Source organism: Phragmites australis, chromosome 21 (assembly GCF_958298935.1).
Source record: "Phragmites australis chromosome 21, lpPhrAust1.1, whole genome shotgun sequence".
NCBI classification, from domain to species: Eukaryota; Viridiplantae; Streptophyta; class Magnoliopsida; order Poales; family Poaceae; genus Phragmites; species Phragmites australis.
In genome coordinates, this window is record NC_084941.1 from 14291368 (window position 1) to 14363456 (window position 72089).

The window sequence follows — 72089 nt, forward strand, 5'->3', positions numbered from 1 at the left end:
ACTAGTGAGTTTAAAGATTTTGCTATTATTTGGTGGACTGGTTTAGCTGCAGATGGTGCCACACCTCGTACATGGGAAGAGCTTAAGGTTGCTATGCGTGATAGATTTGTTCCCCCATCTTATCATAGAGACTTGCGTAAGAAATTGATGCGCTTAGAACAGGGAGATAAATTTGTGCAGGATTATTATGGTGAGCTTCAAAAGGGCTTGATGCGTTGTGGCATAGTAGAGGGAAACGAAGATTCTATTTGTCGATTTTATTCGGGTTTGAGGCGTGAAATCCAGGATATTATTGATTATAAAGAATTTAACAATATCAACCAGTTGTTTCAGTTTGCTATGCTTGCAGAGAAGGAGTTGCAGGGGCGTGAGCAGCAGGGCAAGTACAAGGCCAGCACCACATACACGCCGCGCACAGGACCATCCTTTGGGCTGTCCAAACCATCCACTTACAGGGCTCCCTCACCAGCGAGCAAGCAACAAGCAGCTACGACACCAAATCCGGTCACTACACGACCTTCAGGCTCAGGTAAAAATTCTGTTTTGCAGGGACCTTCCAAGAGTGCTTCCTCTGTTGCATCAACGGGACGCACCTCTGGCATTCAATGCCGTCGCTGCCATGGATTCGGTAATGTGCAGAAGGATTGCCCAAGTCAGCGGGCATACATTGCAACGGAAGATGGGTACATCAGCGCCTCTGACATTGAAGAAGAAGAAGAACCAGTTGTTGAGGAGAGCAACGAAATCTTGGGCAGTGATGACACAGCGACCTATAGGAGCATCATTGTGCAGCGGGCGCTCAGCACAAAGGTACAACAACCAGAGAAGCTGCAACGCCATAACTTGTTCCAGATTTTCTTCGTCATTCAAAATCGGCGAGCACGTGTCATCATCGATGGAGGTAGTTGTAATAATTTGGTGAGTTCAGATTTGGTCAAGAAGCTTGGCTTGACCACACGCCAACACCCCCATCCATATAATCTTCAGTGGTTTAATGATGCTGGAAAAGCTAAGGTAACACAAACTTGCAGAGTTTCTTTTTCCATTGGTTCCTATGCTGATTATGTTGACTGTGATGTGGTACCTATGGAAGCTTGCTCACTTTTATTAGGTCGACCTTGGGAATTTGATAATGATGCTATACACCATGGTAGAAGTAATACATATACTTTTATGCATAAAGGAAAGAAAATTACTTTGGTTCCTATGACCCCTACTGAAATTGTACAAGCTGATAAAGAACGAGCTGCTAATTTGCGTGATACTAAATCTGAAAATCAGCAAGTTGCTAATTCTCTTTACCACCTAAAAAGGATAAGTCTACACCTAGTTCTAAGGTAGAGGGCATAAAATTGAAGGGTGGTGTTATGCTTGCACTAAAAAGTGACCTTGCTGAAATTTCTAATAATGATATTTGCTACACCTTGGTTTGCAAACGAGTTTTGTATTCGCTTGATGATGTTATTAGTTCGATACCTCCTACTGCCACTAACCTTTTGCAGGAGTATGAGGATGTTTTTCCAGCTGAGATACCCCCGGGACTGCCACCTATGAGAGGGATAGAGCATCAAATCGATTTGATCCCGGGAGCAACATTGCCAAATCGTGCTGCGTATCGAACCAATCCCGAGGAGACTAAGGAAATTCAGCAGCAAGTCCAAGAGCTTTTGGACCGCGGGTATGTACGTGAGAGCCTTAGTCCTTGTGCTGTTCCTGTGATTTTGGTTCCTAAGAAAGATGGTACTTGGCGTATGTGTGTTGATTGTAGAGCCATTAATAACATTACTATTCGATATCGCCATCCTATTCCTAGACTTGATGATATGCTTGATGAGTTGTGTGGCTCTGTAATTTTTACAAAGATCGACTTGCGTAGTGGTTACCACCAAATTAGAATGAAACTTGGAGATGAATGGAAAACAGCTTTCAAAACTAAATTCGGATTATATGAGTGGTTAGTAATGCCTTTTGGTTTAACTAATGCACCTAGCACTTTCATGCGTTTGATGAATGAGGTTTTAAGAGCTTTTATTGGACGATTTGTGGTGGTTTACTTTGATGACATATTGATTTATAGCAAGTCTTTGGATGAACATATGGATCACTTACGTGCTGTTTTTAATGCTTTACGTGATGCACGTTTATTTGGTAACCTTGAGAAGTGCATCTTTTGCACGGATCGAGTCTCTTTTCTTGGCTATGTTATTACTCCACAGGGAATTGAGGTGGATGAGATGAAAATTGAAGCCATAAAGAGTTGGCCGGTGCCCCAAAACATCAAACAGGTGTGAAGTTTTCTTGGACTTGCAGGTTTTTATCGTCGTTTCGTGAAGGATTTCAGCGCCATTGCTGCCCCCTTACACGAGTTGACAAAGAAAGGTGTGGTGTTCCATTGGGGTAAGGCACAAGAGGAGTCCTTTGACACTTTGAAGGACAAGCTTACGCACGCGCCATTGCTGCAACTTCCAAATTTTGGTAAGACCTTTGAGTTAGAATGTGATGCTAGTGGAGTTGGCATTGGAGGTGTTTTGATGCAAGAAGGTAAGCCCGTTGCATACTTTAGCGAAAAATTGCATGGCCCTGTTCTTAATTACTCTACGTATGATAAGGAATTGTATGCACTTGTACATTCTTTAGAGACGTGGCGTCATTATTTGTGGCCTAAAGAATTTTTTATACATTCAGATCATGAATCGCTTAAGTATCTTCGTTCTCAAAATAATCTGAATCGTAGACATGCTAAGTGGGTTGAATTTATTGAATCTTTTCCTTATGTTATCAAACACAAGAAAGGGAAGGATAATATAATTGCTGATGCCTTGTCTAGACGATATGCTTTGTTGTCCCAACTTGATTATAGAATTTTTGGACTTGACTCAATAAAAGAACAATATGTGTTTGATCCTGATTTTAAAGATGTATTGCTGAACTGTAAAGAGGGACGTACATGGAACAAGTTTGTGATCAATGATGGATTTGTGTTTAGAGCTAACCGTCTATGCATTCCAGTTGGTTCCGTTCGTCTTTTGTTGTTGCAGGAAGCACATGGAGGAGGATTGATGGGACATTTTGGTGCTAAGAAGACGGAGGATATGTTGGCCACACATTTCTTTTGGCCAAAGATGAGGAGAGATATTGAGCGGTTCGTGGCACGCTGTACCACATGTCAAAAGGCTAAGTCTCGCTTAAATCCACATGGTTTGTATATGCCTCTTCCTGTTCCTTCTATTCCTTGGGCAGATATTTCGATGGACTTTGTTTTGGGATTGCCTAGGACTAAGAGGAGGAGGGATAGCATTTTTGTTGTTGTGGATCGTTTTTCTAAGATGGCACATTTTATACCTTGTCATAAAAGTGATGATGCCGTTTATATTGCTGACCTCTTTTTCAAAGAGATTGTTCGCTTGCATGGTATGCCTTCTACTATTGTTTCAGATCGCGACGCTAAATTTTTGAGTCACTTTTGGCGCACTCTATGGAATAAGTTGGGTACAAAACTATTGTTTTCTACTACTTGCCACCCACAAACTGATGGCCAAACGGAGGTAGTGAACCGCACTTTGGGTACCATGTTGAGAGCTATTTTGAAGAAAAATTTGAAGATATGGGAAGAATGTTTGCCCCACGTGGAGTTTGCTTATAATCGGGCAACACATTCTACCACCAAGGTAAGTCCTTTTCAGGTAGTGTATGGTTTTACCCCTCGCGCTCCTATTGATCTTTTGCCTTTACCTACCATTGAAAGAACACATAGTGATGCTAGTGCACGTGCTGATTTTATTCGTAAGTTGCATGAAACAACTAAAATAAATATCGAAAAGATGAATGAAAAGTATAGAATTGCTGGTAGTGAAGGTAGGAAAGAAATCAAACTTGAACCGGGTGATTTAGTGTGGTTACATTTAAGAAAAGATAGGTTTCCAGAGCTGCGTAAGTCTAAATTAATGCCAAGAGCTGCTGGTCCTTATAAGATAATTGAGAAAATAAATGATAATGCATATAAACTTGAGTTGCCACCCGAGTTCGGGGTTAGTCCTTCTTTTAACATTGCAGATTTGAAACCTTACTTGGGAGCCGATGATGAGCTTGAGTCGAGGACGACTCCAATTCAAGAGGGGGAGGATGATGAGGACATCACTCCCTCGGATACATACAATGATCCTCCATTGAACTTTCAAGGTCCAATCACAAGAGCTCGCGCATGACAATTAAATTTAGAGGTGAGCTCGTTCCTAAGCAACTCTTTATATAATTTTGAGAATAGATTACTACCTAATGATTATGTGTTGTTTAGGAATCATGGAGAGGACAAGAAAACACATAGAGGAAGGCTTGGAGGCGTGGAGGAGCAGCTAGGACGTCCAACAACAGCAGGAGGTCCAGTCCAACTCGAGTCCGAATCAGCCTCGGCCTCCAGGACCAGCGAGCAATAATACGGACGCCCAGGACGCATCCGGACTCCGTTTTCGACGATTCACATATGGTTGGAAAGATAATTTCATAAGGAAACCAATGGCGTTGGTTTGAGGTCCAAATTCCTTCTGAGTAAACGGGAAACGTCGAAACAATCAGCGTCCAGAATCTGTCCCGGTGCTGCGTCACCGTTTTTGGTCCGTTGGGCCATGTATCGTGTTGGAGTCCATTAGGGACGCGTCTAGGGGTCCTTGGCCGACCCTAATCCTTTATATACAGTAGCCGCCGCCCTAATTAGGGTTAGGTTTTGCTTAGATTATTCTGTCAAGAACAGTTTCGCCGTTTCGTCGGTTTGTGAGACCCCAACTCGTGAGATTAATCATTCATCTGCAATTTGGTTGCATTCTTCCTTGTTCTTGCTTGTGTTCTTCAATTTGCAGGCAAGGATTTTAGCCTTCTTGGTGAGGTCAACCGTGCAACGCCGGTTGATAACCAGAGGAGACGTGGTGCTGCGATTGCGGGGTTTCGGATCGTGTTGTTCGGAAGCCGGATCGACTTGTGCCTCGTTTCCACCAAATCGAGAGTTACCAGAACCTTTCGGAAGATCGGGAACCCTTGTTCATATTACTAGCAGCTTGGCCTCAAAATGCAGAACAACCGGATTGCTGGATATATATATGGGGCACAACAGTTTTTTCTTCACAAAGGTTGTATAACTTAATCATTGGGGTGATGAGTGTTCCACCCCCTTTACATTGGATTTGGAAAAGCTGCTGCCAAAGTAAACATAAGGTATTCTTTTGGTTGCTACTAAATGATCGCTTAAATACTAGAAATCTTCTTCGGAGGAAAAAATTTCAGCTCCCTTTTGTGCACTGTGTGTTATGTCATGGAGGTGGTTAGGAGACGATGAAGCATCTTTTCTTTAGTTGTCCCTTCTTGCAAATGTGTTGGGTATCTATACAAATCTCTTGGGACCTCTCCTTGCCTGTGATTGAGATGTTGGAAGAACAAAGACAAACTCATTCAAATCAGTTTTTTATGGAGGTGATAATTATTGCCACATGGTCTTTGTGGACACATAGGAACAATATCATCTTCAGTGGAGGCTCTCTCTCTCTTTCCCTCGTTGGAAATAGGAGTTCAGGACAATATTTCCTTTGGTTATCCATAGAGCTAAATCGTCCTTGAAGATAGCTCTTCAAAATTGGTTGAGCAGTTTGTAATTAGTTTCTCATTTGTTTTTTTTTTGTTCTTTCTTTTTTTTTCCTTTTTCTCTTCTCTTGTACATAAACCCATTCTTTAATATATTTTTACAGTAGGGGCCTCCTCTCCTGTTTCGGTTAAAAAAAAGGAGCCTGAGCATCATAGACCGCTTTGCATTAGTTAAGCATCATCCATCGGTGCAGTTGACTTTAGTACTTTTTATGCTTACTACATATCGCATATGGGAATGATAAGCTGAATACCTTTATATATATGGTCTTTTGGCGTACAAGTCGATGGTGTGAGCGGACGGGCTTGTAAAGGTATCCAGTTTACTCTGGGAGTAGTTCTGGATGACTCCCGCACCTATCGGTGCATGATCAAATAGTTGGAGTTCATTGGGAAAGGTTGACACGAGTACCCCCTCATATAGGCCTATGTGGACACGTGAACCGTATGGTCCTCGAGTCGTGTAGGTAAAGGACCCTTACGGGTTGTAAAAATAATTCGAATTACCACGCTCTCGGTCATGAGCATGCTTCTATCTATTTGCATCGATCGTAGAGTTATGAATGTGGGATGGTGGCATTCATGGTATGTTGGGTAATGTTGATGGCTTACTATTGATATATTACTATGGTTCTATTTATATTTATGTGCAGATGGTAGTTACCGTTTTGGAAGGGTATGTTGGTTATGATTAGATGCTCACACATATGTGTTAGGTTGCGGGTGCATATATTTTAATCAACCTTGTGATCTTTTTTATTGCTAATGGCCCAATACATAATCCTTAGAGTCAAGTTATTTATATGTATCTTATATGGATTAAGTCTTGCGAGTACCTTCGTACTCAGCTGCTCTACAAGTGTTATAGGTGAGGAAGAGATGATGTTTGGCTATTTCACGCCTGCAGCTGCTAGTGGTGGGAATAAGTAAACTACTCGGAGGTCGCGCTTTTGGGGTGAAGTCTAAGTGCATATGATTTCACCCATTTTTTGTTGTCTTTAGCTTTTTTTCGCTACGCAGTTTTCTCTGTTGGCTAGAAGTTAATCAATTTTAGTATCCTCCTAGATCTCTTTTGCTATAAATTGTTAAACTTATAAATGTTTAAGAACTTATAATATAATTTAATTATTCGCTCTTTATTAAGCTTGGTTGTAATTGCTTATGTTGGAAAGGCATGTGTCGCGGTTTTAGACATGAAACACGTGCAATGACTACCGAAATAATATTCTGCTTAATCGTTGAAGTCGTGATTATATAGATGATCGACTTATTAATTAACTAGAATATTATTTGGACGATTTCGCACACTGGCTCTGTTCACCTCTTGTTCTATCGGTTCTAAATAAACCTCTTTTGTAAAAGTTGCAACTTGCAACCGTGTGAAATCATCTTGTAGAGGAGATGATGAATGGGGTGAACTAGGATGTCCTCGTCAGCTTCCCTCGGAGACCAGCGCCCAGCCGTGGCCGTGGAGGAGCCTTCACGCAGCTCCCAGGCTGCTGTTGTGCACGGCCCAACCGGGCCGCTGCGTGCACACAAGCCACTGCCAACACACGCGCACATGTGCCTGCGCCGTCGCCGCCCTCCGTGCGCTCACCCGCCGCAGCCGGGATTAGTTTTTCTTACACTAGGTAGGTGTGGTTGAAGGGCTAGTGCTAACCGCACCTTAAAAGAAATCGAAACAAAGACAATCAGAAGGCAACAAGAAGATAGTCCGCAAAGCTTAGAGGCAACCCATCTTTATTGGTGCAGTAGCATACCCATCATGACCAAAAGCAACCAAGGCGGTAGCTTTTCTCTTGGTGCACTGCAGCAATGACATTAGCACGTGATTAGAGACGAATTACCTGGTCGTCGCAGCGTTCCGGAGCCAGGCGACTGATTTCGGACGCCTGGGTCTGGAGTTGCTGCCTACAGCTGGCAGGTGGCCAGGATCGAAACCAACCAGCCTCCCGGTAGGTTCTAGGCAGCTCCTCAGCTTGGAACTTCCATTCTAAGACATCCTCCAACCATATTCTCTTCATTTCGTTTTTTCCGATTCCCTTCTTCGTTTCCATTCCCTTTATTTCCTTTTATCTCTAATAGCTTCCCTTCAAAGGAAATTACGAAAGGAAAGGAGAGAGAATCCCGTTCTGAAGGGAATGATCATAAGAATCTTTTCGTGGCGAAAACTGTGAAGGGAAACCGTTGGAGTGCTGAAGAGAACGAAAATCTCGTCATGAAGGGAATCTGGACAAAAAAAAAACCTTAGAGATAGTCTAAGGATGTAACCAAACGTCCTTTTTTTTTTTGCTATGTTTGGTTTGAGAAGTCAACTGGTCCTAAATGAAGTGATCCATCGTTTCATAAATTTTAGTAAAATTACTTTGTTTCTCATATTTACATTAGACATATATTTATGATAAATAAAGTGATAATAGATCAACACATCCCATTCCTGGTACCAAATAAGAAAATTAGAAGTGAGATAATCCATCACCACCCTACTGCTCAAACCGAACACACCATTAGTTTGTTGAGCAACACCATGCCGGCCACCAATTGTCATAAGATGACAAGAAAATGAAGCTAATATTCTATTCTGGATGAAAGGAACACAAAAACCAGAGCTGGTTTCTGTGCTACTATAGACAGCCTGTTTCTCTTCCTCTTCCCCTTGGGGGAGCTTGCACCACACCAAACCACACCATCAAACCACGTAGATAACTTTTCGCTCTGGGAAACTCTGGGAAAAGCAAAGCGCTGGGCCTGGTTGGAAACATCGAAACCAGGACCATTCTTTAACCATTTTCTCTTTATTTCGTTATCTTTCTTATTTCCCTTTTCATTCTTATTCTCTTTATTTTTTTTATCTGCAATAGTTTTTTAATAGATTTATAAAGGAAAGGAAAGAGAACTCCAAGGTGAAAGGAATGACCTTGAGAAGCTCTTCGTGAAGAGAACCGTCAAAACAAATCGTTAGAGCGCTTAAGAAAACAAAAGTTCCTTCAGGAAAGAAATATGACTCGCAGAGGAAATCCGTTGAAAATGGACTAACCATTGAAATCCCGGGCATTTAAAAAAATGTCAAGTAGTTTTTACTAGAGGGAGTATATAATTATCCATGATGATTTTTATCTGATATGACTAACCAACGGATATATTACTGTTGAGCGTAAAAAATAACGCGGTCATAATCATGGTAAGTAATTGGAAATACTTAGAGATAGATGAGACGAAACATCATGCTTCATTTTTTACAAGACATAGTCTATGTGTTCAATTATCACTATAGGGTTTAGGGACAAAATAAATTGATCAAAGTAGCAAGAGACAACTTTAATAGGAGAGTAGAGGCATAGGCCATGTTGTGCTTTCTTTTAATTCATGTCTATAAATCTAAAACATGAAAGAATAATAAAAGAGAATAGAGTATTGAACTGCTACGGAAACGTCGTTTGAAATTGCTATGGAAACAGCGCTCGGAAGGCTTTGCCCGTCACATAATAACACTACAAGAGCTTCATGAAATTGCCATTGCAGCAGAGCTACAAATACTTGCCATGAGAGCATGTGGCGCTAGCTAAACACACTCCAAATACATATTCATCTAGTGTTCCAAGATTTTCTGCAGGCGTTCATCGCTCGCATGGTCATCTACATGGCTGCATCAGCAGAATACAAACATGCTCTTGTCCGAAGAATACCTTCGTGCAGAAGATGTTTCAACAATCCGCTCTAACTGAAATTATCAAGAACTCAGTTTAGTCAATGACTAACATGCTGGTGGAGATTAACTCATTGGATCGACGGAATGCATATGAATTAAAAAAACATATATAGAAGAGCTAGCTATCAATGATGAGAGAACATCATGCAGAACACATAGGCCACTATTGCCAGTTATCATTAATTTAAGACAGGTGAGACCAATTTTTAAATAGACGCTCAAACTCGAGAAATTGTTATTTTCCTCTGGAATCCAAACAATATGAAATTGCAACTAGAGCATAAGATAAATTTGTTCATAGTACTAAATGAATAGCTGAACTACACAACATGATGGAACACAAACTATATACAAGATCATACCTTACAAAGGTCCCAATGAATGTTGCTGCAGTATGAACTTAACAGCACAACAAGATTACAGTTTTGATGCTGGAAACGAACTAAGTGAAATAGTTACCTCACCTTAAGAAGGTCCAGACGAGAAAAGAGGACATTGCACTTTGGATTCTTTGATTCACCTAGCATGTTTACAAGCTGAAAGGAAGATACAAACCCCAGGGACATATAATTTTTCAATTAAAACTCGTCACCCATAAAGCTTCAGACAAAGCACATACAGTGGCAATTTAGTCAATACCTCTGGATAATATTCTTTTCTCCCTGGCAATGAATAAATTAACAAATGGTGAGTTCCCCTGATCTGCATGTTAAGAAGTATGATAAGCACTCTAGACAACTACACTATACAGAAACAACAGGAATAGCTATAATGAGTTATTAGATGTTATGACTTATGACCTTGTATCAGTGGTAGAAGTGAGATCTTTCACTATAAAGCAAGATCATTGCTTTAAAAAAAACCAGAGTCTTGAACGAGATATATCATGTTGTGATGCAGCCCTGATTTAGGAGAAAATTGAGACAGTTACCACTTGCTCAAGACTAAGAGCAGATAATTTTTAATTGAACTAATTAAATAAGCTATCATGAGAAGGAAGGTCTACGCAATCCCCGATTCGACAGAAGACGCTTCCTTAGATTATAAGAAATTACTTTCCAAATATATTCAAAGTATGAACTGACGAATAACAACAATCCACCCTGCATCGGACTAGACAATTAGAGAATCTTACAAGAGCTAATATACAGTTCCAGATGTTTCAAATTTCAGATAACATACATTTTTGAATAAATTTCGTAAAACTACACTACGATCGTCAAAACTATCGTAAATATATATTTTTCTTCTTCTATTTTACAAATCACGCTTACTTTATATCACTTATATTTACAATCAGAGAGAGTACATACCATTGACCCTATTTAGCCGTCTCTGCGTAGGTCCTAGGACCTGATCTGTCACATGCAATCAATAGTTTTTATGGACAAGATCCAACTCCTTATTTTGAATTAAGAACGGTGTACTGCCGAGCATGTAAAAATTAATCCTCCTACCAAATTTCAAAAGGCGCAACTGAACCTGACAGCATTGCAGATACAGAAGTGACAACAGATTAGCATACCTCATCTAAGTCCTGAATCTTTGGATATACCTGTAACACATTGTAAAATGTAAAAAGTCCATATATTCAATAATAGAACAGAACACATTTTTATATTGCATAGACCTCAAAAAGTGGAAAAATAAAAACTGTGTAAAGACTCCATAAGTGGAGTGTGGAGTGTTTCAAATATCAAAAATTTGTGGCTCCTAGTTACAAATGTACCGCTTCCCAAAAGAGCAAAAAAAAAAAAAAAAAAAAAAAAACTGTGTGCATCCTGGAAGTTAAAATGGCTGCAAAACGAACACTCCTTAATACGCCACTACTGTTGAAAAACCATACCGATTTTTGTCATCACCATGGCATAAAGAATTCCGTTATTTATTTGAAATAAAAAATCCATAATATTGCCCTGGATTACTTTCCGGATGTAGGGATATAAAAACTGGCGGTACCTTGGCATGTTGAAGGGAACTGGGATAAAAAGGGGAATCGGCTGCTAAGCTGCCAAATCTAGGAATTATGTAGTTCGGAACTGGTTTTTAATGCAAAATTGCATAGAGTTCTTTAGGCCAGGGAAAAAAGAGGAAATACTAGTATAGGCTAATGCCTCAAATTATTTCTGTAACTGGTAAATCCCATTATTAGAAAGGTAAAAAAAAAATACTATGTCCAGTAGACAGGCAGATATCCTATACAAGCACAAAAGAACTGACCTTGTTGCAGAAATAATCGAAGCGGGCATAGTCAGCTTCGGCAATAGAAGATGCATCGAACCGTTCATACACCTGTTCAGTGATTGCACATTGAAAAACATCTGTTTAGTAAAGCAGAACTATTTTAGCAAATAAGATCTGGAATCATGCGTGCACTTTAAGCCTACTCCAACTCAGGAGTATTCTGAATCCATGGCATGAAAATTTGTTTACATAAATATATCTATAAGTAACATTTATGTTGTATTAATGACCCATGTAACATGGTGGAATCAAGATAGGAGGAATCAGCTGACCTGCCGTACTTCAAGCTGTATTTTGGGAAGAACACCGGCATATTCGGTCACCATTATAACCTGGGAAAAATTATAAAACTATGAGTTCAACAATACAAATCAGTGTTGTGGAAAACGGTATGCGGTCATCGAAAGGAGAGGATACCGCCTAGCGATTAATTAGAATACGGACAATTAATCAGAATTATGCGGAAATTTGACGTCCGTGCTAATATATGTACATATTTGATAACATTCCTTGTCTCACAGATATTTCAGTGCATAGCACTACAGTAAATCGAATATATTTGCTTAAATCTTAGAGTAGACAATGATGCCATCACTATTAACTCGAAAGCAAAGATAGATTGTCGAAGTAGCGCTGGCATCACTCTGGCATTAACCCAAGAGAAAATCTGAAAATGGCACTCGATTTGCATCTTCAGTTTGCTTGAAAGTTCAGAGTTCAGATGGAAGCAGACACGAAACAAGAGAAGCCAAACAGGTCCGCGATTCCGTCGTCCTCTTTGGAGAAATCCTTCATGCATTCACATCTAATTGAGATTTAATCAAAGAAGAAACATGAGATCAGAAAGAAATAAGAGAGATCGACGATTAGACTTGCAGCGGCGGGAAGGCAAGGCGTCTCTGATATGATCGTTCATGACGGCAGGGCAACCGTTTAGTTATATGCTAGGGCTTGATGTGCTGTTTGTAAAGAGCTAATGGGCTGCTTGTTGTGGGCTGAACGTGGATGATTATGCAGAATTATACGGCCGATTAAACGGAAACGGATAAGTACGGCGATGTAGCGTTCACGAACAACAACTGCAGTTCAATTCAAATATGCGTAGCGGTTTCCTGCGTCCTGCCGCTGTAAAAGGAGAAGTCTACATAGCATCATTAAATGTGAATTTATTAACATATAAATGTATCATGGTCCCCGTTGCATATACTATAACAACTAAAATAAAAGGCAAAAATCGTATGCATCGGTGATGCAAACCGGGGCGCGTGCAGCACGGATTCGATCGACGCCACCTGTCCCCTCCATCGAATCTCAACGACACGAGCTGACTGGACTCAGTCGAAGCCAACGGACGCACACCCGAGCCGGCTGGGTCTCGATCGCCCCGGCTCCATGCGGAACTGACGCGGCTGGTGAACCAAATCAGATCCTCCTCCTCCGCAGCCACGGCGGCGTCCCAGTCTTCTCCAGATCCTTCTGCTGCCGCCTCCGCCTCCGCCTTTGCTTCCCCGCTCAGCGCTGCCGCCTCTCTTCTCCCCAAGCCGCCGCCAAGGTCGATGTTGCATCGAGGTGGCTTTCTATGGCGCCCGCCGCCGGTGAGTATGGCAGCCTGCGACCTCCTCCTCCACACCCACGGCGTCATCCGAGTTCGAGAAGGTTTGGTTCGAGGTGGTGGTGTCGGAGGGCGAGCACGAGGTGGCGCCGTTCGCGGAGCTGCCCAACAGCTGCGACAGCATTGTGGGCGTGCACGGCGTCGAGCTGACGAACATGGTGTTCCTGCCGACGGGCGGGGTGGTGATGCAGGTGGTGCCCCTGGGCGGGCTGTAGTTCGTGGCGGGGTACTTCCGCGGCCCGTCCAGAGACATGGTGCTGCGCTACCTGGAGTATCGCATCACGCCGGAGGAGAGCACGCTGATCTTGGAGATGGCAGAGGAAGATCGATCATCTCGTAATTGCTTATATTTTGCAAACGTACATATAATGTACTGCTACTAAGATATTGTATTAACATGTCTGTATAGGAAGATCGATCAAATTTTCTGGATGCCTATACGGGAAGTCTGCAACAGAATTATGTGGATGGCTATCAGGATGTTACAAATTGCCTGATATCCCCCCCCCCCCTCCTGCTATCCAATTCAGGAATATGAGTTCATGTGAAAAGATGATATCATGAAGGTGCTAAGCAACATTGACAATCTATCGGAGCAGAAGCTCAAGGACATCAAGACAAACCGGATTGTGGCGTAGAATTTCTGTTTGATGTGTAATGGGGTGGGCTACCAATTCCTGATGATAGCTGGTGGCCGCATTGCTGCTAGAAATGTCAGGTTGCCTCATTGTTGAATCGGTCCAGTCGAATGGTAGTATTTTTTGTAGTAGATGCAATTATTTTGGTTGTAAGCTGAGGGCTTTCACCTGCTCGGCAACACAACAATGTAATCTGCCAATGAATGGAAGATTTTGCCTCTCAATGTGCCAAGTTATGCATTGCAAACTGGAGTGTTGTATGTTTGTTTTTTAACCATATACTTGCACATATATGATGTTTTTTTATCAAGGAACAAGACAATAATTCTGATACTCAAATTTGCATTGCATAATGTGCAAGCATTACGTAAACAAAAAAATATCATGATAGCAGCTGTCCAGAAAAGAATACTAATTGTATGGATCAAACGTATGATTTTAAATCACCAAAACAGTGCCAATGGAAAATTACATTTTCATGGTTACATCAAAACTTATCAAAGCATGCCTACTCAATAAATGTTGCATGATTCGATACTTCATCAAAATGCAATTTTCGTGCAGCCGAGGCATCTTGATCGAGTCCAACTAAAAGACTTGTATATCCTCCTTGGATGAAAGAGTGAGCCATGGTCGGAAAATCCCCATTCAAAGCACCAATGCTTGCATCAATAGATCCCTGTGAAAAATATGAATTTGTTCAGAACATATGCAAGTAAATGAATTATTGAAAGGGAATAACGAGCCCAGCTAGTCATCTGTCTTACAGTCAATTGCTTTGGATGTTGTCCAACTTCTGTACTGACTCCTGCATTCTTTGGATCTTCTCCTACTGATTACACATATAAAAGAGGAGGAAAATTATTACTAGCGTTACAAAATTGAGATGGGAAAATGTCATGTTTTAATGAGAACCACTACCTTTCTTCTTAGCAGTCTTTGTATTTCTCACTTTCTTCTTTTCAAGTACATTTCTTGATCTTTTAGTCTTCGAAACTGAGCACTTCAATGCAACAGATGTTGCCTTTCGAGAGATACGCGCAGCATATGTTTTCAAAGTGTCTTTGTCACTTCTTTGTTTCTCATAATAAAACCCTCTTTTTGCATATTTTGTCCACCTATTTAGTATATACTGAGTTGGCAAGATTCGGCGTCACCTGCATCCTGTTGTGCGACGGCCGAGTTATCCATCTTAGACGGCCGACGTAGACACACGCGTGATCGCGCCACCACGAACACCGAGTTCCCGAAGGGCGTGTTTGCGCCGCCGTAGTTCTGGTTCACGATCGGCGCCGCCATCGCGGAGAAGATGAAGATGAACGTGCTCACGAACTCCGCAGCACCCGTCGCCGACTGATTCGGCTGGGGAGAAGAGAGGCGGCGGCGCTCAGTGGAAGGACCTGGACGCTGCGGAGGAGGATCAGTTCCGCACGGAGCCGGGGCGATCGAGACCCAGCCGGCTCGGGTGTGCGTCCGTTGGCTTCGACTGAGTCCAGTCAACTCGTGTCGTTGAGATTCGATGGAGGGGACAGGTGGCGTCGATCGAATCCGTGCTGCACGCGCCGCGGTTTGCATCACCGATGCATACGATTTTTTTCCACATTGCATAACTCCTTGGCCATCTACAATCTACACGCTAGTGAAAATAATAATAAAAAGGGGGAAATAAATGCTCGTCAGGATTACATGCATGACTAGTTTGATGTGTAACTGATATAAAAAAATCAGTTGAATGATATAAGCTATAGACCAAGAAGGTTACAACCTAGTATTGCATATGGATCAGAGTCGTACTGTTGATCACATTCCAAGTGAAGTTCTATACCTGGAGTAAGATATGAGCTTAAGAGTATTGTTTGCCGATAGTACCGTGCATGCTGATCCGAGTACCTTAAGCATCAAAATAAAAGAGATTTTACGGTGCTTGAAAGTTACGATGGTTAAGAACGGAGAAGTACCTGTTGAAAGATACTTTAATTTGTGGATCGGTACCAAAAAAAATATAGATCAAGTACAAAATTAACAAATAAGTCATAGAGTAGATTAGCAATTTTGTTATCAAGATCTAATTAAGCAGAGGGGCAGTTTAGTAAAAGCTCATCTATGGCATCAACGAGGTGTGCCATCCTCGACGACACCCTCCGCAGCACCCTGTTGTCCCCTCGTCGGCGGCAACAGCGTAAATCTGCAAGAACTCGACCAGGAACACGACGTCGACGAGCATCATCCACGCCAGCGTCTCGCCACTGAAGTCGAGGTACCGGTGGTAGTATGCGTGGACCTTGCGCGAACTGCTCGACAAGGGCGTTGAGCTTAAGGCTGGCGCGGAGCCGCTTCTGCTCGCGCCGTGCCGCGGCGAGCTTGTAGCGCTCCATCTCGTACAGCTCGGGCCACCAGTGGTGGCACGACTCGAGCACGATGAGCTAAGGCGTGTAGGCTTCCGGCTTGTGCACCTGCAGCTGCTAGGGCACGTTGAACACGAACAACGGGATGCTGTTGTCGTCGTCGTCGCCGGCGCCGTCCTCCTGGAGGGATTGCCGGATCCAGACCACCCACCTGACCTCGTCGAACACCAGCGGCATCGCATGTAGGCTCGCGGCCTAGTGATCGGAGGCGGCCATTGCTACCACTAGTGCCTAGCTAGCTCCTACGTGCTGCCTCTCACCGCCACTCACTAAGTCACTATAATTTATACAAGAGATGCTGGTTGTTGCGGTGCCTACTTGCCTGTTAACCGGATCAATGGCGGTAATATAATCAAATTCTAGAATACTATATCATACGATTAGTCAATTCAATTTTTCAAAATAGAATGGACAAAGTAAAGTTGGTGGCATTGGCCCTTTCGGTAGGAAATGTTGAGACTACATGTCGATCATATCTCGCGTTCATTTTTCACTCAGAGCTACAGATGCGGATCAAATTACGGGAGTACAATTAGATCGAAGATCAATTACTAAACGACCCCTATTTACATTTATTCAAGTTCCTTACGTGTCCTCGTAGAAATCAGCGGTGATCACATTTCAGAGGGGAGGAACCAGAGGTTCCGAGCACCGTAACAAACCTCTCAAATTAAAAGCTTAATTAATATGGAAATTAATTGCAAACATAGGTAGATATTAAGAATAAAATTGGCATAATAGTTGGCTGTTCATAATACAGGGAGTTGATGTCATTTGAGCATGAACATAGATTAGTAATCCAGAAAAAAGAACTACCATGGCCTAATTCGCATCACATTGGTTCCATGTTCTTTTGACGGTAAATGATTTAGTTGTTCAAACAGAGCCTCTAGATGCAACCGATTCTACATTCATGCATAAACAGTAATTTGTACCAGAAGGCATCCCCAAATAAGAAGAAAAATACATAAGACTCAAAATTTAAACTGCATAGATACCACATCTGCGTGACCAACAACCACTATCTGCAAATAGATCAATAATGTAAACCTTTTTAGAAAAAAAACAAGAAGAAAATAAAAACAGCAGAACAAATCCACTCTCCATTCCTAAATACAAGTCTATGCTGATACAAATTTAAGCACTGGTTCTTGTTCTGACACATTAGCAACCTGTAAGGTATGATATTGTACTTTTGATGGATAGAAGAGCTAATAATAGTATTTTAATGTGAACCAAGATTGTTTCCATATATTTAGGTTTACCAAAAAGACTTGTATGTAGGAATGGAGTAGCAAATAGATCATTGTTTATTGGTTCAGTGGAACTAACTTCAATTGATGATAGGGAATCAAAGTCCTTTCCCTTTGCCATCTTCTCCATCAAATTTATGATAACAGAAATGCACAAAGTATAAATAAAAAATACTTTAGCAACAATATACATCTTAGGTAAGTACAACTGAATCTGAATGGAATGGATTTGAAAGCAAAGTTATGTGCTAAGGCCTGATATCAAATTTCTGATATGAAAGAAATTGGTGCTTAACAAAGGAAATAGAAACCACTGATCATATTTTATTTGCCTGCTATATACTCCCTCTATCTCACAATACATGACATTTTAGACATGGGCACATGTATTAAGGTGAAAAGTAAAATGATCATCTTATCCTCCTTTATTGCACATTAGTCTATAAGTAATAATGATGTAGTGTGACTGAAAAATGAGATTTGCATTGGGAAGGAGGAACTTGATGGAGAGGTAAGACTAGAAAATCTAGACTAAAGTTACCTCAAAATCATAGAACATCATGTATTTTGAACATTATTGAAGAAACTAAACCGTCATCTATATTGAGAAGGAGAGAGTAGCTAAATTATGATGGTGTGGTATACAAAAGGCTTCTGGATCAGATGGTCGGCCTAAATTGTTAGCAGACGTGTTGTCTGTTTGGATCCCAAAAAAATTTGGCTTGACCTGTTAGTTAGGCCTTTTTTTTTCATTGTAGGACTAGCATGGGTGATTTGGCAAACAAAGAAAAAGATGGCAATTGAGAAGAAGTTTCCTAACAAGCTGACTGCATGTTTTTTTTCTGGATTGTCTCAACTATAGAGATGGAGCTTGCTACTAAAGGAGGAGGCATGTGGACGAAGCAGCCATCACCGTCAGGCCGCCGTCGTGGCTATCCATTGTCATGGCCCATTGTAACACATTAGCCCACTGTCACAGCTGCCCTTAGTCGTGGCCCATCGCTGCCCATCAAGTCACCGTTGCGGTCACCCTCTATCGTGGCCGCCCTTAGTCACAGCCCATCGCTGCCCATCAGGTTGCCATCATGGATGCCCTCTGTCATGGCTCATTGCCACCTATTAGGCTGTCCGTCTCTGCCATCGTGGAACCGATCTTTAGGCTACCCATCGCTTTCGCTGCTATTGGGTCTCTTCTGCTACTACTCAGGTTTCAGGTTTTCATCCTCAAGTCGCAGGATTTCTGGATTCAAAGGCTTTTCCACTGTTGCTATTTGGTGTTTTGGTTGCTATGCCGAATCTCCTCTGCTCTACTACTCTGCTAGTGGTTATCTTCTTTGTTGCTGGTCAAGTCGCTTTAGTGTGGTAACTACTCGGTTTTGATCGTTGCTTCTATGTTTTTGTTGATGTTTGTTTTCAATATGTCACAACCGAGTGCAATTACTATTCCTATTAAGCTTGATGGTCATAATTATCGAGAGTTAGCTTTTTTTCTATGAAAACTATGTCAAGAGATTATGCTCTGGCATCTCACTGACTGATGATCCACCGTTGATAAGTCAAAGAATGGTTCTGATGCTACTGAAGTCAAGAATTGGCATAATGATGATGGAAGGATAATGAGTGCTATTGTCACTAGTATAAAGGAATCTTTGATTATTAGTCTTGAGCATCACAAGTTAGCTAAGGAAATGTACTATTTACAGCACCGATATGTTTATTGAGAAATTCCTTATGTACTGTTTTGTCATTGATTAAGATAAGAATTCGAGCCTATTTGTATGTACCTCAACAAACCTACTACTCTATCTATGGCAGATGTATTGTTGGCTTTGATTGCTGAAGAGAATCATCTCCGTTCGCTAACATCTGCTCTAGTGTTAGTACCTCACAGTGTGTTGGCAGCTTCTCAGAGGACCAGCATAGTTAGAGGTAGTTCCTTAGAGGCTATTCCTTATGAGCATTGCAAGAAGACTTGTCATCATCTAGAAAATTGCTTCTCTCATCATCCTGAGAAGTTGGCTAAGTTCTATGCACGTCGCGCTGCTCGTACTCATAGAGCAACTCCACCCCGTAGCTTTATATCGGCTGCTATTGCTTCACATGATAGTGCTTCTCAGTCTTGAGCCCTCCCTGTTGCATCCGCTAAAAAGTGGAACGATGACGACGAAGACCGGATGGGGGCGCGTTTTCAACCCTCCCCGTCATCTCAAGCAGCAGCCCATGATGGTTGCTTTCCATTTATGGCGCCTTGGAACTTGCACCAATCCTTTCTGGGCACGCCACCCGCCCCGCCGTGTATAAAAGAGGGGCAGGCTCCCCGGAGAAGAGGAGGGGTCTTTGAGGAGACCGAGACAGAGCCTAAAGAACACATTGGACGGAGATCGGAGAGAGCACATCCGACGAACTCCGAACGATGACGGAAGAAGCGCGAAGCTCTAGACTTAGACAAACATTCTTGTAACACAGCAAATACTCAGAGAGACATTCTCAGAGCATTTATAGCATACACACAGGAGTAGGGTATTACGCTCAGTGCGGCCCGAACCTGTCTAAAAATCCCTTGAGCATTTACTTCCTCCTACATTCGATCATCTACTCCACCTGCATTTCATTCACTCTCATTTATTTCACGTACGAGGCGGACTCAGAATCATCCCCTCGTCCGAATCTCAAAGGGGGTCCCTCCGGATCCCCGGTTGAGGAGTTCACCCTCCGAAATAATTATTATATCATTTTTTATTGATGAGCTCTCTTTATATACTTAGATTTATTTCATAAAACATCGCTCCCAGTTGTGTTCTATATATCAATCTTTTGCTCATATGGTCCATACTCAGTTTTCTACTACCATTAAAGTTTTTTGCTTTGACTCTGGAGGTGAATATATGTCTTATGCTTTTCATCAGCTTCTCACCTCTGAGGGCACTCTTGCTCAGCTCTCATGTCCTGACACTCATGCTTAGAATTTGCTGAACACAAATATCACCATCTTATAGAGACTGCTCCCACACTCCTCATTGCATCTTGTATTCCTTCTTATTTATGGGGAGAACTTTTTTCTACAGATCTTATTAACCGGCAACCCGTCTTCAATGCAGGCTAGAAAATGCCCTGATGAGCATCTTTGGGTTTTTGGGTGTACATGCTATGTCCTGCTTGCACTTCTTGAGCGGACCAAGTTAACTACTCAGTCAATTGAGTGTGTTTTTCTTGGATATAGTCCTGAGCATAAGGGTTATCATTGTTGTGATCCTTCCTCTCATCGCATGCATATTTTTCGTGTTGTATCTTTTGTTGAGGGCTGGTTCCATCTCCTTCCCCTACACCTACGTCTTCCATCCCGCCCACCTCTGATTCAGTTTCAGCTTCCCTACCTATTCCTGATCCCTCTCCTTCCATCCCACCCTTTCCTGCTTCGGATTTAGCTCCTCTAACATCTATTTCACCTACCACACATGTCTATACTCGCAAGACCAAATTCTTTCTGGTCATCCATCTGATCCTACCTCTTCTGCCAGTCCTAATGCTCCTGTTTTTGTGTATTCTGGTATTGTTGATGAGTTACCTACTGGTCCCCATTATATCTACATGATCATGCTACTACTGAGGGTCCTGATAGGTTGGGTTTTCCCCATACAAGTGATGTTGTTGCTGAGGAGCCATCTACTTATCAAGAGACATCCGATATTCCTAAGTTGCAGTCTGCTATGTCTGAGGAGCTTGCTGCATTTGATCATATAAACACTTGGGATCTTGTTCCTTTATCATCTCAAGTTGTTCCTATCACATGTAAGTGGATGTTTAAAATTAAGACTAAGTTAGATGGTTCCATTGAGAGATACAAAGCTCATATTGTTACCAGAGGTTTTCAGTAGACTAAAGGATGAGATTACGATGAGACATTTGCTCCTGTTACTCACATGACCATAGTTCATACTCTGATTGTAGTTGCTTCTACTCGTTCCTAGACTATTTCTCATATGGATGTTAAGAATGCTTTTCTTCATGGCAATTTGCACAAGAAAGTTTACATGCAGCCACCCCTGGGTGTTGATGGTCCTTCAGGATATATAGATCATCTTTGTCGTGCTTTTATATGGTCTTAAACAAGCTCCTTGTGCTTGGTTTGAGCATTTTGTTTCTATTATTCAGGCTGCTAGTTTTTCACTTAGTGATCGTGATCCTGCTTTATTTGTTCATCTATCTCCACAAGGGTGTACTTTGCTTCTCCTCTATGTTGATGATATATTTATTACAAGAGATGAGTTGAGCATGTTGCTCATGTAAAGAAACAACTCAGTGAGCAATTCTAGATGTCTGATTTAGTCCCTCTTAGTTACTTTTTGGGGATTGAAGTTATGACTCCTGCAAAGAGATTCTACCTTTCTCAATCTAAATACATTACGGATACTCGAACAGTTGCTACCCCTATGGAGCTTCATTTGCAGCTAATGGCACACCCCTTAAGGACCCCTCTTAATATCTTTGTATTGTGGATAGTCTTGTTTATCTCACTATCACTAGGCCTGATATTGAGCCAGATTGTTAGTGCTCCTACTTCTATGCATTTTGGTCATTTGCTTCAGATGTTATGTTACTTGAGGGGGACGTCATCTCAGTGCTTGTTATATGCTCGTTCTAGTCTACTTTAGGTTTACGCTCCAATTGGGTGAGTGGTCCAATGGACTGTCATTCTGTCACTAGTTGTTATATTATTCTTGGTACTTCTTCTCTTACATGGAAGTCCAAGAAGTAGGTTGTTGTATCACATTCTAGTATAGAGACAGAACTTTGAGCCCTTGCCACTACTACTTCAGAGATTTTATGGCTTAGCTAGTTGTTGGATGATTTTGGAGTCTATTGTGAAGCACTCATACCTCTTCTATATAATAACACTAGTGTAATACAGATTTCTAATGATCATGTGAAGCATGAACTTACAAAGCATATTAGTGTTGATGCTTTCTTTACTCGTTCTCATTGTCATCAGAAAATGATTGCTCTTCAGTATGTGCCATCAGAGTTGCAACTTGCAAACTTCTTTACCGAAGCGCACACTCGAGAGCATCATAGGCTTCATTTGCTCAAACTCAATGTTTCTGAGCCGCCTATATCATCTTGAGTTGAAGGGAGGGGGTGGTGTTAAGTATAAATCTAGGCTCATATACTCTAGGCCCGTATTGGCCCATGAGGACTCTATGTATTGATATCAAGACTAATGGATGGATCTATCTTTCCATAATTCCAATCAAGGTAACAATAGGGTCCATGAAGAAATGTTGTTACAGAATACTTGCATGTTTAAGCGCTAAAGGAGACAACTATCACTACGTAAGAACAACACACTAGTGATGGGTAATAAACGTCATTATTGACGGATACCATACCCCCTCACTCTAAACATCACTAATGATGACATATTAGTGACGGGTGTGGATACATCACTAATGACGGTCACCAGTGATGGATCATAATTTAGATCCATTACTGACATGTGTCTCCTATGGCCTAAGAAGTCATGTGACCCGTCACTGGTGACTGCCATTAGTGACCCGTGGCTTTACACCTTGTCACTAATGTCTAACATTAGTGACGGGTCTACATCTGACCCGTCATGGATGTACAATCACTAGTGATAGGTCGGGTCCAGACCCATCATTGATGTGTGTCATCAGTGACAAGTCAAGTCTAGATTCGTCACTGATGTGTGTTTCAAAAATAAAAAAGGAAGACTTTTTCACACTTGACGAATGAACCCATGTGGCCCCGCCACTTTTTGACTTGTGACAATCCCCCACGACTCTTGTGGTCGCTCTACTTGAACCGTGCAAATTACGCACCCGTGCATTTTCTGAGATTCGAACCGGCAACCTCCCTCTCACACGAAGCTTCCTTACCATCTCACCTTATAGTCTTACCTAATGAATATGTCAAATTTGTTCTTTTGACCTTTCCTGCTCAAATGTTTGGATGATTATTTGGGCATCTATATGGCTTTAAATGAAAAGTTATAAACTATAAAATTGTAGATCTTGTCGAGTTCTACAATGTTCATATAAAGTTTGTCTCCATCTGACTCCGTATGAAAATGTTTGTGTCCAATTTGCATACATAGTCCGATTTCGACGTTCGACCTCTATTTCTGAAGCTAATGAGGAGACACATCTGAAAAAAAAATACAGTGTTTACATCTTTACATTTCTTGACCCTAAAAAAAACTCTAAAGACACTCGAAAGGACATCTAAAATTTTTGGTCGAAAATTGACCTTCTGCAATTTGCCTAAAATTTTTTATAGACATAGTACTACATCTGAAAGTTAGTGCTGCGTATTTGTTTCATCAATCTGAGTTACCAAACTCACAATAAAAATCTATGAATTTATTGTTTTTAACTTTGTGGCCATGTGTGTAGGTTTCCAATCATTCATACTAGTTTTACACTACATCCAACAATTTAGTTTGTGTTCAAGTGTGTGGTTTTCTTCGACAGTTTTTATATATTTATTTGTGCATCTATATGGCTTCAAATAAAAAAGTGATCAACTACAGAGTTATAAATCTCGTCGAGAGCTATAATTTTTATATAAAGTTTGTCTTCATCCAACCATGTATAAAAATATTATGAATTTTCAAAATAAGATGCATTTAATCATCAATGACAGGTTATAGCTATCACCCGTCACTGGTAATTCAATCATCAGTGATAGGTGTAGCTATCACCCATCACTAATGACTCTATTCAGATTTTGAGTATTTTTTGATACTGGTCGGAAGGAATAAGGGCTTGTCGAAAGGTGTCCACATGTCATAATTTTGATTATTCAACCAGTTGAGGCTTAGATTTTGAGTAGTTTTCTGATACTGGTCGGAAGTTGCCCATTGGTTGGAAGAGAATTTTTGAGATAGCCTTAGTCTAATCTTAATCAGTGACATGTTATCGGTATCACCCGTCACTATTGAATTTGTGCCGTGTGCCGTCTCTACCTGTCACTAATGACTATATGATTAGTGATGGACTTTCATGTGAACCGTCACTGTAATCTTTAATGATACGTCATTAGTGACGTATCATGGCTGGGTCCTAGCTCGGGGTCACATTAGTGGTGGGTCGTATCCATCACTAATATAACATTAGTGACGGTTTTTGAGCAATCGTCACTGATATGGTGTCTCCTATATTGATTTCTTACTTAGTGTATGATATCGGAAGAATAGAAGTTACTGTACAGCTTAATAGATTTCCTGCAGAAACATTAGTTCAAACATTAACTATTCAGATGTTCTCAGTATGCAAACACAAAATCTTGACACTAAGAAATATCATTGTGCTAGCAAAAATGAATTTGGGCTTATATTCTCCGGAAGACAAGTTTGTATATTTCTAAAAGAAAGTTTCGGTCATTTACAAAGTACATTTGATTGTATCAACCTGTGGCTTGCCACTCAAAAGTGTATAAACTTACAATTTCTAAAACAGCTATCAATATATTATAGACTACTGCATAAAAAAAAATGTATTATAGACTACAGCATATGACATTGTTAAATTAACATTGGATGTGAAATAGCTTCTATTCTATGACCAATATCTTTCTTAAAACCACCATAGCACCTGATGCGTTAGTTAGCATAAGATTTTGGGAATCCAAATTATTCTACCGAAGTGAGTTTCAGTAATGAGGACCATTGAACTGAAAGACCAAATTCTGAAGATAGAAGATCAAAACATTACAAGAAAGTCAAGCAAGTGACATATGATTGCTTTGTAGATAGTATAGATTCAGTAAAGTCCAGGCAAATGGATGACTATAGAACGTTGTAAAGATGAAAAAAAACATCGAAGAAAGGCATTTCCAACAAAGGATTAAGCTAGGAGAATATTATTTGTTTAGACCAATTTGTTACAAGATGCTCTATTAAAAGGATAGGACCGCATTCATTTGAGTTGAGAAATAAATCACAAAAATCTGTGCAGTGTAGAGAGCACACAAACTTAAGTTTGAAGCAGTGATTTTTTTTTTGAAGGGTAAACTGTGACTTTATTACAGGCAAATTATTAATTAATTATGCAGCACACTTTCTTTGTAAATTTTATGCCAAAAAGAAAGTGATCATCGATATCTCCAGCAAAAAGAAGGTCAAAGTCTCCGGGTTTTGTGCTATGTTCTGGCTTCTCCATTTCATCATCTGATTCACCAAACTGTTTTTTTTTAATTCTCCCCTGGCATTATCCTACCAATGAGAGAAAGATATCTCTTAGCACTGGAAGCAAAATTATATGAGCGTGGGCTATCTTATCAGCAGATAGCAATATAGTATATCTTGAAGAAATCAGAATTCAAATGATTGCATATAGATATTAGAAAACAAAGCTCTACCTTTTGTGACAACGGGGAAAGCTGGATCAACCTCTTCACAATGCGTCATGCAAAACTTTTGAGCGGTAATAAGAGAAGAACCTAAAGATGTATTTAGACAAAAGAAAAGAGCATTGATAAGAATATAGCATCAAACTGGATTTATGATACAGGAAATGACTGTTATACTAACCATCAAGGTGATAGCTTGTCCAGATCTGAACTAGTTCATGCTTTCTCTACTGTTCTCAATGGCCATTAGTGATGTTAGGAAAAAATAATCGTGTATGCAAGGTACAGTTGATATACTCGTTGGTTATTAGTGCTACTATAATACGTACAAACACAAAGAAATCAGTAAAAGAAAGCAAATGTGCCTGGTATAAAAAGTCTGCCAGCCATGGATAACAAAGACAATTCCAGCACAATCTTCTCTTTCAAGAATCAGAAGTCAGCTAGTTTGCCAAACAATTTCAAAGACAAAATCAATTCCATCATAAAATCAATGCCACTATAGAATCAAGATCTGAAGATCTACCAAATAGATCCTAATATTCTAACAAATTAATATTCTACCTTACACTCCCTACAATCACAAATAAGTGACCTGAAACAGGCTCCAAGATGCAGCGTTGATGACTAGTTTCTATTTTATTTACTAACTATAAAATATTATTATTATCAAACTACTATTCAAGACAAATATACTCATATCCTTTGCAAATATTCAATCTCTATATGTAAAGAGGTCTTGCATGATTGTCAAGGTTTAGATACTTTGGTTGCACACAATCATAAATGTAGCTTATTTGTGGCTTAGGGGATAATTAATCTAGGATTGTAAAGTCGTAAAATCCTATTATAGAATCAAGATTATGACTACCTTGTACAATGGTTCATTCTGTTGCATGAGGATTTGAGTTTACTTTCAAGAAGTCTACAAATTATGCAGACGTCCAAAAGATAATTTAACTTGTACTAGTGTCGATTCTAGACAACAGACAACGTGTTAGGCTATGAATGCATGGTTTTATAGAAATCTGACATGATTTCTCTGTTTGACACGGTCCAACTCCACCCACAAATCGCTCAAACCATCCCTCATGCTCTTGGCACACCGCACAGCTTGCTCGACCAATCCTTGTGTCATTCCTCGCTTCACTCCTCTCCCACCAAACCACCAAGGGTAGCCACTACGGCTCACGTCTGGACTCATGCACGCCGGACATGCACTCTTCTCCGTTCTCCTCTTCCTCGTACTCTCCATCTTCGCTCTCCTGCCACTCTGGTCGCCGTCGCCGCAGTTTTTCTTCCAATCTTGGCTGCCTCCGGTCAGCAGAAGCCGCACGGAACTCAACGGCCGTGCCAGCAATGGCTGCGATTATTCGGACGGGCAATGGGTGAGTGACGACACCGTCCTGACGACGTATAAGGAGGACTGCCCGTTCCTCGATCCGGGCTTCCAGTGCATGCGCAACGACCGTAGCGACTCGTCCTTCGGTACTGGCGCTGGCGGCCTCATCGCTGCCACCTCCCTAAGTAGGTAGCCACCGCCAACGGCATCATTTCCAATTTCTCCAGCTGTTCTTGTCCTTGTGACATTTTCTGATTACTTGTTTCAAATGGTTCAAGTTCGTTATATAGGTCCAATGCGATGGAGATGCTGGAGAGGAGCCGGAACGGCCGGATCGTGTTCGCCGGAGACTCGATTGGCCGGAACCAGTGGGAGTCCATGGTGTGCATGCTCGCCAGTGCCGTGCCGGCTGGCACGTCCAGAGTGTACGAGCAGTCTGGGAAGCCGATCAGCCGGCACAGGGGCTACCTCTCCATGGTTTTTGCCGACTACAACCTCTCCGTCGAGTACTACCGCGCGCCGATGATAGTGATGGTCGATCGATTCACCGCAAACGCGACGAGCAACGGCGGTGGCATGAGGGGGGCCATCCGGCTTGACGTGCTGCCACGGCACGCGGACCGGTGTGCTGGCTCCGACGTGCTCGTGCTTAACACCGGGCATTGGTGGAACCCGCAAAAGACCATCAGAGCGTAAGCTATGGTTGTGTTTGGGTGCTAATAAATTGCTACATTGTGAATCCTGGTACGTTGGCTTGTGTCATCTGTCGGTGAGCAGAGACATCTATTTCATGGTTGGCGACCGCTTGGACAAGGTCATGGACATCAAGGAAGCGTTTCGGTTGTCCCTGCAAACGGTGAAAGGTTGGGAGTTGAGCGGTGCTCGACACTCCAATAGCTTTTTTTTTTTGTTCAGGAGCTATTCTTCTTCACATTATGGGCAAGTATTTGTTTTTCTCAGTGCGTGTAATTAATTTTTTTATCACAGTTGTTCTTAAGGCTTCCAAGATATTACATGATCAATCATGGAAAATCCTATATAAACCAAACTAATATAACATTCAGTTGAGATTACTTGTACCGTGGCCGCTAGTCTACTGGGTAGTTACCAAGCTAAATAACTAAGTTCAGAACAATTATCATTATCTATTCCATGTACAATTTGCATTAACTGGCTGTGTTCTACCTGGAAATGGCAGCAACGGCAAATGGGACACACAGGTGGCTAGTGCCCAGACCAACTGATGTGCGCTTGTCTAATCATCCGAAAGTAATATGATAAGTCGATTGATGGAGTTTCGACGTTGATGATCTTAAAGCTATGACTAGAACAGATTGAGAACCCTCATAACCACTACACCACTACTTCATGATTATCAGCCATGTTAAGACGTGGTTGACTCACCAAGAAGGTTTTTCTTACAAGCGAATCGTGAATACAAATAAGAATATGTAGATGCAATATGAATATTGCTAATTACTAATGAAGTACTCTAGTTGGGTTCAACGAACCGATATACGGCGAAACTATCTAAAACAGAATAATCTATATTAAATTCGAGCCTAAACTATGATGGCTACTGTATATTTATAGGGGGATATGAGGAGGTCGATCTAGGGTTGTGCAGCCGTGGAAAGAGGCGTACACAATCTCGACTCCGATCCCGACACGATTACAAGACCCAACTAGGTCCAAAATGGTGGTGCAATATCTTATTTCTTTGACCCTGACTAAATTATAAGGAATATTTGGTCAATCCATTGGAAAGGGCTCGTCGTAGGCTTTTCAGAATGTCCAAGATCGTCTAAAACGAATTTTGTATGAGAGAGTTATGCCCTTTTACTGATGTGCTGTCCCGAGACTCGATCACGACCACGATCACGACCACGACTTTGACCACGATCATGACTTCAACCACGACCATGACTAGACCTTAGCCTCGAGTCCGAGTAGACTTAACATTCGAGGGTGACGTCTGGGTAAGGTTGTGGTGCTTGTCTCACATTGAAGTTCAATCGATTCCGCTGTCGCGTATCAAAGACGTCTTGTTCTTGTCACAAAATTTTATCATCTGCGATGGACTCCTCTTGCTCATGGGATGTGCCATGAGGATCCAAATGCCTATAGTTTGGTGGATGATTAACCACTCGATCGAAGCGTGTATTGAACATGACAATACTATCATTAAGTCGTTGCAATATAGTATTTTTCTCCGCAAGTTTCTTATCCATGTCGTTATTAATAGCTTGTCGATGACCATTCAACACCATTGTGAGTTCTTCTCTCAAAACACACTCATGTGCATCTGATGCTTCTCCTGCTATGATTAGTTGAAGATAGAAAATAATGAAAGATAAATTATCCCTATCGACTATTAGGTGGTGGAGGTGGAGTCACGCAATCTCAAGCGCCTTACCACACTCTTGCAAGTGTTCTTACCAATCACCGTAGTTGGTACAACCGATGGCTGGTTCGTGATACCTTATCAGGTGTGAGTGAGGTAGTTGCAAGAGAAGATACCATTCTGATCGAGAGAAGGTGTAACTTGGACATGCAATATTTAGTAGCAAGGAATAATAATTGATGAAATCAGGTTAGCAAAGCTGAATAAAAATCCACAGTACTCGTCACAGTTATTGGCCCGAACACGTTCCTAGAACTAGCTCAAGCAAGCCAAAAACTATATCAGACATAATCACAATATAACAAAATTCACAATACAAACTAATTCTCTCTCTTTCTTTCTCAATTTTTTTTACTCTTCTTTTTCACTCTTTGCTTCTTCTTTTTTTGGCACTCTTTGCTTCTTGATTGGTTTTCTTTTCTCTCTCTTTGTTTTTGCGAATGTGATAGAACTCAAAACTCTTCTACTACCTTTTCTAAGACCAGTGAGGTACGTGGGTCACAAACTTTTTTCGGAGAACAGGGGTATAAAGGTAATAAAAAGAAGGTGGGCGACTCCGACTAAGTGGTCGCGGTGACTAGATGGTCAGACCCAGAATAGGTGGTCGGAGTGATTGGTCGGAACCCGAGTGGGTGGTCAGATTGACTAGTCAGACCATGAGTGGGTGGTCGGATCCTAAGTGCGGACACAAAACTCGGCTTTAGCAGACTAGAGCAAGCCGAGTTACTCGACGACTAAATTAGCAAAGACTCGACACTAGAACCATGATGACTCGACCAACAACAAAGACACAAACGATGGACTCAAACTCAACAACGCGAAAACTGGAAAAAAAATTGCGAAAGGCTCAAATTGTTTTTAAAAGCAGAAGAACTAAAACATAAATCTTTTTACGGGCCAATTTCTAGACTCTAGGTAATGGAACTCGATGAAATAAAAGGGGTAGCTAAGATTACCTAACGAGCAACCGAAGCTCTAATACTACTTGATGTGCGCTTGTTCTATCTTCCGAAGGTAATATGATAAGTTGATTGCTAAAGTTTCAACGTTGATGATTTTAAGGCTCCAACTAGACCAGATCGAGAACCCTCGCAACTACTACACTACTACTCTGTGGTTATCAACCGTGCTAAGACGTAGTTGGCCTCGCCAAAAAGTCTTTTCTGGCAAGCGAATTGAGAACAGAAGTAAGAACTTGTAGATGCAATCTAAATATTACTAATTACCAATGAAATACTCGAGTTGAGTTTCAACAAACCGATAAATGGTGAAACTATCTAAAACAGAATAATCAAAGCTAATCCCGAGCCTAAATTATGACAGCTATTGTATATTGGGTTGATCTAATGTTGTGTAGCCATGGAAACAAGCGTACAAAATCTGGACTCCGACCCTGACATGATTACATAATCCAACTAGGTCCAAGACAGTGGCGCGATATCTTTTTTTTTTTTACTCTGACTGAACAATAAGGAATATTTGGTCGAGCTATATCTATTGGAAAGGGCACGTCGTAGGCTTTACAGAATGTCTAAGATCGTCTAATGCGGACTTCGTATGTAAGAGTTGTGCTCGTTTTACTTACGTGATGTCCTAAAACTCGACTATGAGCACGACCACGACCATGACTTTGATCACGACCACGACTAAAGCTTAACCTCGAGTCCGAGTAGACTTCCTTTGAGGTGTGACGTCTGAGTAAGATTGTGGTGCTTCTTTCACGTTCCTAAATAATAAAATATCACAGAAATTTAATAATAATTCATTTAAGAAAGCATAAACAGTAAAAAAATGAGTTCACGTGATCTAATTAACGTACACATACTCTTTTAATTAAACCTTATATAATTTAAAAAATATTAATAATATTGATCGTATCTAAAGAAACCATAAACTCAACATCAACGGAATCCACTAACCAATACCGACCAACCCATCGAAGAGTACTCGTGGATCAACGCGATGATCGCGAAGACGGTGGAAGGCATCAGGAAGCATGCAAGGAAGGCACATTTCTTGGATCACCCACATGACGGAGCTCAGACCGGATGGCCACCCGTCGCGGCACAAAGAGGCAGGAACGCCTCCGGACGCGCCGGAGGACTGCAGCCACTGGTGCCTGCCGGGTGTGCCGGACATGTAGAATGAGGTCCTATACGCACACCTCTTGTCCATGGGATATGACACAAGAAGAAAAGATAGATGATTAGTTGTATTGGTACTTGGTACATTGATCTGGGTGGCTTAGTCTAATCACTCTAGTTTGCTCGCATAGTACTAACCTGAAATGTTCTCCTGCAAATGTTATTTAAATTTGTGGTCTTTGAGACAGAATTTTCCACTAGTAGTTTTATCCTATGCCTGCTGGTATGTTTCTGTCCGATATGTGCGGTCTACGATATCCCGTCAGATATGTGGCGCTCTGTGATAGAGTCTGCTGGCATGTTTCTTTGCTTTTCTTTGCAAACCATCTACTAATTCTTTTATACACAATAACTAGTGTTATTTGGCTGGATCTTCAAGCAAGAAGACCCAACGGTGCATGCAGGGCAAAATTCATTCACTAGTTCGCCAAGGTTATCCATGGAGCGAAGAGTATATACTTCCGAGATATTAAAGAATGAATAGATCACTTGTAATAGGTCCATTTTATTTTTTCTGTTTTTTCCTTGAATTTTTACTTATATACTCTTTTTGTTTCATATAAAATTAATCAGTAGAGGCATGGTCCTCCTGTTTCATCAAAAAATAACATAGTGTTAATTCTGACAATAACACACCTAGTTAGATTGCACCAGATATACCCTCTATCACTACAAGAGATAAGGATATTTGTGACCAACATTTTTGTCACAAAAGACACTTTTTCGTTACAAAGCAGTGTTTATTGTGATTTTTTAGTCGCCACTAGTCGCCACAAATACTCAAGTCACGAATAGAAGTATCACTACTGGTCAACCTATTTGTGACAATATTCGTGATCATAAAATCGTATTAGTGACAAAAAATATTGTCAGTTATACTGATTTTAGTGATGAAAATTGTTATCACTTATACTTCTTTTAGTGACGGTAAAAGTTCACATAGCTACAAAGTATTTATGACAATTTAATCGTAACAATTATTATGGTAATAGTGATGACATATATGGACGTATTATATTAATGTTCCTTGTAACTATTTAATTATAATTGTGATAATTGGATCACCACACACTTATATTTTGCAAAGTGGCATCTCTCTCATCACAAATAGTTATTTTCTCACAATATGCAACACTTGCCACAAACATATTAGCATTCATCAATGCAAACAACCAAGGAGTAGAACTGACACATTGAAATTGTTGATTATTTTCCATACAAAAATGAAATGTACAAAATATCTAAAATGTTAAGCTTTTCTTGCTGCTAGATCCTTGAACTTCATTCATTGATCAATCGTAACTTGCAGACCATTCATTGAAGTTGTCATGGTCGAGCAAATCAAATACCCACAAGATTTCCGGATAAGTTTCTTTCTGTAATTTTGAAGCCTTACAAGTTGTACTCAGAAAATTGATGTTCCAAGCTTATTTTACTGCCTGCTATTTTACCACGAGATGATAAAATTTAAGTTTTATGTAACAAACAACACACAAATCTTTTCTAGGGGCGCGATCATGGAAAAAATCGCTAGTGAGAGTTATTTGATTTCACTTACATTCGATGGTATGTATTAGACTGAGCAAGGATTATCTGAGCCGTAGCTAATATTGAAATTTTCACAGCACCATTAAGTGTATTCTTCATATCATATCCGTGTGTGATTAATTTTGAATATGTCTCAATAATAACCAAAAATGGTGAGGTGTATGTACTTATAAGTATGGAACAATTTATACGCATTTGCTATTCTGAAGTCACCTGAAACTGTCGGCACTATTGACGATTGGTGAGACATGCCGCAACTCCACAGCATACACGTTAGCATAGCATAAGACCGACCACCTAAAATTGAACAAACCAGAACGTCCAAAACTTAAACTGATAAGCTTTCTTTATGCAATTCCTAACTTAGTTTGTTAAGGGTGTGTACATCTGCATCATTGAAGTTCGAGTATTTTTATATATGAATTTAAGTGTCATTTTTAAAGAATTATTATGTATGTCCTAAATGTCTTCACATCTTGTTGATGCAGAGACCAAAATTTATATTTTTATTATCTAAATGTAATTCCTCACTCCGTTTCGGCATACTAATAAAAAGTTACTGTTCATCTAAAAACACATGTTTCTGTTCACGTTTAACACTCACATGTCGTGTACGAGTATGCCCATATCTTTGACCCTACAAGTGCCCAGCCCGCTTCGCGCCAGCAACCAGTCCTCTCGTTCAAGGGAGGGAGAGGATAAGCCCCGATCCCCCATCCACTGAATCTCGCGCGCGTCTGGTTTCAGCAATCAGCAATCCAGACAACCATGGCGTCTCTAACCCTCCACCCCATCATCCCGGCCACCGCCGCTGCCGCTTCCACGACGTCGGCGCCCGCCACTTCCCGCCGCTGCCCTGCTGCCACACTTCGCCGCGGCACCCGCCGGTGCCTCATCACCTGCCAAGCGGAGCCCGGCGGCGGCAACAGCACCCTCGAGCTGGCCGCGGGGGCCGCTGGGCTGGCATCGAGCGCGACCGTGGCGTGGTCCCTGTACACGCTCAAGACGACGGGCTGCGGCCTCCCTCCCGGTCCCGGTGGCACGCTCGGCGCTGCGGAGGGGGTGAGCTACCTCGTTGTGGCGGCCCTGGTCGGATGGTCGCTCACCACCAAGGCGCGCACCGGGTCGGGCCTCCCGGCCGGCCCCTACGGCCTCCTCGGCGCCGCCGAGGGCGTTGCCTACCTCACCATCGCGTCCATTGTCGTCGTCTTCGGACTGCAGTTCTTCCAGCAAGGGTTGATCCCGGGTCCATTGCCATCGGAGCAGTGTTTTGGCTGATTTTGTAAATCATCGCACTGCCGACTGCAAAACTCAAAACGGTTTGGGTGTTACTGATTGTACAGAGATATCTATTCAACTACATCCATTGCCATCAGAGCAGTGTTTTGGCTGATTTTGTAAATCATCGTACTGCCGACTGCAAAATTCAACTGTTTGGGTGTTAATGATTGTACCGAGATATCTGTTCAACTACAGTATATATGTGCTAGTCCGCCTGTGATTGTAGATTTGTAGTGTTTCAATTGGAGGTTTTTCTTTAGTACTTCGCTTCTGTGATATTTTTTTCTTTTTGCGAAGTCATTAAAATATATTAAAAGGAAACCACATTACATTTTCATATTACAACAAAGACACTATGAAAAGAAAATTACACCAAAATCCTTTTAGGTCTTCTCCATCAAGGACAACGACTCCTCCGGTTGCCTTTGCCACTCAAGAACACCAGAACCGGATCCGACTCCACTGCTGTGTTGAAAAGGGGCACCAAACATTGGTAAAAGCCACAATAGCTAACACCTTGGACACATCATGACACATCTGGACCACTGAACGTGTATCGGTCGCCGCCTCGCCAGCCATAGCATGGAAGAGAGAACCCTGGCACCGACGACCAACTCGTCGGTCCAGAAACAAAATGCGAACATGGGGGGAAACACTAAGCTTCATCCCAATCGCAAGAAACAACAGAACCAACCTCCCTCGAACATCACCGGAGATGGAGACGACACTGCCGCAATCACCAGCGAAATCGAGGAGATTTGGGGAACATATCTATCGAGGGTTAATCCCTGACAATATTTCTGGGGTATATCTATTGACGAGAGTGTGATCAACATTTTCTACGAGTGTGTGTGTTTGTGCGAGTGATGAACTCAAGAACGCAAGGGGTTATCCGGGTTCAGACCTCACGTGGGATAACAACTTTACGTCATATGTATTTTCTTATGATGGGGATCAACTTGGTTACAGAAAGAGTTCCCTTCTTTACAAGTCTGGTCCTCCCTCCTTTATATAGTAGGAGGAGATGCGTATATACAAATAGTGCATACCAAAACTATGGCAGTGTCATTCCTGCTGAAAACCATACCACGAGACCATCATTATGGAGAGTGAGCATGCTCAGTCTGTTTGGTCATCTTGTGTGTCATGTCCCATTAACTGCATGTCGTTACGCCCACTTGTGAGACCATCGCACCCGTCTGTAGGGCCGTCCTATAGCATTAATTACTATGGGACGGGCCACTGCACCACTGCGCTGGCCACTACTCTGCTCATCGAAACGAGGTGCCTGGGGAAGGAAAACAGTTGAGTGGGCAGCACTAAATGATATTAGTCTGGTTAGGTGAATACCTGCTCCACGACTAGCAAGGGCTGGTGGTGGAGTTCCCTTTCACGATCAAGAGACTGGTCATGCAAGCCCTGCCAGAGTTGCGTGTCGAGGTCAGCTTTTGCTAATATCTACTACTAGCTGGCCTTTGCTGGTGTGGGCTCAAAGAACAGGGGACCCCTATTATTTACATCGATAGTAGCCTCCAAGGTCCCCTGAGGATGCGGGAGACTAAGTGGTTTTTCCATGTAGTCATGGTAGTGGTCTAGTCGTACACTTGGGCCCTAGGTGAACATAAGTTTCAGCCCATGGGGTGGCCATCGACGCTGCTCCCTCACGTGGTTGGCTCAAGAAATCACTTCCTAATGGGAGGTTAAACGTCCATAGAGAGAGAGAGAGAAATATGTAATGGGAGAGAATCGTGGGAGAGAGAAACATTAACTGCCACTAGACTTGAGAGAATTTTGGTTCCGTATGCGTGACCCTTTGAATTTCAAAACGGATGGACTCCGTGACAATTGGGATATCGTGCTGGCCCTACAAATCGAAAGCCAAAGGTTCCCCATGACCTTTGACCAATCTCTCCCAGCCTCCACACCTTCGCACCCAGAGCCCCTTGTTTCTATTGCTGTTTGTGCTTCTGCTGCCCCCTCCGCTGTATTCTAATGGCGCCACGCACATGCAAGGAGCTAGAGTTTTCGAAGTCCAAGTGTAACACAACGAGAATGAAGTAGATGAGTGACAATCATCAGCTCCCTCTTCACTTGTCTTTGGGGTACCACCTTGGGGAGGACATCCCTGCTCCCCACGAGAGGGAAATCGTGATGTTCGTCTCCTTCTTCTTGGTCAGCTTGTTCCTTCCTTTTTCGAGTTCTTCATCACCATCATTTCCTTCTACGATATCCGCCACCTCCATCTCTACCCCAATTTCATCATCATGTTGAGCATCTTTGCTCATATATGCAAGCATTTCATTAGGGTCGAGCCGTGCCTTGACATCTTTAGGTTCTTCTACATGGTCAAGTTACAGACCGGGCTGGCCACCGGGAGCTGCGGATTTTGCCTCCACGACGATGATGTAGGCTCGTACCTAGAGATGGGCCTTAAGTTGTCATGGTTGAGCTGGAGAGAGGAATGGTTCTATCTTGCGATAGAAGATTCCTTGGACAACATTCGCATTCTGAGACGATCGGCGTAGACCACCGAGCACTAGAGGAGAGCTCCCGTAGCAACTTTAGAGTTGCCAGTTCTCGCGGCATGGGTTAAGCGGCTTGCGGATGCCGGGTTGTTGAGGTTGGATGTTGTCCGCAACTACATCAATCGTTGGTTGTGCTCTTTGAGAAGGAGAGCACGTCCGGCATACAAGTACACTGAGAGTAATGATGTCACTCGGGAGAGCTCCCCAGGTAATACTGTAGCCGCATCCTGAGCATTTTTTGTTTTAGCCATGCGGCATCTTAAGTATCCCCCTCTTACCCAGATCTCCCTAACGAGGCCATCGATTCACGGGTTAAATTCCTGATGGCGACTATCTCGAGGAAGGGTGGCCCTCCGCATGATGCTCCTCCGTTGTGTGATCTCCCTTCGTCGGAGAGGGTTTGGATCAGACTAGTACATATAGCATTTTCTTGAAATTGTTACCTCTAAGCTTTCTCCTAGGTGAGGGTTTCATGGTCTGCATTGCTGCAGGGTCTCCCCAAGGTCGACGTCCTGGGTCCGATGGGGGTTGTTTGGGAAATCAACTCTAGTGCCTAGTACCACTTTGGTTGGTAGTCAACCTAGTCGCGGTGACAATCAAGCTACCTGGAGCCGGATATCTACCACAGGTTGAGGTCCTACATGCGGTGCCTGTTAGCAGAGGGTTAACCAACCTTGCCCCAATTAGGTTCGCTCTGACTAGGTCCATACTGACCAGGTCCGTACCGACCAGTTCCGCACCAACCAGACCCGCCCCAGTTAGAGTCACTCCGACCAGGCCCGTACCAACCACGTCTGTCCTGACCAGAGCTGCCCTGACCAGAGTCGCTCCGACCAAGCTGGGGGTGACTAGACAGCTACTAGCCAAGGCTCTGTGTTGGCAGGGAAGAGAGAAGCGGAGGTCTTTGCTTTCCTGGAAGCGTCCAAACGTGCCCTTCGCCCACGCGGTAAGCTTCTTCGTTAGGCTTAGGTGCTCTAATTTTTTTTCTTGATTCCATAATCTGTTGTTCTTGCAGGTCCTCAAATCCCTCACATACCCCGATCGCAACTCCTCTGGCGCCTTAGCAAGATGCTCCAGCCCCTAGCCTCCAGTAGCTCCGACGCCAAGAGCGTTGGTCATGTATTCCGCGCTTGAGGAGTCAGTCATCGAGTCCACTCCAGCCTCTGACCTGCTTTACTTGGTCGCCAGCCTTCCTGCCTCCATCCGAAGACTGATCATCGAGAAGGAGGTGACGGATAGCAGGTGTGCCGAGCTCGAGAGGCTGTGGCTGAAGGGAAGGAGGCGGGACACTTACTTCAGTTGGAATATGCCAAGCTTCAATAGGAAAATGCCGTGCTCATTGTTGAATGTTCTCAGCTTAAGAAGGCTGAGGGAAAGACCTACGATATTCTTGGGGAAGCCTTTAAGGTGATTCGACGACCCCTGAGGAGCATCAGACTGGACGCCCTTGACCTGAAGGACAATAGGACTGCTCAAGGTTGGGCTTATGACATCCACGTCTTGTCAGAGAGGTTGGCCCAGCTTCAGGGCATTCCGACGGCAAGGACTAAAGGACGTGATGATAGCGGCAAAAGCCGCGACCGCCTACATTCTCAAGTGCTACCACTGTCACAACCACAACTTCAACCTCGAGATCGTCCAGGAAGGGGTCATGATCGCTGGTCCCGTAAGCATGGAGAGGCTAGAGGTAGAGTGCCAAGCGTCGACGAAAATATAGGGTGTATCTTCCAGGTGGAGACCATCGAGGAGGCCATAGAAGAAGAGTAAACCTCAAACTGTAATTTAGGCTTGCATTATGTATGAATGAAGCTTTTGATTTCTCTGATGAGCTTATGTCATTGCTATGGTCGTAGAGCCCAAGAATTGACCACCCCTCCTGCTTGCTCCGAGCCCCCGACCACGCCTGTTGATAGCGCCGACAACTAGCATAGTCTGGAAGCGGTGGCCGAGTGCGAGCTTAGGTTTGCAGTCGAACGAGACATCCTGCAAGGTGATATTCGATGTGTGTTGGCTCTACCACCATTAAGCCATGTATAGTCTCAAGTTAGACAAGTGAGACTTCGACCAGCTGACTCCTGCATGATTGTACGACCTGTTTCTTGACCAGCTTGTCGGGAGGAGCTGTTGGCTGTGAAGAGAGACTTTGATCGAGTGATGAGGGAGGAGAACCAGTGGCGAGCACATTTCTACGACCGCCTCAGTCTTGCGTTCACTCCCTTCAACTCACTGCTCTGGGCCACTGGTATTCAGATCCGCCCCACTCCTGGAGACACCATAACTGGTCATGTCAACTGGTTCTTGGCGGCCTTTGAAGAGGCTGCCTGGGAACACCAGTGATCACTTGTTTGCGACCGCAATGCATAGCGCCTACCTTGCCTTCGCTTATGTAAGCGAGCACTTTCCCGACCCAGACCTTGTTGGATGATCATTGACAAGCTATTAATGACGACATTGATAAGAAGGTTGCAGGAACAAATACCGTATTGCAGCAACTCAATGATAACATTACAATGCTCAATACACGATTTGCTTGGTTGGTCACTCAACCCCTAAACAATGGTCATATGGACCCTCATAGTACAACCCATCAACATGACAAGTTTGTCACCAATGATGAAATTTTGAGGTAAGAACAAGACACCTTTGATGCATGAAAACGGGACTGATTAAACTTCAACTATCAAGGTATGAGAGGTAATAATTTTCAGAAACATAACCTATATGTTAATAATGATCCATTTGCTAAGGTTAAGTTTACTATGCTATATTTTGCGGGTGCCTATGATGCTGAAAAACTAAGGCCTAGTACGATCCAAGGGTTGCGCCGCGAAACTTCAAACCCAGAGACCTAGTACTTCGACGTGTCCTAGCTCCGGGAAAGGTGTGCAACAAATGGGAAGGCCCATACCTGGTCCTCAAGTCCAACAGGCCCGGCTCCTACCGCCTGGCCGATACAGAAAGGACCCCTTCAAACACAGTTGGAATGCGGTGACCCTCCGTAAGTAGTATGTGTAGGGGGCCCTAGGCTCACTTCTCTCCAAAGGTACAGGAAAATAAAAAACCATATGCTTACACACCCATAAATAGCCACCAAGCCAGCAAGACCAAAAAAAACCTCCAAACAAAACCCTCGAAGGCCCTCTGGCACCTTGAAGGTGTAAGTCTCCGTGCTGGACAGGCATTCCGTCCGCCATCTTTAAGGTCTCACTACCTACGTGGTGGATAAGCAAAGACCGTTTCAGCATCTAGAAGGTGTAAGTCTCCGTGCTGGACAGGCATTCTGTCCGCTATCTTTAAGGTCTCGCTAAGCTACGTAGTGGATAGGCAAAGACCGCTCCAGCATATTGAAGACGCAAGTCTCCATGCTAGACAGGCATTTCGTCTGCCATCTTTAAGGTCTAGCTAACCTCCGTGGCGGATAGACAAAGACTGGTCCAGCATCTTGAAGACCTAAGTCTCCATGCTAGACAGGCATTCCATCCGTCATCTTTTGGGCCTAACAAACCTAAAATGGCAGATAGGCAAAGACCGCTCCGGCATCTTGAAGGTAGTGCCTTCATACCGGACAAGCATAACACCCTCTGTCATTTCTAAGGCCTGGCTGACCTAACATGGTGGAGGGATAACCCTCCAGCACCCGTAAGACTAAAAGTCTCCATGCCAAAATCATCTGGCCCTTTCGATATCTTGAAAACCTAAAGCTCCGAGCTCCCTACTCACACCTACTGCAACGCAATGCCCCTCGAATCTCACACCCCGTGGTCGCTAAACAGCCGCAGGATGCGAAGGGGCTGGGATAATGGGCACAGGCGAAGCGTCGATGTGATCAATCATATAAAAAAGAGAGAGAAAAAACAAAAAAAAACAAGCTAACACAACGCAAGTTATACATACACAACATACAAAGAGTTTTTTTGCATACAGCTAGACGATGTACATCGAATTTATGCCCAACAAACTTGCTACCCTGTTGCGCCTCCCTGTAACACTACGGGAGAACGAGGGTGCCCGACCACCATGCCTCTTGGGAACACCGCGGCACCTAGCGAGTCGTCCCCGGTAACTGCACACAGGAGGCCGACACGAGCCCCCTCTGCAAAAAGAGCCACTGCCCAAAATGGAGACTCAGCCTTGGGAAGATGAAGGATCCGCCGGGAAAGGATACGAGTTGACGGACGAGAAATCCCGCTCTTCCTCCTCCTGCCCCTCTGGCGAGGCCTCCGCGGCCTGTACCTCCTCCATCTTCACCTCGTCCAGAATAGGCTCAAGAATTTCTGAAGGTACTCTTCTGTCAGAACCCTGGGGAAGGACAAAGCATTGTAGGAAACATGAGTTGGCAACCTCCCGGGCTGTTCGGGCTGCACAGCAGTAGTCCCTTGGAACGAAATATACATTCGGAGCAGACACAAGGGGATCCTCCAGCTCGACCTTGACCAAGACATCAGTGGCCAGCTGTGGATCAATACGCCCCACGAAATCGTTGGGCATAACGCAACGACTCCGCCATCGAACGGACGGAATAGCCCCGACGCTCCGGACACACTCGATCCCTCCCTGGAGGCACTATCCAAGATACAGACGAGATCTCCTTCGACCTCGGGCCGCCATACCTATACACGTAGATCAGACTCCAGTTAACCACAAAGGAACAAAAATTCTAGAAACAACATAGGCAAACTACAAGAAGACAGATGTGGTTCCATCAAATAAGGAAAAGACCATATACAGATGCCTCCAATGCGGTGGTTTGCTGGGGTTGACTTTTGCTGGTTTACGCGTTACTGGTTCCCAGAAGAGTCAATTTCTCCATTAGCTAAACCCTTTCTTACCCTACCTTTGGACTTGTATATTGTTTGTACACAATCAACAGAGGCCCCCCAACATATGTTGCAACGTCTTCAATAGCATGCTCTTACTTCATCTTTCCTTTAATAAGTCATCAAATTTGGTGCTTTTTGATCCCCAGTTGCTATGGGAAACAAAGGTAGAAATACAATGGATTCCTCCATTTAAGTGGTTCTCGCTTCTCCTTGTCATGTTCCTAACTCCTCCCCGGGTAGTTTCCAATGTTTGGCACTTTCCATACTTCGTGGGTGCAACATCAACAAATTCGCTCATGATCAAGTTACAACCTAAGATCTATGACTATATTATGTTAACTATTCGTATTTTGTTCATTCCATCGATATGCTCCCAGGTACCTGTAATTGTGATCTATTTGCCAGAGCCAAGGGGTCTTTCTGTGGAAACCTTCATGAGCAATCATCATTTTTCGATGGTTTTTCCGCTTATCACAGCACCTCTTTCCACACCTCCGGATATCTGGTGCCAAATCGTCGCGCCTTTCCTTATATATTCGATAATCAAGTTCGCTATCTTTGTGGCATTGATTGTACAAGTTCGTGAAGAGGGTTGGACGAGTAGAATGAGGGAAAGCAGCTCGATCGGGAAAAAGGAGGAGTAGACTAGCCCCCTTAGAACTGAAAAAAGTCACTATCAATAAATTCATGAGCAATTCTAAACCAACATATGCGATTCATTCCATAATGATTATAACAAACAGAAGATTCCTTGCCTTATTTTTGGGATGAGTGATACATCCGGTGAGCGCCGGTGAAGAACGCAAGGAAAGCTGGAGCTCGGGCATTGAACTATTCCATCAAGCAAGAGAAAGGAGTCAAACAGGGTTGTCAAAGTGGAGAGGTCGAGCGATCATCGGCCCAGTGTCCTTTGGAGGAAGTGGAAGCGCGTCTGGTAGCCGTGGCCCTGCAGGTCAGTAGTTTGGTCGTGATTTGTCGGGTCTAGTGTTTAGTTCTGAGTAGCTCATTTTGTCCTTTTTTGTATTCTGCTGTGCCTTGTAGAAAGAAATTTTGACAAGGGCATTGCGAGATGGGGGCGCCAGGCCCTTGCCGCGACCCGTGACGAGGTTGAAGGCATTCGTCAGGCCTTGGAGGAGGCCTGGAAACAGGTGGAGTCTTCAGAGGGTCTACGGCGGGAGGAGGTTTTGAAGCAGGAGCGCGCGGAGGCAGAGGCGTAGAAGGCTGTCGAAGACCTCTGGGAGGTGAGGGAGTTCGCTGATACGGCCAACGCAGTCGTGTGTCAGCCGAAGATGATGTTGAGACCCTTCGGGCCACGGTTGGCGAGGTGAAGTGAGAGCTGAAGGAGGCTTAGACATCGGAGGGGGTATTGCACTTGGAGTGCCAGCAGTTAGCTGCACTTGCGTCGGGGGTTGCCCAGATCACCTCTAATGCCATGAGGAGGCTAAGGCGCAGAAGGCTGTCGAAGACCTCCTGGAGGTGAGGGAGTTCGCTGTTACGGCCAATGCAGCCCAAGTGTTAATCGAGGATGATGTTGAGACCCTTCGGGCCGTGGTTGGCGAGGTGCAGTGAGAGCTGAAGGAGACTCAGGCATCGGAAGGGGTACTGCACTCGGAGTGCCAGCAGTTAGCTGCACTTGCGTCATGGGTTGCCCGGATCACCTCCAATGCCATGAGCGGCCTTGGGGCCAGGTGTCCGCCACTACCCTTCAATTCGGAGGCATTGGTTGTACCTCTCTTCTAGCTTCGGTCTGTTGTGAAGGTCATGGTTAGAGCTGTGGAGACCTACGCGAGGTCCAGCGCGCGCGTGGCTACAGTGCTCCAACTAACCGTGCTGCACCAAGTAGGGGTTGGTCCCCTTGATGTACTGGAGCAGTAGGTGCCGGACTCTATGATCGAGGGTTTTCGGCCAATGGCACCTCCGGTGGAGATTCGTGTGGCTCTGGAGAACTTCCGCCATAATTTATGGGCGAGGCATGGCCGAAGCATGACGCTGCGCTACATGGCAGGTCAGGTGACTCTAGGCATTTCGGGGGGTCTTCACCCGGGTTCTTTGTCGGGAGGTCCGGCCCTTCATCCGAAGCCTGCAGGCGCACCGTGACCCTTTGGAGGCTTTTCGCGTCATGCCGTTGCTCCGCAAGAGCAATCTCTGTGTGTGGACGCCCCGGAGGTGTAGCTCGGTCACAGGCTGTCTATTTTTTGCCTTCTTTTTATAACACATTGATTTTCAGAATTTACAACTTTTTAAATTTTTCTAAGATCATTGAATAGCTTCACTAGTAGTATAGGTTTAAAACCTATTTTCTTAATTAATCAATATAGGTTATTATTTTGTGTGCATTGCATGCTGATTTTTGTTAGGAGATAGGTAAATGCATTAGAGTTCTTTTTCTTTTTCTTTCTCTTTGGTGTTTTGAGTGAAAAAGATTTTGAAAAGTTTTTACAAAACTCAATAGTGAATTAGTTAAGGATCTTAACGGTTGGAATTCAAAATCTTTGAATTCATCATCTATTCAATCCTTGACCATACCTGATTTTTCTCTAGTTCAATTTAAATTTTATCCAAATCCTTGTTTAAAGCCAATCTCTCAACTCTCTCAAATTTTATACAAATACAAATTCAAATTCCTTATCTACTCCTATTCTTGTTCAACCTCATTTTTCATTTCTCTTAAATTCACTCCAAGCTCAATTCAAATTTAAACCCTATTCAAATTTCTCTATAAAAGTTTCGTTTCTAAACCCTAGATATACTTAAAGTGTCTTTGGGCTCAATCTGGCTCAACTCCAAACCCTTAGCCAAGTCTTCTAGATGGCCACTTAAAGAATTCACAAAATCTGCAAATTTTCGCAGAGTCCTAGACAGTATCATCTTCCCATGAAGTTTCAGAGTTCAAAACAGCCTCAAATGCAAATCTTAAGAATACCAAAGTTGTAGTTCTCGTCAAGAGATTCGATTTGAACCTATGAAAGTTCCCTTTTGGATAATGGAGCAATGATTTATCGCCCCCAAAATCAGTGTTGCGCAGATAAGTCTTAGTTCAAATAGTTTATTTTGTGGTGCATTTTTGGAAATCAAGATAGCGTTTTCAGAAGTTCCAATGAATACCAAAGTTGTAGATATTTCCGAGTACTACAACTTAGAGTCAAAAAACGTCCAATTTAGTCTGGACGATGGAGATATCATGCTCGAAATAGAGAGCTGCAAAAAAGGAAAGCGTAACTGACTCGAACTCGGATTCGAGTTCGGCTTGGACTCCACCTCAACCAGCCGCTCCTAGCCCTATAAATATGAGTTGTATGCCCTCTTCTACCCCTATTCCATGTACCTAAGTCCTAGACGTCGTTGCTTCCCTGTCGATGTGCTGCCGTTTGCCAGAGCCTCCGTCACACTGCCTGTGATGCGCTACATTGTCTTCTCTGCAAATCCTCCTTCTTCGACCATCAAAGCAAGGCCCTAGCCCTAGCCCTAGCCCTGGCCAAATCCCGATCTACGCTGCCAAGGTCATCGCCGTCGCGGACAGCTGCGCTATAGCCGATTGGCATCGATGTTCCTGGCCAACTAGTGCACCGTTCGCCATGCCTTTTCACCAGTGCATGTCCCATGATGTTCCCCACACCCTCACCAACTAGGTTAGCCAGTAGAGCAGCCAAACCACTGGAATCAACGTCGACATGCCCGCTGTCCGGTTTCTAGACGCGTTCACGCGCACACTGGATTTGCATTCGCATTCCCTGTCAATCCAAAAGCCGTATAGATGTACCAACCATGTCACAGCGTGTCCCATAGAGTATTCTACATGAACCTAGGAGCCCATCCCCGTTTGTGCAGCGACACGACCGAAACGCGATTGCCAACCATAGCATGTCACAGCTGTCACCCATCTCATCTCCGTTGATCGTTCTTCCTCTGAGGGGATGATCTACCAAAACCCATGCTGTAGCATTGTGTTCCCAGGATATATGAATGTCTCTGTTCAAACAGTTTCTCAAATTTTATAGCCAATCTCCTAGAATGCAAGCATCTTCATTGCTGCATCTGTTCACGGTTACCACCAAACCTAGCAGCAGTCATCGCTATTTTGCCGCTACCACAGATGACCCCTTCCAAAATGAACCATACCACTGAGTTAGTCCTTCCACGTTCTACGCCATGCTTCCCTCGTTTCACTAAAATGCCATCGAAGCCTGACATCGATGTTAGTGGCCACGTGCCCGATCGCCATCTCCGATGAAACCCGAACCACCACCACTACGCAGACTTACTAGTATTATGCATAACCTCGGCCATTTTGATCCATCATAGGTGGTCAAGACTAGATCTCAGCGTATCTCTTCTTTAATCCAAGATGGTACTTGCATAGCATGCCAAGTCAGCGCCACATCAGTCTCCTTAGCCTAGTCAACGAAGTCTGGTCTGCCTTACACTTTCTGAATCCTATGCAATGATGTTGTCAAGCCTCATACAGTGATTGTGCAATAAAATCTTTTCCTATAGGAAGATAACTTCAGTAAACTAGTCTTTCCTTTCAGTTGATTCGTCTGAAAGCTCATTCTCTTTTCACCTTAACTCCAATTTAGGCAATTCTTGCATCTAAATGTTCCTAAAATCATACATATCCAACCATAGTATTTTTAAAGTGTTTTAATGATGTTCTTAGTGTTTTCCTTTGTGTTGTTTGTTGGTAGTTCTCGCGATTAGTCGATAACGTTACGGATGAGTTTAAGGGACTTCAAGACCAAGGTTTCGTCAACAATAAGTAGCATTGGATAAAAGGCAAGTGGTCTTGATCATATTGAACCTATGATTTAAACTGTTATGTTTTACAAAAATGCATGTAGTGTCTGTCAAATATGATATGTAGTCATCTATGTTAGGGTTTTCCCTAGATTTTTTCTTATCATCCTTTGGAACCTAGATGGTTTATGGTTAGGTATTTTGTTGGATAGATTGCTTAGGCATTCTTTTGGGATACTAGAAAGTGTTATAATCTTGACTAATGAACATATGCAACAATGGTGGTTAACTTGTTAATGGTCTAGCAACATGAAACCTTAGGCCTTGAGCAAAGTGGTTTTGATGGTTGTCATGGTTATGATGTTGGTAGTATTTGCTCAAGTAACCTAAGTAAGGACCTGTTCATAGAGCGACAACCCAAGAAGTAACGTACCAACCATGAGGCTGATATGTGTAAGGTGTGACATGCTAGTTAGAGCCTATCTAGTGTGTACTATGTCAGCACAAAAGGGGGCTTTTGGGTAGGACTTGAACTCACATAAATCTTGGTGGTGAAACCTAGTGGGCAGATGCATACTGGATTAGTCTCTGGTTAGTGGAAAAATGTCATCTAGTGATTTCTTGGTGGAACACCACTGGCGTGTGTTAAGTGTCTTGCAAACATAGTAATATAGAATTCACTGACTTGTGGGGAAAGCTGGACAACCTCTGCAGAGTGTAAAAACTGTTATAACAGCCATGCCTATGGTTATGGGATACTTGGATCCTCACATGATTAGTGAGTTGTGGTTATGACTTTGGATGTGATTTTGGTTATAGTTCAGGGAGTACTAGACGGTTATGGTATGCAAGGTGGGGAGCCTTGTATGCTGGGTGTTGGATTGTATGGGTTACATTGACTTAATATTTGTTTAATGTTTTTTGAGTCCAAATATGTTTTCATTACTCGCATTTACGCAAATATACCATGTGTTAGCCTATTCTTGATATAAGCCAGCATATCATTATCTTTCCCACACTTGCTGAGTGCGTCATCTGCTCACACTTGCTATTTTCCCTATACCATACGACATATGTGCTTCTACTCAGCGAGTGAAGATGTTGAAGACAATTAAGGCGCGGTTGTGACGTTCTAGGCACGTGTCTCCCGGTCAGTTGTCTGCGGTGTTGTTGGGCACCAGTGCTTCTGTTTCGCTGCAGATATCTTCATAGAAGACAATATATATCAATTGCTGTAAAAGTTTAACATTTATTATTGAATAAAAGTATTGCTTTTGTTACTCACCTGTGATATCCTTATGTGTGTTGAACATCCTAGGCACACATAAGCCGCATCTGGTTTTGTCCGTTAAAACCGAGTGTGACACTTTTTTTTCGAAGGGGGTCCAAGTCTTAGTATGTTGACTACGCCCTTCTGCTTTATGTATTTGGGTTTTTTCTTATCTAATAGAGCCATGTCTATCTTCTTGTGGTTCGCTATGTTGTTCTGGAATATTCGTGCCTTTGAGGCTAACTGGAGGCCGATCTGTGTATATAGATGCGGTGGCCCAAAGCTGGAAGGGGCCTCGCTCGTATCTGGGATGGTGCCTCTGGGGAGGGATCGAGTGCGTCCGGAGCATCTGGGGCCACTCCGCCTATCCGATGGTGGAGTCGCTTCGTTATGCCCCGTGATTCCGAGGGGCGCATGGATCCGAAGGTGGCTGCGATGTCTTGGTCAAGGTCGAGCTGGAGGACCCCCTTGTGTCTGCTCCGGATGTATATTTTGTTGCAAAGGACTGCAGGTGTGCAGCCTGAATAACCTGGGAGGTTGTCGTCTCATGCTTCTTTGAACTCTTCATCCTCCCCATGATTCTGACGGAAGGGTGCCTTCAGAAATCCTTGAGCCTATTCTCGGCGAGGTGAAGGTGTAGGAGGTACAAGCTATGGAGTCCCCATCGGAGGAGTAGGAGGAGGAAGAGCTGGATTCTCGGCCTTCGACTCATATCCCTTCCCAATGGATCCTTCGTCTTCCCGAGGCTTAGGGGGCTTCGTCCCTCCGTAGAGGGGATTCGCGTCGACCCCCTTGCATAGTTACCAAGGTCAATTCTCCAGGTCCCGCGGTATTTCTAGGTGGCGTGGTGGTCAAGCGCCCTCGTCCTCCCGTAGTATTTCAGGGAGGCGTAACAGGCTAGCAAGATTGCTAGGCATAGATTTGATGTACAACGGTTAGCTGAATGCAAACTTTGTATGTCATGTATGAATAAACTTGCATTGTGTTAGCTTTGTTTTTTTTGGCATTTATAATTTATCACATCAATGCTTCGTTATCATATCAACTATTCGCTTGTGACCTTATCCCAACCCTTCGTATTCTGTGGCTGTTAGCGGCTGTGGGGTGTGAGATCCGAGGGTTACTGTGTTGCATTAGGTGTGAGCAGGGAAGAACATATCTAACGTTTCGATGTGTGACACCTTGTAGTATGGAGGCTAGTCCGTCAACATACCGGGGGGGTCAGATGATTTTGGCACGGAGACTTTTAGTCTTCAAGGTGCCGGAGGATCATTACATTGTATGAATCCTTTTTGGCACAGATGCTAGGCCTTCAAGATGCTGGGGAGATTATCCCTCCGCCATGTAGGTCAGCTAGGCCGTAAAAGATGATGGAGGGTCTTTTTCCTATCCGCCATGGAGGCAATGCCTTCAAGATGCACGGTCTTTGCCTTGCTGCCACGTAGGTTAGCTAGACCTTAAAGATGGCGGAGGGATATATGCCTGTCTAGCATGGAGGCTAAGCCTTCAAGATGTTGGATCAGTCTTTGCCTCTCCACCACGTAGGTCAGCCAGGCCTTAAAGATGGCGGAGGGATATACTTCTCCAGTATTGAGGCACTGCCTTCAAGATGCCTGAGGGATTTTGTTCTTTGGCATGAAAGCAATGCCTTAAAGATGTCGGAGGTTTTTACCTCTCCGGCACAGAGGCAGTGCCTTCAAGATGCTGGAGGGTTTTTGTAGGTTTTGTGTGGGGTTTGTTTGTGGGGTAAGAGCTTTTTTGGGAATTAATACCTCTAGGTTTGGTGGCTATTTGTGGATGTGTAAAACTACAGTTTTTTTATTGTCCTGGACCTTTAGAGAAGACTGAGCCCGGGGTCCCCTACACATAGTATTTGCGGAGGGTCTCCATGTTCCAACTTTGTTCGAGGGGATCCCTTCTGTATCAGCCAGGCGGTAGGAGCCGGGCCTGTTAGACCTGAGGACCAGGTATGGGCCTTCCCATTTGTTGCGCAGTTTTCCCAGGTCTAGGGCGCGTCAAAGTACTAGGTCGCTGGGCTCCAAGTTTCGTGGCGAAACCTTAGGATTGTACTAGGCCTTGGTTTTCCTGATGTAGTGATCAAGATTCTGGATGGCATGGAGCCGTGTGCCTTCAGTGAGATCAAGGAAGAGCTCTCTTTCTCCAGTAGTTTGTGGAAGTTGCACCCTGAGCGGGCATCCCTTGACCTCGGTGGGGGTCATGGCAGATAGGGGTGAACCCGGTGAATTGCGTGATAGTGGTGCGGAGGTACCATAAAACCTTGGGAAGCTGTTCAACGCATAGGCCTTGAGCTACGCTGACAAGTCGGCGATTTAGGCTCGAGATGATGTTGCCACTAGCTTGTTCAATGGCCCCGTTGGACTAAGGATGTCGAACTACTGCGAAGCATAATTTGATGCTGAGGTCATCGCAGAATTGTCTGAATGGCCCGGAGTCAAATTGTGTGCTGTTATCGACCGTGAGTTGTCGTGGAACGCCGAAGTGGCAGATTATGTTCTTCTGGAAGAATTTTTGGACATTTTTTGATGTGATCACCGTGAGGGGCTCGACCTCGACCCATTTGGAGAAGTACTCTGATGCTACTGCCTCATACTGAAGGTTGCCTTTGGCACAAGGGAATCGTCCGATGAGGTCCATGCCCCAACGAGCCAAGGGCCAGATGGGAGCGATTGGTTGTAGGGGAGCCGAGGGCCGATGGCTTCAGCGTCCCATCCATTGGCATCCTTGGCAAGTACGGATGAGGTCTTCTGCATCGAACATGATTGTAGGCCAAGGGAGCCCCTAGCGAAGTGCCTTGCCAACTAGGGTGCGAGGCGCCAAATGGTTGCTACAAACGACTTCATGTATCTCCCAGAGGAGGTTGCCCCTTCTTGTCTGGTAATGCAACGATGGAGGGGAGCACAGATACATGTCTTGTAAAGGGCGCCTTCTATGAGATGGTAGCCCCTGGTGCGATGTTGAATGCAGCGGAGCACAATCAGGTCTTCCGGCTATTCTATTCCACTAAGGAAGGATAAGAGGGGAGCTCTCCATTCGGTGGTTTCGATAGGGAGGATGGTGGTGGCCGTCTCGTCATGGGTTCTAGCAGTGGCTAGTGTAGAGTCTCGAGGAAGGTGCCCAACGGTGGGTCTTTGCCTGTGGTGGCAACTTTTTCCAGGGCATCTGCCTACCCATTGTCCGTTCACGGTATGCTCCATATTGATATGGCACAAAAATGTGCTTCGGCCTTGTGGATGGCTTCAAGGTATCTTGTCATGTCTGGATGTCGAACTTGAAAGCTCTTGTTGACGTGGCCGTCGATGATCTGAGAGTCGGTCTGAATGATGACTCTGGCTACCCCCAAGGCTTGGGCCTTCCAGAGGCCCAAGTGGATGGCTTCGTATTTGGCTATGTTGTTGGTCATCTTGAAATCTAGGCGAGCAGCGAATTAGACTTGCTAGCATGTGGGGGAGATGAGGACCGCACCGGATCTGACACCCATGGATCCGTATGCTCCGTCGGTGTAGATAGTCCAGATGTCTTGGGGAGGGGTAGTGGTGGGTCCGGCGGGCGTTGGAGTCCATTCGGCGATGAAGTCTGCAAATATTTGGGATTTGATGTCAGTGTTGGCCACAAACCTTAGCACGAAGGGGGACAGTTCTATTGCCCATTTGCCTATGCGTCCCGTCGCCTCCTGGTTGCAAAACATGTCGCCAAGTGGGTAAGAGGTTGGGATAGTGATGCCATAGGCAAGTAGTGCCGGAGCTTGGTGAGGCCATCAGCAGGGCGTATACTATCTTTTCGAGCTCAGTGTAGCGTATCTTGGCCTCGGCTAAGGCCTCCGAGACATAGTATATAGCCATTTGACAGAGCGACTATAACTTTTCTCCTCCCATACCAGGGCGGCGTTGATAGCAGAGGCAGAGGTGAACATATATAGGACCTACCCTTCGCTGGGGAGGGGCATCGTGAGTGTTTCGAGGTGGGAAAGGTGAGCCTTGAGGGCCACGAATGCCTCCTGGCACCATGGAGTCCACTTGAATGGTTTGGAGCCCATCAGCATTTTGAAGAAGTGGAGGCTTTGCTTGGCAGATTTGGCGAGGAAGCGGTTGAGGGCTGCGAGGAGAATCAAGCTTGGAGATGAAGTTTAAGAGGAAGAAACACCACGAATGTATTGATGGTAGAAAAAATAGATCGATATGGGAGGAGTATCACAGCGTGACTTGGTGTGTTATCACCTCTGTGTCTTTTTTGCTATCTAGCTCGTGTCACCTTTTGCCTAGACGACCAGAGCTCCTATTTATAGGGCCATGCGTAGCTTGGCATACAAGTTATCATGTTATACAAAAATCAGGGATCTGACTGAATTACTGGACCTTATCCCGGGTAACCACTTTCTACCCTATCGGAGAGATAAATATCAATTGTGGTAACTATCGTGGTGCCTGCCCCCTAGACTGCGGCGAGCCGGTCTCCAATTGCGGCCTAGCACCGCGTAGTCAAGGGTGTCTGGATAGCCTCCATTAGGCTGGATTGTCAGGGCGGCATCCACCAGCCTAGGCGTTTAATGCTGGTCACTTCCTTGCAGGAAAAGCGTGACCGGTGCTCCTCTTCTGGCAGATCTTTCCTAAGGCCTGCTAACTCACCTTGTAGCCTCCGAGAAGTTGGCCCAAGCAGCTGGAGACGGGGGACTTGGGAGCCATGGCTTCGTGTGGTGAAAGCTTCGGGAGGCAGGACTCCGGAAGGCTGGGGTTTCAGGAGGCCAAGGTTTCAGGGGACCGAAGCTTTGGGAGGCCGAGGTCTCGGGGGGCCAGGTTTCAGGAGGCTAGGTTTTGGGGGGTTGAGCCTTCGGGAGGCCGGGTCGGTTAAGCCAAGGTAAGGCTTCGCAAGTACGAAGAGGTACCGCGAAGGGACCTGATGACTTTGGAGGTCGAGCCTTTAGCTGAAGGTCCAGAGATCAAGGCTCTAGAGGGACCTGGATAGTAATCTTCAACCATTATCCTCAGGCTGGTTTATTTTCCCCCAACAGTACCCCTCATTCTCAGGTCCTGATGTTTTAGAGGGGGGAGAGGATGTAGAGGAAAACGAACCCCAGCCTGGTATAGTAGCAAGGATGCTCTATGGTAATTCCCTGACCTTCAGGAGTTTTTTTGTTGGGAATCGTGGGCGTCGATGGCGAGGCCCAAGGCTGATGGCGTTCTGGCAGTGGCGATCTGCTCCGGAGCTTGTTGGAGCTGGCATGCGCGGTGTCGGGACCCCAGGCCAGAGGGGCGTCGACGGATGTGGTGTACTCCGGGGTCCGTGCCAAAGCCGATACAGGTTATCCGGATTCCTTCGGTATGGTTCTTCCTACCTTTTTTAGGTCACTAGAGTAGAAGGTTACGTGTAGGATTGTGGGCCCTACGCATTTGCCTGGTAGGATGAGACGTGCCACTATCGCATTCTGACTGGACAATGCGGGGGGGGGGGGGGGTCATCTAGGGTCTTGTGCCCACGCCCCTATCACGCGCCGAAAGGAGTCTGGGTTATTAATGTGATGGGACGTCCATGCGAGAAAATGAGGCATTCGTCATAGAATGCTACCATCAGCTGGCGGAACGACTAGGGCATGGCCATGGTCCCCTCAGGCATTCAATAGGGGAGGCCGCGGTGTTGGTTCCGCTTAATCTTCCGGGCTTACATGGCTGCTTGGCCCGGTTATAAAGCTGGGGTCAGCCGGCTAGATTCTCCAAAGCCCTACGAGTGAGTAGTTAACCTTGTCTTGAGTATCGCGTTGTCTTCCTTTTTACCCTCTTCGGAGATGTCGATGATCTCGAAGGCTTCTTCGGGAGCCGGACCATTTCGGTCGTCGGCAGAGGCGCCGGTGGCCACACCACTTTCATTCTGTAGGGGAGGCGGCTGCCTGCCGCTCTGGCCCGACCCTTGGCTTGGGAGGCCATGCCCGTAGAGATCATCGATATCTCCGATGATGATGAGCATATCGACTGGGCTCTCTTGTAGGGGGAGAGCGAGCAGGCGTCTTTTGAGGCGAAGGAGAAGGAGGAGGCCAGGAAGGAGAGGGAGAAGACGATGCCGGTGACCTCGTCAGACTCTTCTTTGTCCTTTGACAGCTCGGGAGGCAGCTACTGTATCGACTTTTGTATGTGTCCTTTGACGAGGTCGCCACTGCAGCAAATGAGGCGCATACGCCGTCCCATGCGTGGCCCCTGCCGGGACCTGTAGGAGGTGAAGGCGGTCTCCTGGAGGGAGTACTTGGCGAAGTCATGAGGAATCCAAGTCTCACGGTCGACCATGGCCTTGCTGTGGGCTCATGGCTTGACTTAGTTACCTTGTACTCTTTCTCACCCAGTTTTGCTCTGTCGGGGTCTATCTTCTTCCTAGAAATTTTTGTACTATCGCTTTTGTATGTGTCCTCTAGATGTACTAGATGTTTAATAATATAATATGGACCTTCGGGGATGGTCGTGTCTCCTTCTGTATCGGAGTGCAAGGGGATCTTTCGAACGAGTGACCGTATGTGTGTGTGCCTCCGTGCCTTCGAGCCATGCTTCTTCGTCCCATTCGTAGGCGATGGCTAGTTTTTCGGATGACCGAGGTACCGAGCCTTCGCATAGATCATCGCCAGTTTCGTTCCTTCTCGGGGAGAGGTGGCCTCAGGAATCTGGTGGTGATAGATACGTAGGGTAACTAAGGAGAGATGGGTGAAGCAGTGGCGACCTCGTCGTTCTCGGTTTTTGCGTACTCCTCAGGCTCGGCACTGGTAGGGCCTTCTTCCCAATTTGTTCCAAATCTCCAACTCAACGAAGTCCATTTGGATCCCTCAGAGACAAGCTTCGGAGGCGCCCTTGACCCCTCGGGTTCCTTAGTCACTGCCTGGCTTCAGAGGCGATATGTTTAAAGCATGGCGACAGCGTTGTTGGAGGCAAAGCCGAAGGCTAGATGGGAGAGGTGGTCCGCGACCCCCTCGGCCCTTAGCTGCTTTAATGAATTTGCGGCCTCTGCAATGGATAGTCGAGGGTTCCACTATGTTTCCCATGCAGCGTGGGCTTTTATTAAATGTCAGTATAACACTCATAAAATGACGTATGAAATATGTCTTTTAAAGGAAATGGTAGGTAATGATTTTACCTTTTACCATAAGTGTTTGAGTCACGCGGGTCATACCTTTCCCTGTAGGGAGGGGGATTTTTATACCTCTTTGATCTGTGTGTTCTGCCCTTTGGAGGCTAGCGGGTTTCGTACCCCTCCAGCACAGAGGCATTTGCCCTCAAGATGCCGAGGTACTCTTCCTGTTAGGTCCTTTTGGAACCTTTCTAGACAGACTTGCCTTCCAGGTGACCTAGGCATGCTACGCCTGCGGTGTGTGGGCTCCACTGCCAACCAAAGCAAAGCCTACCCTCCGGCAAACCTTTTGAAGTGACCTTGGGTTTAGGCAAGCAATGCTTATTGGTGCATGGGCTTGTCACGCCTCCGGAGAATTCCTCCGGTGGCGATGCAACTACATTACCAAGGAAGTCTCTTGATAACCGGCATCTAAACACTATCGAGGCTGCACAATATCTTCCAAGAAACCTAGGCACTCCTACCTTCCAGGTGACCTAGGCATGCTATGCCCGCGGTGTGTAGGCATGTCGTGCAATGAGGATTCCTTGCGACAGCATTCCTCAAAGCACCGCATCTCTGTCACTAGGGACATCCCCTGGGGTATGGCTTCGACACCCGAGGCTATGCAAATGCCTTCTAGGGCACCATGGGCATAATCTGCCTTCCAGGTGACCTAGGCATAAGCGGCACCCACAGTGTGTGGGTCTAACTGTCTACCGAGACTACGCAATGCCTTCCAGGAAATCTAGGCAGTCTTGCCTTCCAGGTGACCTAGGTATGCTACATCCGCGGTACGTGGGCTTGTCACGCCACCTGAAGATGTCCTACGGGTGGTGCCACAACACGGTCTATCAAGGAAATCTCTTGATACGTGGCAACTACACTTCTGAGACCGCACAATGCCTTCCAGGAAACCTGAGAGGACCCGCTCCCTAGGCGACCTAGGCACAATGCATCAGCAGGAGTGTATTGATTTTGCATGGTTATACTAGTTAAGTTCTGCAGTCTACTGTTGGCAATAAGAAGCTGATTGTAGTATAAAACATAGCTAGGTTATATAACTATACATGCTAAATGAGGATGTAACTTAAGTTCTACCGCCTCTACCTAGCGGCTATCTATTACAAAAGACTTCTAATAATACGGTTGGAGGCCTCCAACATACTCTAACCTTGCTGTATAACAGACGGATCACTAGGTAAACTACTGATAGTTAACAGTGGACGTACCTTTGTAGGAATAAGGCCTCTATTGTGAGGCTTGGAGGCCTTGAAGCCTGTGACTAGGCCGAGAGAGGTGGTTCTTGACCCCTCAGCCCTTAGCCGTTGCCTGGCCCTGGAGGTAATCCATTCGGAACCTAGCGATGACACGTTGGAGGCGTAGTCGAAGGATGGTCGGGAGAGGTGGTCCTTGACCACCTCGCCCCTTAACCACTGCCTGGCTCCAGAGGTACTCCATCCGGAGCCTGGCAATGGCGTGTCGGAGGTGAAGCCGAGGGCTAGCTAGGAGAAGTGGTCTGCGACCCCCTTGGCCCTTAGCCGCTACCTGGCTCTGGAGGTACTCCATCCGGAGCCTAGCGATGGCGTGTCCCCGACTCAGTTCTCGTTGCTGGATATGGTACTGTTAGTAGTAGGGTTGTTAGTGACGATGTAGGGTTCAGGGGCTGGGGATTTGTCCGGGAGTTTGCCCCAGGCCTCCGAACTTGGCCAGTGGTTCGCCGACACCTTCTGCAGCCAGGTATTCTGCTTTCCTTTTGAGGTATTCCTCCTGGAAGGTCATGAGAGTGCAACAGTTGTTGGTGTTGTGGCCACGTCCTGGTCTGTGCAAGATGCACTCGTGTTCCTCCGGGCGCACTGGAGCTTGGAGTCGTCATTGGGGTCGCTGCCGAAAGCGGTGTGTCCTAGAGCCTGTGGTTTCCCTAAGTTCTCCTTCCCCTTTGGGCGACCATCGAGGCTACCCGGTGAGTTGGCTTTTAGAGCCGAAGTGGTTCTGACTATGCCTCTCCAGACGAGGTGGGCTTGGGGTTCCCTGCGCGCGGTTGGCGTTGCAAGGGCGGCATCGGAGGCGCTAGCAGGGTCCACACACCCGGAGCCTACCATCTCCTTGGAACCCTCTTTCGCCCGAGGGGCCCAAGGAGGGCGCTGGGTGGACAGACTTTCTGAAGATGTCAACTCGCTCGAGGTATACCAGGTGTGGTCTAAGGGGATACTTTGGGACCAAGCCCAAGCGGGAACACTCCTGGGTTGGACCGCCCAGAACCATTGGAAGGCAGCCTGCTTGGCTGTGGCTTCGACCGCGTCCTCTACTGAGGCGGCAAGGTCTTTGTCGTGCAGAGGCTGGAAGGCCTCTGCGTTGTCTAGAGTTCCTGTACCGACCCAGGGTTCTAGATCGGCCAAGGTCGGAGGAACACCGTCCCAGACGGCAGCAGTGCTGGAGCAAGCATACAATGCATATGGTTGCACGCTTGCAACGATGGATATGGCGGTTTTGGCTAGCCCTTGGGTGGTTTTCCTGGTGGATTCCTACCTCTCTTAGCACTTCTACGTTCGAGTCCCCACGGACGGCGTGCTGTTGGCGCAAGAGTTTGTCTTGCCCCAGCAAGTATGGCGAGAGTTTCTTCTAAGTAGGAGACTCAAGCTTGGAGACAAACTTTAAGAGGAAGGAATACCATGAATGTATTGATGGTAGAAAAAATGAATCGATCTGGGAGGACTATCACAGCGTGACTTGGTGTGTTATCACCTCTGTGTCTTTTTTGGTGTCTAGCTCGTGTCTCCTTTTGCCCAGGCGATCAGGGCTCCTATTTATAGGGCCATGCGTAGCTTGGCGTACAAGTTATCATGATATACAAATATCTGGGATCTCACTGAATTACTGGGCCTTATCCCGGATAACTACTTTCTACCCTATCGAGGAGATAAATATCCACTGTGGTAACTATCGTGGTGCCTGCCCCTTGAAGTGCGGCGAGCTGGTCACCAATTGTGGTCCAGCGCCATTCTACCAGGGGTGTCAGGATAGCCTCCATTACGCCGTATTGTTAGAGTGGAGTCTACCAGCCTAGGCGTTTAATGCCGGTCTCTTCCTTGCAGGGAAAGCATGACCGGTGCTCCCCTTCTGGCAGATCTTTCCTAAGGCCTGCTTACTCATCTTGTAGCCTCTGGGAAGTCGGCCCGAGCAGCTGGAGAATGGGGCATTGGGATGCATGGCTTCGGGAGGTGAAGGCTTCACGAGGTAGGACTCCGGAAGGCTAGGGCTTCAGGAGGCCGAGGCTTCGGGGGACCAAGGTTTCGGGAGGCTAAGGTCTCGGGGGGCTAGGCTTCGGGAGGTCGGGTTTTGGGGGGTTGAGCCTTCGAGAAGCCGGACCGGTTAAGCCAAGGGAAGGCCAGGGGACCTGATGACTTCGGAGGTTGAGCCTTTAGCTGAGGGTCCGGACATCAAGGCTCCAGAGGGACCTGGATAGTAATCTTCAACCATTATCCTCAGGCTGGCTTATTTTCCCCCAACAACGACTTTCCGTTGTGTTTCTTGACCACGATGGTTATGGAGAGCCAATCGGAGTGGATGACCTCTTGGATAACATCAGCCTTTAGTAGCTTCCGGACCTCCTCTTTTGCAGCTTCTGCTCGCTCTGGTAGAGCTTGCGAAGCCTTTGGCGTACCGGCCTGGCCTTCAAGTTGACCTGAAGAGAGTGTTCGATAATGCAGTGGTCAACTCCCGAGAGGTCCTACGGGGACCATGCGAAGGTGTCGAGGTTACCCTATAGGACGGCCAGAAGCTAGGTTTCCTAGTAGAAGGTGAGGTCTGCCCCTATTTGGATGGTCCGGTAGGGTTGGTCTTGTATATGGGGACACGCTTTATGTCCCCCACCGGTTGTGGCATAGGAGGGAAGCGGTGTCTGGGATGCGCCGATGGAGGGTCCTCGGAGCCATCCTTGGTCACGGCATGGATGTGGTGGCCAGGGAGCATAGCAGGGTGCCCGTACTTGATGCGCCTAGCTAGGTCTTGGTTGCCATGGATGGTTATCACCCCCTGGGGTCCCGGCATCTTCAAGTAGAGGTAATTGTGATGGGGTACAACTCCAAATCTGTTCAGAGTTCCTCATCCCAGAATGGTGTTGTAGGCGTAAGGTATGTCCCCAACGTCAAAGGTGATTACTTCGGTCCATGCTGTGAAGCTCTCGCCGAAGATGATCGGGAGTTCTATTTGGCCTATGGTGTTGAGGAGGGATCCGTTGAATCCCTGGAGGGGTCTGTGGCCTGGTGAGAGTCGGCTTCGTGGGATTGAGGGCTAGTCGAAGGCATGTATGAATAGGAGGTCCGTCAAGCTACCTCCATCAACTAGTATTCTCTGGACCTCGACTTTGGCGATGTTGGCTGAGATGTGGGTTGAGATCACCCCCTCAGAATCGTTGATGGTGAATGTCATGGGGGCATCGGCCCATTCGTGGGCCTGCCGATGGATGCTGGTTGCTCCGATGTAATGTACCCCGCGTGTGTATTCTCGCTGCTGCTGTTTCGAAGTGCAATCGGAGCTCCCTCTATTGGTTATAGCGAGGACCATCTGTTTGCCCCGTGCCCCTTCGTCGTTGTACCGCTCTGCGGATGATCGAGGCAGAGAAGGTAGGGCCAGCTGCGGAGGGTTCTGCAAAGCCAAATGATCAACCTGCCAGCTGCCCGTGTCCTGCGATCTTCGGACCGCTCCTTGGTGGCCTCCTCAGTCGAGGCGAAGGCTGCCTACCTCCCGAGGTACTCTTCTCGGAAGGTGGTGAGGGTCCGATAGTTGTCGGTGTTATGTCCTCGTCCCGCACCGTGTAGAGTGCACTAGGATTCCTCCTCAGAACACCGGTTCGAAGTGCGGCTTCACTCTGGGAGGCCTCCGGGGCATCCCCAACCGTGTCCCCTAGGGTGGTTTTTGGTTTGCAGTCCCGTGGCCTGAGCTAATATTGTTGATGTTTCGATGTTGTCGCTACCGCCCCCTTTGGGGCTCGGAGGTATGAGCCTCCTCGAGGCCCCTCTTGCTGGGGGAGAGGGGGGTATGGGATGATCCTGCCTACGAGTGTGACTTGTTGGGGTTCACACGAGAAGTCTCGGTAGCTCACGAGCGCCTTCGGCGGAGTTATTCCTCCTCTGCCCATGCATATTCCTCGAACTTGCTCATGAGGACTTCCACCGTGCGTATTGGACACCAATTCAACCGATCATATAGGGGGCCTTCTGCCAGACCCTGGGTTGCAGCATCGATGACCGAAGAGTTTGATATTTCCCTAATCTAGGCCTTGGTCTAGGAGAACCTTCGGAAGTAATTCTGAAGGGTTTCATCCAGCTCCTACCTGATAGTGAATAGGCTTCCGGAGGTTACTAGCTCGACCAAGGTGCCCTGGAAGTTGCTGCGGAAGAGGTCTTTGAGTTGGGACCAGGCGTGAATGGCGCCAGGGTCGAGTGCCCAAAACTAACATATGGCCACCCCTTTCAAGGCGAGAGGGAAGCATTTAGCCATGGTGGCCGGTCAGCCCCCACTGGCCTCTATGGCGAGGGCATAGGAACAGACGAACTCATTAGGGTCTGAATCGCCCTTGAACTTAGGTAGCTTCGGGGTCCAAAAGCCCTCCGAGATGGGTGTAGCTTGCAGGTCGGCCTGCATGGGAGAGTCGTAGTCTTGCAGGGGATCCTCGCGACTCCAGCTCTGAGGCTCTAGAGGCCAAATGTGCAGGGTCCTGGTGTCGACGAGTTCATTGGCCTGTAGAGCTCAGGTCAGAATAGCGTTGGTCGACATGGGGGCAGTGGTTGTTGTGCTGGTAGCTTGCTGCTCGACCCGTAGGGCCATTTGCGGTTCCTCCATATGGGTCAGGAGTGCCGCCAAGCGTGATTAACGCTCGGGTGGAATTGTGTTTTCAGTGGTGGCGCCAGGCGCAGCCCCTAGGGGCACAGTGGAGGCCTTGCCTTGCTGCTGCTATTACTACTGGGTCTCTGGGGTGGAGAGCCCTTCAGTGCCGGCAACAGCTATGGTCATGGCTGGGTCGGTAGTGGCCGTAAGGCCCTCGTTCCCCTGGTTGGGGGGTCGTCATTGACGCGACCTGTGTTTAGTCACCTGGACTGTCTCACTAGCGTGATCGGGGGTCAGCCGCCACCACTGCGATCTTTGTGATCTTCTTCTTGGGTGGCATCCTACCCCTCTTAGCACTTTTGTGTTCAAATGCCCATGGATGGTGCGCTGTTGGAGCAAAAAATCGTCTTGCCCCAGTAAGTACGACGAGAGTTTCTTCTAAGGAGGAGACTCAAGCTTGGAGACGAAGTTTGAGATGAAGGAACACTGCAAATGTATTGATAGTACACAAATGGATCGGTCTAGGGGGAGTATCACAGCATGACTTTGTGTTTGTGCACCTCTGTCTCTTGTGTGTTGCCCTCTTCTCTCCCTGACGACCATGGCCTCCTATTTATAGGGTTGTACGTAGTTTAGCATACATGTTATCGCTATGTGCGAATATCTAAGACTCGACCGAGTTACATGGCCTTATCCTGGATAACTTACTTTTATCCTACATAAAAGATAAATATCTACCATGGTAACTATTGTAGTGTCTACACCCTGAGAGGTGAGCCAGTCGCCAATTGTGGCCCGGCACCACGCTGCTAGGGATGTCAAGATAACCTCCATTGTACTGGGGTGTTAGGACAGCGTCCACTAGCCTAGGTACTTAATGCCAGTCACTTCCTTGCAGCAAAGGATAACCGATATTCCCCTTCTAGAAGATGTTTCTTGAGGCTTAATGAATCACCCCGTAGCCTTTGGGTAGCCTGCCCGAGCCCCGAAGACAGGGGCTTCAGGGAGCCACGGTTCCGGGAGATGGAGGCTTCGGGAGGTATAGCTTTAGGAGATGGAGGCTTCGGAAGGCATGGCTTTGGGAGATGGAGGCTTCGGGAGGCGTGGCTTTACACTTAGAGGCATAAACATAGCAAGTTCATACATATTAACATGAAGAGGCACAAAAGTAACTTTAGTGGGTTTCTTAGTGAAGTTGACACACTTTACTAAACACTCTTAGGACTGTTTATGCTACCTAATTTAAACTAGGCTCTGATATGACGCTATGGGGGAACCATCCAAATAATATTCTAATTAATCATCTGCAGGATCATTATTCATAATCACAATCTCAATAACTAACCAGAGTATCATCCCGTTAGTCCCGGCACATGCTTTGTGCCCAAGATCGTAACACATGCCTTTACAACATATATCATCACAACACAGCTTAAGAAAAAGCAAGTAATTAACATTATATTACAAGTTCCTAAGCACTACCAAGTTATTACAATTTATAGAAAAAGAGAGCTAGGAGGAGACTAAAACCTGCTCAACTCCTAACCAACAAAAGAAACTATGCAGTAGAAGCTAATGCTGTAAACGGCAAAAGGAGGTTGGAGCCATGTGCCCTTAGGCTCCTACACAAAAGTACGCCAACTGAGTAGGATGCACTACTCGATGCCTGCCACCACCCTTGGCAGGCGTGCAATTGCCAAACACCGCTTCCTCCTCACCTGCAAAACCTGTAGAGCAACTGAGTACGAAGGTACTCGCAAGACATAATCCATATAGAGAACATATAAATAGCTTGACTCCAAGGATTATGCATTGAGCTATTAGTAAGAAAAAGACCTCAAGGTTAAGTACATACCTATACATAAGCAACCTAGACATATGTGTGAGTAGCTAAACTTAACTAACAATAAACCATTATACCCTGAAATGACCAACTGCACATAAATGTAACTGGAACCATCATGAACATGTATGTAACACGAACCATCTTCCCCATGACCAACATATCCAACCACAAACCATAACTCGTGACTTTACGATGGTGCACATGGACAAAAGACATGCTCTTGACTGAGAGCATGGCAATTCGAATTGTTTTTACACCCTGCAGGGGGATATTCCTTTATCCACACAACATGAGGACGATTTGGCTTGCATGACCACACAGGTCCATACGAGGGGGTACTCGTGACAACCATTCCCAATAAGCCCAACCATTTGATACATGCATTGCTCGGCACGGAGGTATTCAGAACTACTCCTGGAGCAAACTAGATACCTCTACAAGCCCGCCAGCTCACACTGTCGATATTCGACTTACCTTACAATTAGATCACCATGTGGTGAGTATGGTAAGTGCTACAGCCAAGGGCGGCCAATGGTCGGTGCTTAACCAATGCAAGGCGGTCTATGATATCCAGGCTCCCTCCCTGAACTACCCCGGGAACCTCCTCCAGGGTAGATGATAACCCTAACGCTGCCCACATCTCATCTCATTCGCACATCTCAACCATCCCAAAAATATAATCAATAGTGTGAAACATTAAGTAAGCCCTAAGCTTGCAAATAACAGCATCACCATCGCTCAACTACTACCAAGGACCTATGCGTTGCTAAGCATATCGAACAACTCTTAGGCTAGACATCAACAATATTATTGAGGTGACAAGGATGAGGATAATCAACAATTCAAGGTAGAGGATATGCAATACAACGTAGGTTCTACCTATTTTTGCCCAACATCGACTCGCTACTCATGCAAATATACATAAGCATAATTTATCAAATTTTGACTTTGTTCAATTGAACACAAGGGTTCAATATGCTTAGATACTTGCTTTGCTGCTCTGTCGGCTGCCTGATACTACCCGCACAGAATTCACAGATGTGGAGTGCCTCAGTGTCACCCTCGCTTGCTTGAACTGTCGGATCAACGCTCTCTAAAAGAAACACGGGTGCAATGCATAAATAAATAAACAATGCAAAAAGGATGCATAAAATGCACACTCAAGTACTAGTGGAGTGCCCACACTCGAGAACATTCGCAAAAGACCGCTAACGGACTAGGGCTTCAAAGAGTGAAATCCTGGATAAGCCAACTTAAAGTACACCAAGCCTTCAGCGGTTGGCGATGACCGGCACTGGGGTGGCAGTCAGACTGGCAACCAGCAGAGAGTTTTGGGGGCTTCCTGTCGAACCGACATTGATCTGGCGGTCAGACCACCCACCAATGGTCAGACCGACCCTAGCGGCGGTCTAATCCCTGTATAGAGACCTCACTTCGGACCTTCCGGTCCAACTGGCGGTCAGACCGAACCTAGCGGCGGTCAGACCGCCAGGACTTGCTGGCAGCACTCTTGTGGGGTTGTGGGCGAGAGCTCCAGCGGGACTTTCGATCACGAAGGGTACCTAAATACTCTAAGGGACTAGTGGAGTGTTTCTAAAGTGGCTTGGACTACCTTCACCGAACTAAACTCAAAATGTCCCATGGATTGGACCTAGGCTAGGTTGAGTTATGGACCTAAACGACACAGGGGGTCAAATCAAGCTCGAAAATAACAGAAAAATGGTAGGGGGAACCTCACCTTAGTGCATTGAAACTTTCTAGAAGATGGGTTTGCTTAAGGAAGGCTTCGATTTGAGGTGAACAACTGGTCTCCAGCAAGGAGAAGAGGGGGAGACGCTTGGGGAAGTTCTTCAGGAGCTTGTGTGAGTCCCCTCCTCCAATCTCTGGCCCTCGAACACGATGACAAAGGAATCCCTCTCCCTTCTAGTGTTGGGTGGAGAGAGTAAGAGAGAGAAAGAGCAAATGAGAGAGTGAGAGAGTGAGAGAGGCAATCGACCACCTTAAGTCGAGCCTTTGTGTGCTGGCAGTCGGACCACGTAGGGTGCCGGTCAGACCGCAACAAGAACACGTGGCAAGTCCACGTGGCTGCCACCTGGCGGTCAGACCGCGAGAGGGGTTCTATGCTGAATCTTTCTAAGTATTCCTGCTTTCCCTTCCCTTTCTTCTCCAAAGGATCTAGGGCTTTTCTAAGGAGCTCTAAACCATCTCTAGGGTGTTTGAAACACCTTCAAACTAAACTTGTTGGACAATTACGTAACAACACAGGTGATAACACATGCGATAATGGTTAAGCGATGCTTAATTACGGCTTATCAGTTTTGGGACATGACAAAGGCAAAAATTAGGAGATAAGGGCAAGAGTCAAGCTCAAGTGAAGATGATGGTGATGAAGATGAAAAGAGCTATGAAGAAGATGAGCAAAGAACCTCAAGTGATGAAGAGATTAATCCCAAGGTCGCTAGGCTCATCTCACAGGTGGAGAAGAACATCAAGAGGATTAATGCCAAAATTGATCATGGAATCTATATAAAAGACTTGGTCAACACAATTGATCATACCAAGAATGAGAAGAAGATCAAGAACAAGTGGGAGACAAGGGGAAGGGGCAAAGCATTTGCAAGCATAGGACGATGGGGGAGTGATGATGAAGATTTAAGATCAAGTGATGAGAGCTTTACCATCCACTCCTCCTAGAGAAGCTCTTCCTCAAGGTCATAATCATACAAGTCCTTATGGTCAAAGGTATAGAAAGCGATGTATGTGATGATGAGTTTGATGAGGATTCACCCTCTGAAGAAGAATTTGTTGAATTGATCAATAAGCAACAAAGGGCCTTATTAAAATCTAAAGAACTTAAGAAATTCAATTCCCTTAATGATATTCATGCTATCTTTTATGTCTAAGTATAAGCAATAATTGAGCAAATTCAAATTGCTAAACAAGAAGCATGAAGAGCTTAAGACAAAATTCGAGTGCATTGAATCGCAACCTAATGTCCGTTCGAAGCAATCTACCTCTCTCTTTAATTTCAATCCTAAGGTAGATGCTTTCACTTCTTGTGATTATTTAATCGATTTTTTCTAGATCACCCCTTTGCAACGAGACATGTGTTGAGAATGTTTTTGTAGAATCATCTAATGATCTCATTGCACAAGAAAATGATGAACTCAAGCAAGAAGTGGAGAAGCTCAAAAGGACTTGGAACGATTAAAGGGCAAGTGACATGTCCAACCTTCTCTTTATAACAGTGATACCACGGTAAAGAAGCTTGCAGAGGGCCAACCGTGACATGCTTATCAAGAAGGCCATAAGTCCTTCCAATATAAGCAGTTAAGAAGGAGACCAAGGAGAACAAGAATAAGATGAATCTCTCCAACAAAACCTCCAACCTCTACACCAAGCCCAACTACAAGATCAAGACTAATAACAACAACTACATGCTCAAGAAGGACAATGGCAAAGTGGTTACACATATGGTTGGGAGAATGGACCTGAGGTGGAACCAACCCATTTGGGTGTCCAAGGAAGTCATCACAAGGAAGTCATTTTGTCAAAGCAAATGGTTGTGGTCCACATTGCCGATAATTTACTTTCTCAATCATCAACGGCAAGAACCATAAGGCTTCAGGTTATTGTAGACCTCACAAATAAAGATACATGAGAGCTTCATTATCACAATACAGTAGCATCATAAATAAATAGAAAGGACATTTCTTGGAAAAGAAATATTGGTGCAAGAGTTCGTCTTGCCCCAGCAAGTACGGTGAGAGTTTTTTTAAGAAGGAGACTCAAGCTTGGAGACGAAGTTTAAGAGAAAGGAACACCATGAATGTATTGATGGTAGAAAAAATGGATCGATCTGGGCGGAGTATCACAGCGCTTGCTGTGATGTGTTCTGTGTCCGTCTCGCCCTCTCCTTTGCCCAGGCAACCAGGGCTCCTATTTATAGGGACATCCATAGCTTGGCGTACAAAATATCATAATGTACAAATATCTTGGATATGACCGAATCACTGGGCCTTATCCCGGATAACTACATTCTATCCTTCTTGGGAGATAAATATCCACTGTAGTAACTATCGTGGTGCCTGCCCCCGCCGGTCACCAATTGCGGCACGGCGCCGCTCCACCAGGGGTGTCAGGATAGGTACCATCGTGCTGGGGTGTCAGAGCGGTGTCCACTAGCCTAGGCATTTAATGCCAGTCACTTCCTCGCAGGCAAAGTACGACTCGATCTTCCCTTTTGACAAATTTTTCCTGAGGCATGATGAGTCACCTAGTAACCTCCGGGAAGCTGGCCCGGGTAGCAGGAGGCTAAGCTCCGTAAGGCTAGGGTTTCGGAAGGGGGAGGCTTCGGGAGGCTGAAGCCTCGGAGACCGAACCTTCGGGAGACCACGGAAGGGGAGGCTGAAGCCTTGGAGACTGAAAATTCAGGAGGCCAGGATCCGGAAGGCTAAGGCTTCGGAAGGTGGAGACAGGCTCAGCCTTTGGGAGGCTGAGCTAATTAAGCCAAGGGGCTATCGGGGTTCCTTAATACTGACCCCAAACAGTAGCCCCTTGCAGGGGTAGCCAGCGGAGCGGTCGGGCTCGTGTTCCTTCAGAGCAGGGCCCCTGGTGGTCCCTGGCTGGTGGTTGATGGCTCGTGGTTCGAGAATCGCTTGGCTTTCCTGGGACGATTTGACCCGGGTGATGGAACAGCATGTTGGATGACGTTGGCGATAGGGGGCATTGAATGCGCCCTGGGGAGAGGTGTAGTCCTGCCCTATCTGGAAGAGTGTGGGACGCATTTCGTCTTGTCATTGGGGGGGCAAGGGAGTCGGTTTCGCTCCCCCATGATTTCGGCCTTGCAGGTGAAAGGACGGCGCATGCGCCTGCCGCCTGAAGGGGGCAAGTTGCTCCCTATTTGTAGTAGGATGGGGATTGCCAAGAGCAACCCTTTTGCCGACTTCTCATTCTCATCTGCCTTTGTCTTGGGCGCCTTTTGCCTTGTGTGAGTTGTTCCTTGATCTCTACTCCCCTGTCTTTCGTAATTCAGCGCCTTTCGCCACCCGCTTGCGGTTCATATAGCTGACCTGAGTACCCCGAGTAAAGCCAAAACTCAGGTGGCGGGGGAGATGGCCGGAGTAGTCGCGGTGGGGGACCTTCAGGTGTCGTCGGCTTCCCCGTTGCTAGTGGGGCCGTCGCCGGGAGTGGAGCTCTGGCGTGCGAGCAAAAGCCACTCCCGACAAACCACCGCGCTGGGATCGTTTGTCATTGGTGACGAGGAGCTCGACCGGATGGTTAGGGAGGGGACAAGCCGTCGCTCAACCTTCACTGGGCGAGGAGGTCCCAAAGCCCCTGGCCCATGAGGTCGTGGTGTTTGAAGCCTTCTTCGAGGTGGGCCTAGGTTTTCCTTCGGTGCTGTTGCTTGAAGAGGTGCTCTGCCACTTCTATGTGGAGCTCCCGCAGCTCCGCGCCAACGCCCTTTCCCACCTGGGCACCTTTGAGTGGGCCATGTGGGCAGAGGGGTGTGAAGGGAGGGCGGATTTCTTCGTGGCCCTCCACTATGCCAGCTACCAACTGAAGTTGATCAAGGTTGAGGGGATGAAGAGGCCCCTTAGTTTCGGGAGTATCAACTTCCAGATACGGCAGCAGTATCACGATGCCTTCCCGGCGAAGGCGATCAATGGCCAGTGGTATACTAGCTGGTTGCAGCGGTGGTTTTACTACAGCATCGGCCCTGCATCGCCCCTTTGCTCCACGAACCGGGATATCGCGTATGTTTCGGAGCCGAAGACGGGGATTACGGATGACCAGTTCGCCTCACGGCTAGCCCTTCTCCGGAGGGTGGCCAAGAAGATGAGCATGCGTGACGTCGTGGAGGAGTTCACCATGTTGCGTGTCTGGCCCCTCCAAACGGGTTGGAATTGGATTTTTGAGCAAGGTGCGGAAGAGTGGCCGAAGGTGTATTCCGGTCTACCCGTTAGCGCTGGTGAGTTCCCTTTGTAGTTGGGTTTTCGATCTGTGTTTGTGAGCCATCTTTTTTCTTTCAGAGAGCTACCACCTGCAAGAGCGCACGGCGGAGGTCACGGAGGTGATCCTGGCCCCCCCTACTATTGCGGAGTGGGAGCGGCGAGTGGCCCTGACACGGAGTTGGGAGCGGTACAATCGTGTTTGCTTTTACCTTGGCGTGGGGGCACCGGCATGGCGGGATCCTCCAGAGCCTAGGGCTACTAGAAAACGAGCACGTGCAGGCCCCCCATTCGTTCGAGGACGCTCCAGGCCTGGCGGCCTTCAGTATCCGGAGGCTCACATACTGGTTCGATGTCCGAGTCGTCGGAGGCACCCCTAGTTTACAAGAAGCACCTGAGGCGGGTTGGGAGTGTGAGTGATCAGTCTGGAGGCGAGGGCTAGGGCGGCGGAGATGACAGGGGGAAGGACCGCCCCCCCCCCCCGGATATTGCGGGTCACAGATAGAGCCAACGGCGAGGCATGGCCTCCGTTGACTTCGACTTCGGTCTTGTTGACTCGAATGTTGAGGATACTACGGGTCCTCTTGTAAGAGGTTTGGGGGAACCAGGTGTGATTTGCTTTGTTAACCATACCCTTTTGGTTGTGCACTGGGATCTTAATTTGTATTTATTTTTTGTAGCGACCTTTGAGGTGGATGTGACATTGACTCAACCCCTCAAGGCCTCGAAGGCCCAGCGGAGATCGCGGACTCCTCCGGAGGGGTCTCCGAGGGTCGTCTTGGGGGACATGGCTTTGTTCCTGCAGGGCCCAGTGTCAGCTGGTGGCCCACTCGCGGTGGCTAGTACTCGAGGCGCCATGCCCTCTGCAAGAGTCCATTTGAAGTGGTTGAGGGGGGCCCTGGCCCCGGGATCCTGACACTGGACGACTTCACGCTGCGCTCAGAAGCATTAAGGGCTTTCGCTATGGCCTCCTCTCTGCTTCGGAGTGGGGAGGTCGAACGATCGTTGGCCTAGCATCCCCTAGAGGAGCTAGAGGCATGATTGGCGGCGGTGGCCCTTCTGGTCGGTAGTATTAGTTATGATCGTTGGGTTCGGTGTTGGGTCCTGGGTAGCTTATCCTGTCTTTTCCATCTTTTTGTGGTGCTTTGTAGCAAGTAATTTTGACGAGGGCGCTGGGAGGTGGTGGATGCCAGGCTTTGGAAGAGGCCTGAAAACGTGCGGTGTCCGCAGAGGGCCATTTTCATGAGGAGATGGTGCTTCGTGAGCGTAGAAGGCTGTCGAAGACCTCCGGCAGGCGAAGGAGGTCGCCGATGCGGCCAACGCAGCTCGTGTGTCCGCCGAGAGTGACGTTGGAGGAGGTTCGGGCATCAGAGGGGCACTGCATTCGAAGTGCCCGCAGTTAACAACGCTAGCGTCGGAGGTGGCCTGGATTATCTCTGATGCCTTGAGTGGCCTAGGGGCTTGGTGGCCACCATTGCCCTCTGACTCGGAGGCATGGGTTACGCCGCTCTTCTGGCTTCGGTCTACCGCGAAGGTTATGGTTAGGGCCGCGGAGGCCTATGTCCAGTGCTTGTGTGGCTGCTGCACTTCAGCTGACCCTGCTGCACCAGGCGGGGGTTGGTCCCTTCAAAGCATTGGAGTGGCAGGTGCCGGACTCTGTGGTCGAGGCCTTCCAGCTAGAGGCACCTCTAGTGGAGATTGGCGTAGCCTTGGAGAGATTCCATCGTGGTGTATGGGCGAAGCATGGCCAGAGCATGACGTTGCACTTTATGGCCGGTTAGGGGACTCCAGGTGCCTCAGGGGGCCTTCGCCCGAGTTCTTTGTTGGGAGGCCTAGTGCTTCACTCGGAGTCCACGGGTGCTTCGCGGCCCTCTGGGGGAGCTTTGTCTAGTGTTGTTGCCCCTCCGGAGCCAAGCATGGATGCCTCGGAGGTGTAGCTCTATCGCGGCTATCTTTGTGTTCTTTTTTTTCTCGGGGAGGGGGGCTGAGTTCTAGTATGTTGACCACCTCCTTCTGCTTTATGTATATAATCTTTCCTTTATTTGATGGAAACCGCGCCTGTCTTCCAATGTTTTACCTGTGTTGTTTCTGGGATATTTGAGCCTTTGAGTTTTAACTGGAGTCTACTCTGCGTGTATAGGTACGGCGGCTCGAGGCCGAAGGAGGCCTCGTCCGTACCTTGGATAGTGCCTCCGCGGAGGGATCGAGTGCATCTGGTACGTCGGGAGCTACTCAGTTCGTTCGTCAGCGAAGTCGCTTTGTTATGCCTTGCGATTCCGATGGGCGTGTTGACCCGCGGGTGCGTGCCAGTGTTTTGTTTAAGGTCGAACTGGAGGATCAACCGATGTCCGCTCCGGATGTATGCTTTACCACAAGAGATGACTAGTGTGTGGCACGAATGCCCCGGGAGGTTGCCAGCTCACACTTCTTATGGCGCTCCATCCTTCCCCGAGGCTCTGACGAAAGGGTACCTTCGGAAATTCTCGAGTCTATCTTGGGTGAGGTGAAGGTGGAGGAGGCACAGGCCACAGAGGCCTCGTCAGTGGGGCAAGGGGAAGAGCTGGACTTTTCGGCCTTCGACTTGTATCCCTTCCCAGCGGATCTTTCATCTTCCTGGGGTCGAGTCTCTGTTTCGGGCAGCAACCCCTTTGGTGGAGGGGGCTCGCGTCGGCCTCCCATGCGCAGTTGTCGTGGACGACTCTCCAGGTCCCGTGCTGTGTCCAGGAGGCGTGGCGGTCGGGCACCCTCATCTTCCCGTAGTGGTACAGGGGGGCGTAGTAGGCTAGCCAGTTTGCTGGGCATAGATTCAATGTACAACGGTAAACTGTATAAAAAGACTTTTGTATGTTCTTTTTCCTCTCCCTTTTTTATGATTGATCGCGTCGACATTTCGCCTGTGCCCCTTGTCCCAGCCTCTTCGCATCCTGTGGTTGTCTGGCGGCCACGGGGTGTGAGACTTCGAGGGGCATCGGAAGGGTCGGGTGACAGACTCAGTTTTGTTGGGGTTTTTATCCCCTCGCCATGCCTAGGGCGGCCTGGCCTTAGAAATGACGGGAGGTGTTATGCCTGTCCGGTATGAAGGCACTACCTTCAAGATGCCGTAGCGGTCTTTACCTATTCGACATTTCAGGTTTGCTAGGCCCAAATGATGATGGACGGAATGCCTGTCCAGCATGGAGACTTTTGTCTTCAAGATGCTGGAGCGGTCTTTGCCTATCCGCCGTGTAGATTAGCTAGACCTTAAAGATGGCGGACGGAATGCCTGTCCAGTACGGAGGCTTAAGCCTTCAAGATGCTGGAGTGGTCTTTGCCTATCCGCCATGTAGGTTGGCGAGACCTTAAAGATTGCAGACGGAATGCCTGTGCAGCCTGGAAGCATAAGCCTTCAAGATGTTGGAGTAGTCTTTGCCTCTCCGCCACGTAGGTTGGCAAGACCTT

The 72089-nt window shown here is 46.0% G+C and overlaps 1 protein-coding gene and 2 pseudogenes across 1 annotated transcript; all 3 read left to right on the plus strand.

Moving 5' to 3' along the window:
• Positions 1-27023: 27023 nt before the first annotated feature.
• On the plus strand, positions 27024-27897 carry LOC133903028 (protein trichome birefringence-like 8; annotated as a pseudogene).
• A 6038-nt stretch (positions 27898-33935) lies between these two features.
• LOC133902885 (uncharacterized) lies at positions 33936-34840 on the plus strand. The gene has a single exon (XM_062344207.1). It carries the CDS (start codon positions 34066-34068, stop codon positions 34573-34575), a length of 510 nt encoding a protein of 169 aa, XP_062200191.1. The 5' UTR covers positions 33936-34065; the 3' UTR covers positions 34576-34840.
• A 7000-nt stretch (positions 34841-41840) lies between these two features.
• On the plus strand, positions 41841-42571 carry LOC133903180 (uncharacterized tatC-like protein ymf16; annotated as a pseudogene).
• The last annotated feature ends 29518 nt before the right edge of the window (positions 42572-72089 follow it).

Coding starts and splice junctions, on each gene's coding strand:
- LOC133902885 (XM_062344207.1), top strand. CDS start 34,066: ATGGCGTCTCTAACCCTCCACCCCATCATCCCGGCCACCGCCGCTGCC.